Source organism: Dermacentor variabilis, chromosome 1 (assembly GCF_050947875.1).
Source record: "Dermacentor variabilis isolate Ectoservices chromosome 1, ASM5094787v1, whole genome shotgun sequence".
Taxonomy (NCBI): domain Eukaryota; kingdom Metazoa; phylum Arthropoda; class Arachnida; order Ixodida; family Ixodidae; genus Dermacentor; species Dermacentor variabilis.
Window position 1 is genome coordinate 122163268 of NC_134568.1, and position 72089 is coordinate 122235356.

The 72089-nt window shown below is 44.4% G+C and overlaps 1 protein-coding gene across 1 annotated transcript; it reads right to left on the bottom strand.

Annotated features, from left to right (window-relative positions):
- Positions 1-4397: 4397 nt before the first annotated feature.
- Positions 4398-55941, bottom strand: Wdfy2 (WD repeat and FYVE domain containing 2). The gene is made up of 13 exons (XM_075694274.1): positions 55787-55941; positions 55337-55524; positions 51999-52066; positions 51791-51864; positions 51635-51689; positions 49849-49999; positions 44416-44528; positions 34428-34554; positions 33844-33949; positions 28469-28570; positions 17894-18024; positions 7700-7808; positions 4398-6064 (listed from the first exon to the last, which is right to left on the bottom strand). Exons 2-13 carry the CDS (start codon positions 55492-55494, stop codon positions 6038-6040), a joined length of 1221 nt encoding a protein of 406 aa, XP_075550389.1. The 5' UTR covers positions 55495-55524; positions 55787-55941; the 3' UTR covers positions 4398-6037.
- Positions 55942-72089: the final 16148 nt, after the last annotated feature.

Genomic DNA, 72089 nt, shown 5'->3' on the forward strand with positions numbered 1-72089 from the left:
AATCACTGGTGGCAGTGATGACATTTAAAATGTCGCATACATCTTGAAACACTTATGATCAGACATGTGCTGTAGGTTTGAATAATATATGTGCAAAGTGTATTAGTAAACCAAGCAGGAAGGAAGGTGGAGGGGTGTTTGCTCTCAGTGTCAGCATCCTGTCATGTAAAAGGTTCAATGCTTTCATTGTTATTTCGCAATTGGCTCCTGAAGGGCATTGTCCCCAATTGTAGCTGATGAGCAATACTAACAGTAGAAAAGATTCATTTGCACACAAATAGCTTTTCAGCACAAAGTTCTTCCTGTGTAAGGTCACTTAAGTTTGGAGACACCTTTAATTCTTTAGAGAAAACCAATAGAAAAAGCGACTTCAACATTAAATTTGCATGCATACGACAGAATCCTTCAAACATCCACTCAGTACAATTGAGGTAAAGCTTATAAGAACTCGTCAGCACCCCCTTGTATGGTGAAAAAAATGTTTAGGCACTGAATTTAGAATTCAAGGCTTCTTTTTGTGTCTATGTGCAATAACCAGAATAACCAGCATGAAAATAAAGCACCCCATATTATGTCTTATACTGTGTTCTGAATATAATGTGTGAATGAAAGTCTAGGTGTACAAAATACTGCAGAAAATACTACTACATGGAAAAAGAAAAATTGTTCAGGATGGAGGCTTGAAACAAAAATATTTTGTTCGCTGCCATGTGCTCCATTCCGTAACAGGTTAAGAATGTCCCCAGAAAAATTCACCGATGGTTATGATGCTCCCCAATACGAAATTTGAGTGCAGCTCTATACGTGTTTTAATATCGCGATATACTGTCCGACGCGGACACACTATCTCGTGCAGTACGTTCCAAACAGAGCAAAGTGTGGCGCGACTGCCTCGCTAATTGGGAGATAACGAGAGGCGGCGTGTGGGTGATGCGTGGTTGTGATTCACAGCAGCCGCCGAAGGACCTCCGCTCACGCAGCGCTTTGGTGAACTGATGACATGTAGAGTGCCTTGATGTGTGCACCCCCGCGAACGGAGCAGAGTGCATCAAGGCACGCTAATTACGCGTGATACTTTGGCACCATCTCGAAGCCATCGTCACCATAATCCGTCTTGTGCGGCACTATGCTTTTCTTCTCACGCTTTCACCATACCCTCCTCCTCCGCTTTTCTCCTTGCACTATCTTAGCTCTCACTGTCTTTCATTGCCTGCTGCGGTCTGCATCCGCTCTCATCTTTCGCTGTGCTCATTCGCTCGGTTACGAGGTACCACGTCCACGCTCGCTGCAGGAACAGGCGCCTAAGAGCTGCACTCTAAAACGTGTCTAAATTCACCAGTGAATCACGCTTCCTCCTGATCCGTCTCACCTCTTTTTTGCTATCTTTGCCTAGCTCAGGTTCAGTTGTGTGATGAACCACCTTGCCTTTATATGGGAGGTAGGGGTGTTTAAGGAGTTGTGTTCAAATGGTACAGAGCTACAGCTAGCACAAAGATGAGGTCTTTCAAACATGCACATACATACTTACAAGCATGTGTGCATGTACCGTCGTGAGCAAAAGTGTAGAGACCACGGCTCCGGGCGCGGGAGCAGCTGCGGGGCTGCTACGCGGCGCTGCTATCTCGCGCTCGCTTTGAGAGTGCCCCGAGTGACGACAAACTTCACCCTCGCTCTTGCGCGGGTGCTTATGATGGTCGCGGCGAAGGGGATTGCACATCGCAAAGCACCTAAAGTGTGTCTGAAGGGAAAGTAGGGTGAACTGCTTCCCTCCTCCTCTGTTTTCGGCATGCCTTGACGGTTACGTGTCAATGCCGTGCCTGTATCAGCATGCTGTTGGAATTCACGCGCGTGATCAAAGGCAACCAACCAGCTAGGAAGCTCTTCATTTCAGTGATTATGCAATGTATTCTATTAGTTTGAACAGACGAATTATCTACCAAGGTGGACATCATTGGAAAGAAAAACCAAAGCAATCACTAATGAAATTACATAAATTACCTTTTAATTATGGACTTGACAGCACACACATAGAAAGTTGAAGGAATAGTCATAAAAGTCTAGTGCTATGTTTCTACATATCGGAATGGCATGTAGACTGAAATAACTGACATAAAATTATTCGTCCAGTTTATCTAATTGCACACCTGGCATCTGAAGCACGATTCTCAGTGCAATTAAACTGCGACTGTAGTTGGGTAACGTAAAGTCCATGCAAAACGAAATACCAACTAGCCCGCCAACGCATTGTGCGAAATACAAAGTTTGAGAGGAGTCAGTTTGGTAAAAGATAAGAAGAATCTGACTTGTATACATCGACGCATTTCTGGAAAGGTCCATTGGACGTCTAGAGAACTGAGGAGCTTGCAATTCATCAGTGTCCTGCTCCTGTGCGGATCCCCAAATGTCATTCTGTTTCGACTGTGGCCCAGTGACTTGTTTCTTTTCTAATTATCTTACCTGACCAGACAGTATTCCATCGAACCCTCAACTGAATCAGCAACTACTTTCATTATCTGGGGCACTAAGCAATGACGGTATTGAAACAAGTATGTTACCAGGCGCACATACAGCGTTGTGTTTGCCGAAGAAGTGCGATACTACAGCACTGCACATTGATGCAAACGTGGTGGGACTGGCCAAATAATAAATTAGAACAAGCTTGTTTATAGGCTGCCTAAAAGCGAGCCATTCTCATTGAATGACTGGAAATTATCCAGCAGGAGTTATCTGCCCCCATGCACTTGCTCGGGGTCCCTGCACAAGCATTCAGAACACTCCTCATATCCGTTGTCGAGCCTCCCTTGAGACTCCCAATAAGTGTTTTTATCCCTTATGCATTCGAAAGAAATTAACATTCAAAAACTCTGATGAATTCTCGAATCAAACAAGATTCAAATTGCAGGGGCTATTTATATTCAAAAATTTGAATGTTTGCACATCCCTAACTGCCATTCCTAAAATGACGGCAAGCTCGTGTACATTTACAAACGAGGCAGTATCGTTGGGCTTCAAGTGCAGGCAATGCATGGCTGATGCAACTCGTGGATGGTGGCTAACCTGAACTGAAAATTATTTTTTTCTATTGTGTTTCGGTAGAGTGAAAAAAGTCTCCCATGTTCCAGTTCAGCTTTAGTTCATATAAAATTACTATTTCTTGAGGAGCTTTTCGTTTCAGTTCCTGTGCGATACCCTCGTGGCTAGTGCCTGTGTACATATGGGCTGTCAACACACAACCAAATTTTTGAGTTCGCTGGGCCACTGCGACAGTGCTACACACACTTTCGCTTCCTGGATAAACTTCCGATTTCCTCATGGTCAAGTTTGCACACGAAGTCTAATATAATGTTGATAAACCATGTGCCCTCTGATATTCTCTTAAAGCACAGCCACACAATTATTCAGAGATGTGCGAGGCAGTTTTAAACAGCTCCAGTGAACAATTCTTATCTCAGCCAAACCTGGGGTACTCCTCACAGGCAGCTGCAGCAAGGAAACAGCACCACTATATTAAATTTTAGATTCATGGAAAAAGGGGGCACAGGAAGAGTGTGCAAGGAAAGTGTTACATGCACTGATTGGTGTGCTCACTTGGGCTGTCACCAGCTTCACCATCTATTCTTTCCCTTTGTGTGCCCTTACTAAAATTCATTCACAGAGCCGATTTTGGGCAATTTACTAGGGATACTAAACCATTACCTTACCTAAATATCCCCAAATTATCTACCATCTTATTTCTTGACGTTAAATTATTTTATCTCAAAATTCATTATAGGTCTCTTCTCATTTCTACTTTTTTCTCTCACCCACTCTAATATTGTTTTATTTTGGTTATCTTATTAAAAGCACCACACAAGCTACCTGCACCACACAATATGTGCAGGCATAAAAAATTCTGATGTTTCCTGTGATCAAAAATACACCTTTACAACGGCTGTTGCAGACCACCATTAATGCAACACAGAGTCATTGTGTGCCCGATGTTTCCTATGTGGTACTACAAAAATTTGTCCTGCATCTCTTCAAGAGGCCCATTGATTTTAAGATGAACAAGAAGGGACATTCACAATAAGTGAATTTTAGATGTTTACGTTAAGAGAAATGCAATGCACAACAGGAAACTAAAGAAGGGTGCTCAAGGTGTCTAGCTTTGCAGAGATTTGAGTCAAGCAGAAGCAATTTAAAAGGAGTACTGTACCTCATCTGCTCTCTATCAATGTTTAACGCCAGTCAATCCAACACTAAAGAGATCCTCAAAATTATGCTTTAATGTTCTTGGGGAGCAGGCCACGGAAAACCAAACAACTATGCCAAGTAGAGCTTATGTTTTAGGCAAGATTTTATTTTTTGAATTGAGTGTGTTGTGTGTTCCAAGTTGGTGGCACAAGAAATACAACAGATTCACACTCCTTTTCAGGCATTTATTCAAGGACATTTAACCCACCTTTTTACTTTGCAGGAGCTCATTATCACAGATGTATATAACAGCTTTCACGAGACCACGTAAGTGCTAGAGTTAGCCACTGGAATACAGCAGTGTTCCACAGTGTTTAGCTTATAAACCTTCTTAGGCAACATTCATCAACAGCATGGCGATAAGAGAGCTTACATGTAGACAACTTACTAGAAAAATGGGTCAAGAGCAACAAATATTTCCTGGCAATACACAAAAAGGTGCTGGGCAAAGGAAATGGGCCAGTTTACACCCAAGCACCAGAAAGAGTGGACTGTGGCCATGCTTAGTTAAAGCAGGAACGGTTGTCAGCGGTGGCCTGTGTTAGCAAGAAGTTTGCCATTGATGCAGGAGAGATGGTTGCCACAAGAAAGCTGTACAACATAGGAGGCAAAATGAGGCTTCCATGCAGCAGCCTACCATTACAGTTATATAATAAAGGAAATGGAAATCAAGTCTGAGACTTACAGGTACACGATATGACACTGCCAGTACAGTCTTGTGGTTATATATACCATTCAGTACTGTACACCACAACAATGGCTGCAGACTATGTGTGCATGATGGGCATTTGCTGCTTCTTATCTCTCTGGTGGCACTCGTGCATCTGGCGGGGAATATCCAGCCTTGACAGCTACCTTGTATATTGTGCGGGTTTACATCACTGCAGTGGCAAGACAGATGCCCCGTCCACATAGCAGGTAACAGGACTTTCAGCTTTGCTAGAAAGTGCGCACTGCTCCACCATGGTCTAGGGACTTTCAATAAAGTACTAACAGATAAAGGTACACAAAGTTGACTCAAGATACTTCGACCACAGTTAGCTGTTCCCACGAGAGAAAGTCTGAAGCAGCACAGACTGCAGCAGGGCAAGGTGTCCCTGCACAACCTGCATTATGCACAGCTTTAAGGTCAAAAGCAAAGAGCAAGCATGGCATCTTTGGTGCTACGACTACTCCCTATATAAAGCAGTCACTCCACTGGCAGTTTTGCTTATTTGGATAGTGGTTCAAAATCGTCCTTGCACACATGTGTACAAACATATTAGTGTGTGCATGCACACACACAAACGAACACTGCCCCACCCTTCCCTCAACAGCATGCAGGAGAGATGTGCCTGCATAAAGCACCCACATAGACTGTGCACAGTGGCACGTGGTCTGCTCAGGGGTAGTCTGTTCTTTGTGGTTAGCAATGCCACAGATGTTAACACAAATTGCACCGACCCATTTGTGCACCACTGGTAAGGGGTGCTCTGCCTTGCACTTTGCAATTGTGCACAAGTCAGGCATGGAAACAAGTTGAAATGGCAACAAGCCTCAAAAGGGGCAAGTGCTCACATAAGCACCCCTTTCCCATCCCCCACAACTGACTTCACCTTCCAACGCTGCGTTGAGATGACCCGTTGGAGGAGACCGGGGTTTACGGTGGAAGACTACCGATAGCATTTTCTCCCGGTTGCTTTCCCTTAACAGCTGTTTCTAGCACAAAGAACGGCAACACAGTCCTGACAAATAAACGTGCAGCAGCAAGGCATTTTTCTTTTTCCAGCCCCTGCTCACTCCATGGCACACACACCTTGGCTGACTACAGCATGTGGCTGATGTCCCAAATCTGTGGGGAAAAAGAAATATGCTGCTTCAAGATACTCTGCAAGGGGCACTTCATGAAATTCATCTCAGCCTACCTGTTTTTTTTCATGATGGCAGGTCATTAGAACAAATTTAGTTGATGAAGAAAAAAGTTTTGGTGTACATTAGTTTGCTGTTGAATAACATCTCACTGGATGAAAACATGGGGAAGGCGGGAGATGGAAATTCAAGATGATGAACAAAATGAGAACAAGGTGAAAGCGGGAGCCAATATTTCGACAAGTGAACTTTTCTTTTTCAAGGTGACATATGCTTTCCTCAGCACAGTACATATAGGTATGGTTCTTCTGAAGGGGAGAGGGGCTACGGCGGGCGGGCGAGGCAATGACCGAGGGTGTGTTAGCGGCAAGGGCGTAGAATTGAAAAGAAAGGTGTCCTACTCAACGTCGGTGGAGGAATGTGAGGTAGCGCCATGGTGTCAGCCAGTTGACGTGTAATTGCAAGTTCCTCTTTTCGTGGAAGGGGGCTGGATGATGGATAGCAAATAGATTCTAAAGCTCCCTTTGAAACGTTCATGCCTACTGGTTGGAATGTGTTGAACTCATGGATGAGGTACGATTCTCTGTATCTTCTGCTTCGCACAGAATGGAAATCTGACTGTAGGATGTAGAGCTTAGTTCATCAAAGTTATGACCTGGTTGGCTGAAATGCTCAGCGACGGCTTTCGGAAGCTTTTTAGCTGTGTCCACCCGAAGTCTGTTTGACCCGACATTCATTGGGTGTCCCATTTCACAGGTATATAGTTCCTTCAAGCATATAAATAACATCGGAACTAGTGCAAGTAAAGCTAGTTTTCACTTCGTGTGATTAGCTATTAGCGGTGCTTTTAATTTTAAGGTCACCGTCGTCCAGGCCCCTTCCACGAAAAGAGGAACCTATGGTGACACATCAACCGGCTGACACCACAGTGCTACCTCCCATTCCTCTACCGACGTTGAGTAGCACACCTTCCTTTTCAATTCTACACCCTCACCGCTAACACACCCTTGGTCATTGCCTCACTCACCTGGCTTTCCCCCGTTCCACTTTAGAAGAACCGTATCTATATATACTGTGCTGAGGAGAGCATATGGTCGCCTTGAAAAAGACATGTCCACTTGACGAAATGTTGGCTCCTGCTTTCACCTTGTTCTTGTTTTGCTCATCATTTTGCTGGTTGGTTAGTAACAACTAAAATGGCCAGAGACAACTGTTTAATGGATAGTTAAAAAAAACAATCATAAGTATGTTTTGTATTGAAGTTTTCTCTTTCACATTAAACAAAGGAAAAATAAATAATGACCGAGACAAAACATCCATTATTTACAATTCAAAACTTACTATAGGAAATTTTGCCAGCCGCACTACAAAACCTCTTTTCTTGCCATGTGTGAATTGTGAAACGTCCAAGGCCACTCATATGGCAAAAAAAATTTTTTTTTTTGCACAATATTTTGGAAAGACATTTCCTGAAACCTTCTGAAACTTAAGCTCTACACCTGGTGCATTTAGCTTAAGTGATCTATTTCATAATACTTGGTGCCTTTCACGTTGCCCATCTCTTAAATACAGCTGTGCATGGCATGCCATATGCAGAATGCTGCAGTGACTGACTCACCTTTATCACCCTATCTGCGCCTGTTGTTAAGAGATGGCCACGGGTCAAGTCCAGATGCATGTGGACAATTGAGTGCTTTGCATCATGGAATGTGGCCATTGAGGTTCGGCTGAAATCGAAAATGGTGCAACAGTTTAGCCTGCATACAGTGTAGCTACCCACAACTGGTATATATGCCAACATGTTAAGTTAAAAATTTGTAAAAATCACACGCACACAACATTGGAAGGGTGAAGGAAGGGCAGCACACATCTTTTTTAGTTTGCCCTAGGCACAAACCTTTTGTGGGATACACACAATTTGGATACCTTTTGGTGCAGCACACAAGCAGAAGCAAACTTGGAACAACAAAGACTGACAAGAACCCAATATTTTTAGATTACAGTGACCTTTTGCCAATTTTGCCTGCTTCAGGCACTTGTCTGAATGAACTTGCTTGACGCAGCCACCCTTCTGCTGTATTTTCGTGACCGAAAGACTTCAAAGGGTATGGACAGAGACTGGCGGCAAAACTTTTTCGCAAACAGAATTAATTTTTTGTAAAACTTGAACATTAGTAAAATCATAAAACAATTCCAAATTTGCAAACTTTACAGGTATGAACTGGCCAACCAAAGCTGGAACAGTTCACTGGAAGTCTACTTCCATGAGTTACATCAGCACTAGAGAGTTAACTGAACCTATTTTGCTCCTTTATTCAGATGGATGAGCCATCATTAAGTCAAACGCATTTGAATCATGGCAATGTCAATGGTAAATCATACAAAATTTTAATTTTTGTTAATGGCCAATTATTTCCAAGAAAGTCCGTCTTGCAAAATACTATAGGACCAATTTTTCTAGTGTCAAGTCCATCTAGAAGCATAGTTTTGTCACGGAAACTAGTGTCCAGAAATTATTCCAGAATTTCAGCACGCAATGTACTTGCAAACTTAGCTTGCAAAAAAAAAAAAAAAAAAAAAGAAAAAAAAGAAAAAAAAAAAAGAAGAGAAAAACTGTTTTAAACTATTAAAGGGGCCCTGAACCACCCCTTGGGCTTGGTGAAATAACATAATTTGAGGGTAGCATACGCTGTTATGAACATATCAGCCAAGTTCTGCTGTCGTATGCGGTCAGAGGAGCTCGCAAGCGCAGCGCGAAGTCACCTTTTTCTCAAATGCTTTCGTTTCAAAAACCCATGCTCCTCGCTCTTTTTTGTGTGCTTTATTTCGTCATAAAGCACACTCCAATACGCGGCTGCTATTGGTCGCTGCGCTCGGCTACACCGCGGCCGCCGCGAGGTGCCGCCAAGAGTCTAGTGGCTAAGCGCACTGCAGCTCTCTGAGGACAGCCACGTTTGGCTTACATTTAGTGTGGCGTAGGCACCAAATCGAACATTTGAACTGCACGCCACGGTGACGTCTCCGCCGTAGCCTTCGCAGTGCAAGGCATTGGAGGAGGAAGGGGAGCACAGCTGAGGCCGTGTTTGATTGCCGATAACTCCGCTTCTGCTGAACGCATTGAAGTACTTTTTGTGGCAAAGTGGTCCTCAAATAGCCTAACTTCACATCAAATGTCGTTCTCCACTTCGATAAAAAGTGGTTCAGGGCCCTTTAACAACTTGGAACTGGAACTTGAAACAAAGCAATTGTTTGTGCTAAGATTCACGCTAAAAAAGGTGTGCTCAATTCTGTGGCTCCATTGCCATATCACAAGACATTACGTTAAATTCTTAGGAACTTGTTCTACAAGTATGAGTTTTTACTGAACTCCCAATTCATCACAACAGGCAGGTACACCATTACCGAATATACTAAGAACATGGATTTTACAACTTTCTCCTCTCTAAAATAGTAAATTACAGTAGATTTTTGTTAATTTGACTCTGACGGGTCTGAACAAATTGATTGAATTATCCAGCAGGTTGAATTAAACAAGGGGCAGAAAAGAAACACTGCTAATTAATTTGTGCCTGATTAATTAAGGGAAAATAGAATTAATAGAGAACAAAAAAGAAGGCACATTACAATCAGGTAAATATCACAACCACACATTGTGAGCTATGGTTATTGCTTTGAAATCTTCCTAGGATAGGCCAGAAATAGGCATTTTCAATGGGAGGTGACATCTGTTCAAAGCATTCACTGTGCCATAAGTTCCATTGAGACAGATGCTACTACTAAAAGGGTTACTATTGGGGTCACCCTAGAAGTCTGGCACATGTGTGCTGACAGGTAAAGTTTGAATTATCCAGTGGTCAATTACAGGATCGAGATGAAGAAATTTTGGGACCATAGAAATGCATGGGTGCCAGCCTTCATACACGACTGAATTAGCAAAAAAATTGAATTAACCGGAGTTGAATGAACGGACGTGTACTGTAATACTTATTTCAGACAAAGCAGACAGAAACCAACGACAAAATTATGCAGATCCCACGTACTGAGGAAATTGATGTAAATGAAGCTTTCTGTGCTGTTTGCTTTGAATGGCAATAATTAGCTGTGATGCTGACCACAAATGTTTCATTTATTCAACGTTTAGTCCAATAGGAGAGTGGTGAGTTGATGTTAAACGTTACCTTGCATGCACCATTGCTGTTTGTTTGCGCAGTACACAGAAAACACAGGGGGAGGTGTTTGCTTGAGGCGTTGTTGTGCAGTATACTTCAAAACCTCTGAGAGGGTTGAGCATATTCATTGCCTCACATTGCACATCGCATCATGGCTGTTGTGTACTGAACCTGGCCGCTGAGTTCAGCAGATAAACTGAGCGTGGTCGGTGGTCCCCGATTAATGGGGGTCTCCAAGGTACAGAAGCCTATAAATACTTGTGTTAGCCAGTTTCCCTCAGTCCATGTTTGGTTGTTGTGATGGCAATAAAGTGGTATTGCTGATATTTCCCCCGTGCTGAAGCCACCTCATGATACGACCTGCGCAACTTAACAGTGGAGACGAGGATGGGATTCGTCAAGTCACTTGACTGAAACTGCCACTATGGAAGGCTAGTTCTGGTCCGTACTCGTTCACAATGACGACCACCACAACAGGTGGGCTTGAGCCTTTCGACATCACCTCCCCTGAAGAGTGGGAGGACTATGAACAACGTTGCGAGTTCTTCCTGGAGGCGCAGGACATTACAGACGCTGGCAAGAAGAGGTCGACATTCCTGAGCCGCTGCGGTCCCACCACATCTCAGCTAGCCAAAGCACTTGTGGCACTGGCCCAGTTGAAAAATACCTTGTTCGAAACACTCGTTGCCGTGCTGCAACATCTCCTAGCGCTGAAACCACCAGAGCTTGCCAGGAGATACAAATTCCACTGCCATGACCAAGCACCCAGTGAGTGTGTCGCCGCCTACCTCGCTGCCTTTTGAACCACAGCACAACACTGCAACTTCAACGCCCTTGACACCGTGCTACGGGAGTGGTTCATGCTCAGACTGCAGATTGACACAGTGAAGTGGCGACTACTAGCACAAAAAGAGGTTTATTTATCATTAATACCTCAAAGGCCCGAGTATGAGGTATTACATGAGGGATGGGTGATCACTTCAGTGAAATGTGGATTCAACGGCAGCCTTGAAATTATGTGGATTAGAATGGTACACGGTGTCGGCGAAAAGGTCATTAGAGTCCCGGGCAGTCTTCAAAAAAAAAAAGGAATGAAGGTGTGCAATGGTCGGGCAGGCGGAGTGTACACAGATTTTTCGCGACGTAATTGGCCAGCTTGACAGTGCGCTGGAATGATGGCGGAAGTACTAAAATTTGTGGTAAAGACACAGTCTAAAAACATGATGCCATGATATCATGATATGAAACATGATATCTAGATTGAAAATTCATGCTTTTAATTTTAGTTGAGAGACACTAGTGTGGTATGAATCAGCAGAATAAATAAAATGAGCAGCACAAGCTTCTAGAGTGTTAAAAAGGACTGTTTGGTGTGGGTCCCAAAGAGAGCATGGGTATTCTAGCTTAGGTCTTACAAAAGCTAGATAAGTTAGTATTTCTAAGGATGGGGGTACGAAGCGCAAGTTGCGGCGGAAGCAACCAAGCATGCAATTGGCTTCGTTAGTGCTGTTAGAGGCATCCCTCACTAGTGCTATTGAGGAAGCAGTCGGCGTTGAGGCCACTGCCCGGGAAGCCAGTGTACCCACGATCCAAAGTAAAAACACGCTGTGATTCGAGTCGGTGCACCAAGGAACGACGACAGTCAGTGACGGCAAGAAAGATGGCGCCAAAGACCTTCGGTTACAGGCGAGTCTCAGTAAGCAATAGGACACCGAGAGACTGGTGGGCGGCTCCTGCGTCAGCTGTGGGGGCCCACACAAACACTGCCTGTGTCTGTTCCATGACGCCCAGTGGCGGGGATGTGGAAAAACTGGACACACTGCTAAGGTCTGCCGGTCCCGGAGGCAGCCTGACCCACATCGATATACTGAAGCCGAAGGCAGGACGCACCGTTTCAGGACTGCTCCTTGCACAAACATCTCGTACTGCGATGCCTTGGCGGTGATTGCTATCAACGATGTGCCTCAACCTGCCAAGAAGCTAGATGTGGGTGTCAGAACTGAAGGCGCACAGTGTCAGATGGAGGTGGACTTGGGATCAACTTTTTCGATCATCTTCAACGCCACCGCCAGACGCATTGTTGCAAAGGAGTGGGTCCCAAAGCTGCAGCCACTTGACATTATCATCAAGCCAACCGTATCGCTGTGCGTGGGATTGGTACCGTCTGAGTACAGTTCAAAGGTTTTGACGGCCCACTGCAGCTTGTCATTGTCAAGGGTGAGCGCCCAAGCCTTCTCGGGCTGGATTGGTTTCTGGCACTTGGTATCCATATCACGGGAGTGTAACGCATTGGCCAGCTACCATCCTTGCTTGATAACGTATTCCAAGACTTTGCCTCCGTGTTTGTTGGAACACTGGGCTGCTAAAAGGGACTGCCCGTGGAGTTAGCACTTAACCCTGAGGTTCTACCTATCTGCCTGAAAGCAAGAGGGGTTCCTTTCGCGCTTCAACCTAAAATTGATGCCAAGTTAGACAAACTGCTACAACAAGGAGTCCTGGAGCCAGTTGATCAAGCTCGTTGGAAAACCCCTATTCTTATGCCACTGAAGGCAAATGGGGACGTCCGCATTTGTGCAGCCTACGAGTGCACGATCAACAAAGCCTTGCAGCAGCACTCGCATCCGGTGCCGGTGGTCAGCCACCTGCTGGCATCCCTTTCTGGTAGAGCTGTTTTTGCAAAGCACAGGCTTAACACCAGCTGCCAGTGACTGATAAATCTGCAGATGCACAGACTATTGTGACTCATCGGGGTGTTTTCTGCATCTGCCGGTTACAATTCAGGATCAGCGTCGCACCTGGCATCTTCCAGAGTTTAATGGAGAACCTACTGTGCGGACTACCAGGCGTCTACAATTCAGGATCAGCGTCCCACCTGGCATCTTCCAGAGTTTAATGGAGAACCTACTGTGCGGACTACCAGGCGTCATTCTATATTTCGACGAAGTCCTCATTCCGGGAGTTTTGCACCAAGAATTGCTTAGTCTGCTTCGAGAGGTCCTGCAGCGGTTCCAAGATGCAAGGATTAAGGTCAAGAAAGAAAGATGTCAGCTAGAAGTGACTCAAGCGGAATTTTGAGTTTCCGAGTCGATGCAGAAGGAATCCACCCACACAGGCCAAGACACAAGCCATCCTTAGGGCCCCACGCCCTTTGAACGAAGCAGAGCTGCAGGGATTCCTCGGTCTTCTCAATTTATATCATGCATTTCTGCCACACAAAGCCACTATTGCAGAACTCCTGCACCGTTTGTTGGATAAGGAGGTGCCCTGGCCGTGGGGAAACGTACAACAGATGGCGTTCTGCCACGTAAAGCAACTACGGGCACCCAACCAGGTGCCAACACATTTTGACGAGAAGAAGCCGATCATCCTCGTATGCGATGCGTCCCCATATGGAATAGGAGTGGTGTTGAGTCACAGAATGCCGTATGGTGAAGAACTAACTGCTTTATATTCAAGGACCTTGTCCTCTACGAAGCGGAACTAAGCCCAGATTGATAAGAAGGCACTCACTGTGGTTGCAGGAGTAAAGAAGTTCCATGAGTATGTATATGGCTGTCCCTGCCAGATCCATACAGACCACAAGCCGCTCCTAGGCCTGTTCACATCAGACCGGCAAATGCCACAGATGCTTTTGCCGCATATGTTGCGGTAGTTCATCTTTCTGAATGAATATCAGAATACTCTCCTCCACCGGCCAGGAAAACAGTTGGGTCATGCAGACGGTCTCAGCAGACTGCCCCTAATGCACCAGCGCCAGGCTGACCTTTCCCTGGTGGAGGTTGTCATGCTTCTGGACATACTTCCAGAATCTCCAGTCCATGCTGGTGACGTGACTAGGCACTCTTGTCAAGGATGGTATCCTCTCCCGTGTCCTCAAGTGGATGTGGAGGGGATGACCGAGGTGCACTGCAAGTTCAGAATTCACATCATTCGTGTCTAAGCAACATGAGCTGTCTGCCCCCAAGGGTTACTGACTGTGGGGTGACTGTGTGGTGATTCTGCAGAAGCTATGCTTCCGTGTGCTCGAATGCCTGCACGTTGAACACCCAGGCATTGTCAGGATGAAGGCGCTCGCCCATACCTATGTATGGTGGCCTAGCATGAATGCGGCCATTGAGGAATAGGTCTGGCAGTGCCTTCCTTGCCAGGAAACACGGCCAGAAATGCCCTGTGCACCGGTCCACCCATGGGAGACGACCCTGACTCCTTGGTTGTGCCTGCGCATAGACTTTGATGGCCCATTCCAAAGGCAGACCTTCTTGATTGTGGTGGACTCTTATTCCAAATGGCTCGAGGTTATACCTATGCCATCAATGACATCGGGCGCTGTAATTAGTACCTTACGAATATTGTTCGCAACACATGACCTACCAGACACTCTTGCCTCTGACAATGGGCTGCAATTTACATTAGCAGAGTTTCGGGAGTTCCCAGAACCTAACCTTATTCGTCAGATGACGTCTGCACCGTTTTATCCATCCACGAATGGACAGGCTGAAGGGATGGTACGGACCACCAAAGAAGCATTATTGCGCATAATCTAAGGGAGCTGGGCACAGTGACTGGCAGACTTTACAGCAGCATGTAACTCTGCCCATTGCCATGAGATGCTCCCCATTGGAACTAATGATGGGCCGCTGACTGTCTACCATGCTGGAGTGGCTGCACCCAGACCGGGCCCTTGACAAGTCTCCCAGCTGAAAGAAGCTCTGCCTATGCCAAGCATGTTCCAGCCCGAGGACCTTGTCATTGCGCGGAACTACAGCCATGGCTCCCCATGAGTCTCTGCAGTGATCGCCAGAGCAACCGCCCCGATCTCTTATGAGGTTGCTCTTCCGGACGGTGGCATGTGTTGCCGGCACGTGGACCAGCTGCGTGGTCGGAGCAACAGTCCCATCAGGTTAGCAGAACCTGTACCTGCAGAGGGGGCAGCCTGAGGTCCAGCCTGCGCCAATCCTTATGATTGGCAGAGCGAGCAGCATAAAGACATCAGAACCCTGAGAATCTTAAGAGCAACAAGTCATGCTACCCTCAGACGAAACAGCAACACCTCAGCCAGCACCAACAGAGCCAAGTGAAGAAACTAAAGGCCCACACCGTTTGCAGCATTCCCCGAAAACACCTCAAAACCTTAGGGACCTTGTGCTGGCATTGGCTGACTGTCGAGTCCGAACTAAGGAAGAAGGGGTGTAGTGTACTGAACCTGGCCGCCGAGTTCAATGGATAAACAGAGCGTGGTCGGTGGACCCTGATTATGGAGAGTGCCATCTCCCAGGTACAGAAGCATATGCAGGGTGTTTCACATAACTTGAACCAAGGATTTAAAAAAAGTGGTTAGCCGCAGCTGAATGAAACCAACGGCATATGGTTTGCCGTCATGTGGTGCTCCTTCGAGTATATTTTATATTCAGTTTAATTGCTCAAGTAAGATAAAAGATGCAAAGGTTTTAATATTTACTTTCAGGCCAAATGTGTTTCGTAGCATTGTATAGGAGATTCAGAAATGACTGATCCAATTTTTTGTGGCAATGTAAATGCTGCGTGGCATTTTTTTTCTACGTTTAGAGAAAGCCTGCGAAATATGAAATAAAACCATCTGACTGGGCTGATGCGCTATCGTATTGCAGAGCTCTCAACCATGCGTCGAGCCTATCGCTTGTCAGGATTGATGGTGCTTCCTTTCCGTGTGCCACTGCCAAAGATGCTGACGCACTGTGAAGCCGATGCCTAGAGCCGCGGCTGCTCACTGCGCCACGGTCTGCACGCATGGTTCTTTTGCATGAACCGCGATTGAGAGCGCTGCAATACGATAGCGCATGAGCACAGTCATGTGGTTTTATTTCATATTTCGCTGGCTTTCTTTAAATGCCGAAAAAAGATCACTATGCAGCATCCACATTGCCACAAAAAGAAAAAAAACAACAACAACAACAAAAAAAAACAGGCTGCTTATTTTTGAATCGCCTCTACAACGCAACGAAACACACTTGGCCCTAAAGTGAATATTAAAAATTTTGCACAATTCATCTTAATTAATTAACCAATTAAGTAGAATATAAGAAAATACTCTTAGGAACGCCACACGACGGCAAACCATATGCCACTGGTTTCATTCAACTGCGGCTAACCACTTTTTAAAAACCCTTGATTCAAGTTACGTGAAACACACTGTATATACTTGTGTTAGCCAGTTTCCCTCAGTCTGCGTTTAGTTGTTGTGATGGCAATAAAGTGATACTGCCAATACCACCTCGTGCTGATGCTGCCTCGTGATACAACCCGCGCGACTTAATAGTGGCAGAAGTATTAAACTTCAATTGAATTATGGTGGTGTATCTGCCAAAACCACAATCGGTGTTAGGATGGATAGCTGGGCGTGTTGGTTGAGCATGATCTGATGTGAAAGGTGCGAAGACAACGATGGACAAAGAGAGAAACAAACTGAAACCCTGCGTGTGTGTCTCTCTCTTTGTCCGTTGTGGTCTTTGCGCCTTTCATATCAAACCACGGATTATGAGGCACGTCATAATTGTGAACTTCGGACTCTGGATTAATTCTGATATTGCGGTGTTTAACGCTTCCCAATATCTAAGTGCACGAGCGTTTTTTATTTCGCCCCCATCGAAATGCAGCAGCTGCGGTAGGGATCAAACCCGTGACATCGAGCAATGCCATAGCCGCAAAGCTATCCCGGTGGGCACAGAAGTGATTTGACGTGTGACAGCTTCTGTAGCGTCGCCTAGACCCTACGGTGCACTTTAGTGTGGCTATACTTATACACATCCTGCACAAGTTATACGCTTGACAAATTTGCATGGTGTTTATTTTTCAGAAATAGCAGAAATGTACCGTACCTTACCTTGAACTTAATTTTATCCCGTTTGCCCGCAACCGCTGTCATGTCTATAGCAGTAGCGTTTCCTTGCCTTCTCATGTTGCCTAGCTATTCCCTATCCCACCCTTGTATTGGAACTGTGAGCGAAGAGTGGCAAGGCTGTTATTCATTTGTTCCGCGACTGTGCCAGTTCTACCCATTCTATGCCTCTTCTTCCTGCTGCCCCTCTTACCATTCTATCTAGCTTCACCCTCAACTTGCATGTTAGTAGAAAGGCAAGCATTGCAATTTCTGTAATGCTTTTGCGGGGGGGTCATGGGTAATTACAGCCGTCAAAGAGGCTAATGCGATGATGTCCAGGGAGCTCCAGAGGGCATTGTGCACATGCGACGCGATGTAGAGGCCCAAATGAGCTTCTCGCATGGCCTTTCCTCTCTGCCATGCTCCGCGTATATGCACACTCTGACTCCCCCCCGGTGCCGCATGCAAGACAGCAGCAGCAGTGAAAAAGTCGAAGGAAGGGGCAAATAAAGCTTTGCTTTAAAGTCATCTGTCTCCCAATTCTTATCTTGCTAGTTATAGGGTTAAAAATTCACTCAAGTTAAGCAGGACACATTAAACATTTAAGATTTTATGCATGTGAAAGACCTCCAAGGGGTTTAGATACTAAATGCAAGAAGTCTATGCCAATATACTTCTCTCAGCCCACAATTGGTTTGTGAGAACAAATCTGAAACATCTTTTTCCACAAACTGCACTGACTTAGCTGATGAAGTAAGTGCAAACTAGGCAAAATAAAGCCACTCACTCATCATCCGTGATGACCACATGGCACTCGTCACAGACACGTACATCGAATTCGTAGCCCATGATAGGTATACAACTGCGGTTCGAACTGCACTTGTCGCAGACTGCCTTGCCACACTTGCGACAGTGGTGCTAGTCACAATAAAAAAAAAAAAAAAAGAAAATGTATGAGAAAGACGGGCTGTTTGCAACACAATATATAATACCAAAGCACAGCAACACAGCAACTTAACTGCATTAACATACCAAGTGAGTACATGTTCCTGTCAGCATGCAAAGGTACAGTAGGGACATCTCAATAATTTGAGCAGCCAGTGCACAACCCTACACGAATAATTTGCTAGCTGGGAGTGCATGCGCCATGATCCCAGCTGTTGCACCGGAAGTTCTTGGTACTTGTGCATGTAGTGCATTTATTGTGACCTCTTCAACAATAACAATGTGACACTTGTGTGTGTTCGCTTGGCTATGCTGGCCCATGCCAAATTTTAACACAAATTCTATAGCGGCTTAAGCCACTCACAAGGTCTGGCTATTTTGAGCTGACAAGTGCAGTGCATACAATGCACACTAACAATCGTGTCTTCTAAGTATTACATTGCCACACGCCGTAGAAAGAGTTGAAATTTCAAACTGAACGGTGTTTGTTGTTCTCCTCGCAGGCATTGTGCTCTTAGCTGGAGGATTGGTGTATATCGCACAAGAGCGCCTATGTACATGTCTGTGCTGTGACGTTACTCATAGTATAGTGACACGTGACAGAGTTATTCATGGCAACAGCACTTATTTGTTCTATCTGCTGCTTAAATAGACGAATTAAAGTTTAGAAAAATAATAAAACACACAAACCAAATGTCTGCATGTTTTTTGCTTTACTTCGCACCGAGGCAAGAGATATGCACTTCCGTTTTATCTGCTTGTTCCTACGTCGTGCAGTCGTGTGTGCAGTCACTGAAACTGTAATTTTCTACTGTGTTCCAGCATACAATGATTCTCTGTAGTCTGCTTGTGTCTGCCCCAGTGTTTGCGTAGCACTGACTCATACTGCTAGTCGGGCGTTCTCAAGCACAGCGTGCAAAAACATGCGCTGTGTGAAACGAGACAAACGCAATAGCTTGCGTGCGACACTGTCAGTAGAAGTGAGCCACGCAGCAAAAAAGCGAGGAAAAAAATAATATGAAGGCCTGTGACGTATGCGTCACGCAATCCTCGAGCTCCAGCATGGGAGAACGCAGGGAAGGAATTATGGTTGCCAAGGCTAGATGGGGCAAGTGGAGAGAGTGTCTATGTTGGTGATGAAGCTCGCCTACCGAAATCATGGGTTCGCGGCACTGAACTATTTCTATCTCAACTATTAATGAACCAATTTGAAAAAATTCTTGCAGGAGAGCACTCCCTAGGGGGCACGTAACAACTTCCAGCGTATAACTGAAATTTTCGATGTGGCCTGGTGAGGGGCCCTTTAACACAGTTTTGCAGCTTGTTAACATGGCAGAAGAAGCGGCACGGTTGACGTCCTTTGAAGGCCCAATGTGCTCAGAAGCAATCTCGAAAAACATGCAAGTTACTGTTAATATTTAAAATGTATGAGAATAAAGGATGCAAAACCTATAAATACTGCCTTTGGCATCATATAGGTTGTTGTTGGGTTGAGAGACCTCACCATTTTGCCCAAAAAGAACCGCACTAACATAAACATGTTCAAGTTGTATGATGTATAGATATTACATGCCAGGAATGATGGCTGAAATGTGCCACTGTTAGCACAGTGATGTGCAAGTCACCATTATGATACGCAGCCTCAAGGTGCTTGCTCCAGGCCAGGTACATGCTCACTGGTGGCACCCTGCTAGAATTTACTGATGCACCGGACCGACGATTGTGCTATAGTAAAATGTTCCATAACTGCAAAAGTATGCTCATCACGGTGGAACTCGCACACAACAGCAATTTATTTTCTTGAGTGCAACGGTAGTGATTCAGAAAGTCTATATAGGGTTAGTCAGCTGGGAACATGACCTTGGGTGACACTAAATGGAGAACCAAGAGCTCTCACAATGGCGAATGTAAATGTGTAGCAGGTAGACAAAGATTGTGTGTGCCTGTGGGACATTTTCCAGAGAATTGATTTGATTTGAATTCCGGGTTTTTACGTGCCAGAACCACGATTTGATCATGGGGCACGCACGCCATAGTGGGGTACTCCAGATTAATTTTGACCACCAGGGGATCTTTAACGTGCCTCTAGTGCACACGGGACCCAGGAGTTTTTGCATTTCCACCCCATCAAAATGTGGTGGCGGCCGCCGCTGGGATTTGATCCTGCGACCTCTTGCTTAGCAGCACAACACCACAGCTACTAAACCACCACAGCGGGTATTTTCCAGGTTATTGATTGCTTTCGATAATTCAAAACTCTGCTTAATGGTGGTATTTTTTGTGGTCCAAGGCTTCAATTAACGAAGTTCTACTGCACGTGTTAGGTAATCAGGAACATGTAGCTCAGAGATATGCTAAGGTATAGGGAATGTCAAACGCTAGGCTGCACATTCTGAAACGTAAAGACAGTGCTGTTCTGCTCAGATAATGCAGCGTGGATTGATACACTTTCTCAACACCAGACCACAGCCTTGAGGACAATGAAAAAAAAGCTGGCAATCACCACGCAAGCTTCCACAAACTGAACTCTTGTGCTGCAAGTCAACTGTATTGATAGCGCCTAAGCCTAGAAAAAGCACAAAGAAGCTGGAAACTTTGCAACCAGCATTTTTCCACCAGGTGCAAGATATACTGGTGCTTCACCTTTAGAGGACACCTACTGCCATTGCATTAAAGGTGCGTGCGCATGCATACATGCATGCACTATCACCTCATATCTTGGAATGCCCATAAACCAGAGTAATTACTTTTTACAGATTTAGTCATACTATCTACATTGATGGAAATTTCCTGACAATACATAACGCTTGTTCCGAGTAAGACTGAACACTAGTGGGATGGTCTCTAAAGCACCAAGCTACTGAGTCATACCATTATTTATAACAAATACCTATGGCAATTCTTAACCAGGCCAAATGGTATGCACAACTGGATGCTAGACCGATCCACGTCTCTCATATATTCTAACCACTTAGCCTGATCAAGTTGCCGATTTCTTGAGACAGGTAGTACATGTAGTTCTTTGCTTTTTGTGTCCAGTTGGCCTCCCCACAAATGTTTAGTATCAGTCTCACTGCCCATGAGTGAGAACGGAAAAAACGACCCGGCTCCTCCAGAAATAAAAAACTTTCTAACAACACCAACTTTTTTTTTCCCCTGATGGCGGACTGACCATGCCTAGTTATGTTTGTTGCACTGTTGAGCAGCATGAGCAGCAGCTTTCTCTTCCATTTTTTTTTCTGCCTCCGTATACACAGTGAGGAGGCAGGGATGCACAGGCAAGTACTATCATGCTTCTAAGCATGGTAACAATGCCCTTGCTGCCATGCTGCCCTCCTTTCCCTCACCTTCTCTATCTGTGCCTTTTCACACACCACTTCTGTATATAACAGCACACAAAAACCAGGAGGGATGTTGTTTTTTCAATGTCTTCACTCCTTCCTCCGTGGTAATAGTATGAAGTTGCAGAATGTATGAATGGCCTTGCCTCAAGCTACCTTTGCTGCACAGTTGTAGTGAAAGAAGTAGGTTCAAAGCATGAACAGGAAGCTGAAAGGATTAGACTACAGCTGTAAAACCAAACACTGTTTTAGAAAGCTAGAAAATTCTTTTTTGCACTAATCGCACTTGCCCTACCCTTTCCACTTCATGCCATCAGGTGTCCACATCTGAAAAAATCTCAAATTGTGAAATAGACAGTGCAGGATTTTAAACACTAAAACTACATTATCACGTGGTTTGCTACAGCAAACCAGATGATAATGCTGTTGATTTGCCCTTAAGTGAATATACGAGGTAAAAGTGAAATATACTTTTGAACTTAAACTGTGCTATTTGGGCTGTAGTTAATATTGAACCCTTTGGCCGAACTAAATGTGGAATAATAGTGCAACTGGCTGCACAGCCTGTAAATGATGGTACGAAATACTGCAAATACGATATCTGAAGCTACATATGACAGAATTCACACCGAGTGTGATGCTGGTCATTGCAGAAAGGCCAGTTGTGGATCTACCTACTCACACAGTTGCACTCAGCCAGATTGCTGAAGCCCAACTTCAGCTCCATTACATATTCTTTACTGCTTAAGATTGTCGCACACAAAATACAATTGAAATCCAGCAAAAACCTGTGCGCTATGGTAAACTGCAACACAGGATTTTTATATTATTACACGCTTGTTGCAGCAAATTTCAGAAAAATGTACACTCTAGTATCACTTCACATGCTGGAATTATACTGTTATAGAGTGCCTCGGCAAGCCACAAGACCCGACAGGCAAACAAGAAGGGAGAAAACTGATAGTGTGTGTCCCTTTTTTTCTTCACCCTGTTTTCTTTCATGCAACATCAAGAACTTGCCTAGCCTTGTATTCCTATGAGCTACAAATACAGGCAATGAAGCCAAGGAAAGCATAGGGGTAATTAGCCGGTTGAAATTCAAGAAGAGCAAGTAATGAGGAAAAGGAAAAATAAAAGTGGACATTCCCTTTTTCTCATTATCTTCGACTGTTTAAATTTCAACCACAGCTAATTACCCCCATGATTTCCTTGGGTTCATTGCCTGTTGGCTTTATATGGTTGCAATGAACAAAAATCAAGGACACCGGTTTCTCTTCTTGTTCATATGCGCTATAAGAATACCATATAAAGATAGCCATACCTCATAGCTTTCTTTAAAAGGGACACTAAAAAGGAATATTACATTCAGCTGTATTTGCAAAAATTGTGATTCTGCAATGGCAAAAAAGTCCACCCTTACCGTGAGAAGAGATTTTGCAAGCCAGAAAAAATGTGAAAAGGAAATATGGGTGGCGATGGCCACTCCCAAGTTTTCGTACCAGCTCACTGTGCTGATGGGTTTTGAATACTAGTACCATTACATGTACTTGGGTGTAGTGAATTGTTTATTGGTAAAAAAGGGCTACATTGCATGGTAAGACCCACTTATAACACGACACTGGTTTAACAACATACCAGATTATAACAATGAGCAGCTGATGCACCGTCAACTTTTGTATGTGTTCTACGGCAAAATAATTCGCTTACCACAATACTCCTATGCTGTATTATCAGTTACAACAATCAAATCTGGCTACGGAGTATGTGCTTGACAGGAAAAAAAAATGCAAAATCCTTTGGAGGGGGGGGGGGAGAGCGAAAACAAGCCCTTTTATCACATCCTACTTTGTGCCCTGCACGGCACGCCTTTGTCACGCCACTCTCTTATCTCTCTTCCACCCTTTCACCAACATCAGAAGGGTGGGTAGAAGGAAGAGCGGAGAGGGGCCACTAAGGCAAAGATGAGGGTGGTGAAGCGACTCATTTTTTCCTTGGATGTCACATTCCTTTTCTTTTTGGCGCAGACATCTAGTAGCCAGACTGAATTGTTATAGCCGATAATGTGGCATGGGAACAATGTAGTAAGCAGTTTATTTTACCATAGAACACAAAAAATTTCAGGTTGGGCAGCTGCTCATTGTTACATTGGAGTATTGTCAAAACCGGTAATGGTATAAGTGGGCCTGACTTTGCTTCTTTCTGCCCAAATAAAATGTTTGAATGTCTCTCCCCTCTGCTTCCTTTTGTGCAACCTGGCTATAACAATTACCGGTTATAAAATGGAATTTTCTTGGCACTTGAATATTGTTATAAGCGAGTTCTACTGTACTTTAAAGAAGTTAGACTCAGCCTAGCAACTTTCAAAAACTTTTGCGGCCCCAAAGCAGCACAAGTACAACACTTTTTAAATTCCCAACATTCCAAATGGGGAAGTTGGGCCTGCATTATCTCTAGTAATGGTCAAAACCCTTTTCTTCCAAATGAACAAAAAATAAAGCTTTGAACAAATACTTTATCAGTATAAAAATTGTTTAGTGTTGTTCTTCAGTGTCTCTTTGGGATGCAATGAATAAGCAAAAAAAGTAACACACCAAAAGGAACAGCAGCAAGCACAAGGTTTGCTTCACACTGTTTCACCGTAACTTGGCAAAAGGCAAAGGCTGCGGCACCTGCACACTCCACACTGAAGAGAGCTATCCATTTTTTAACATAGTCTATATAACATAGTTCGTGTGAGTGTTTTTTTAATGCGACTCTCTCTGTTCGAAACAATTTTTGGCATCCTCATTACTCATCATCAGGCATATTTTAAAATACAGATTCCCTCGAAACATCTTTTTACACATATTGCACCAGTTGGCTTTTCAATTTAGAAACAAAAAAGTTGGGTTGATTGACAAGGGGATGGGGGCGCCAAATATGCGTGTCCTGGAATGTCTGCACTATGGCATTTTTCTTTTATTTTTCAGCAGACGACTGCTCCCACTTTTGCCTGCCGTGCCAAATATGCAGGCACACACGGTGCATACTCTGTTTGGACGGGAATGTCTGCACTGTGCTTTTCTCTTTTTGAGCAGACAGCTCTCACCGATGGAAGTGGACTGCCACGGCGGCAGGTGTAGTTGTACACTGGGAGAAGTCATGTGGTGTTCTATCAGGATACTAGTGGCCAACTGCACCTGCAGCCTTCCCCATTTGCCAAGTTATGGTGGAACAGTGCCGGGGTGGTCTACCAAGTTGACATTTCCAAATTCCCCGAGTTTTCCAGGTTTTATCTGAGTGGCTTTGTAAAATTCCCTTCTGAGTGACACAGAACTGTGTTTTATGTCAACATGGGCTGACACCATGTCGCCCGATGCTATCACTCTCCAGTAAGCATCATAAAAAAAAATATAGACTTAATCCAGCTCAAATAGTAAGGAGTAGTGTTTATTTTATTCAAAAATAAAACAGAACGGAGGTGTTAGTGAAATAAATGCACAGAAAATAAGATACCTCCGAAAAAAAAAAAAAAAAAAAGGAGTAAAACCCATAGAAAATCGAGTCGAACTTTCTCAAATACGAATAAAAAGGAGATGCATACAGAAGCAAATATTTTCGAATATGAGCTATTTCTATCAATTGATAGCAAGCTCATTCGTATGAGGCCTGAGCTTTGTTACGAGTGAGATTCTCTCTCTTAACAGCTGTTAAGTCAACCTCAACTGTTCAGACATATTCTCAGCCCGTGCACAACGCCTCAATGTTGTGTTTCGCTGATTTAAAGAGTTTATTTTGGTTTGAATGATGGACACCTGCATCTTGGCGTCATCCAATACTTTTTTCTTCTTTTTTTTGTGAGCTCAAGCGCCTTCAAAGAAGTGGCGGCATGCTTCCTTTCCCGTTCATTCCTCAAGCATCGGTCCTTTCTATTCCTGTCCTCCTTCCGCCGCACATTCGCCCTACAGATCATTTGAAGCATCCTCTTCATTGGTTGTATAGTCAAGGTCAGATTTCTTGGACTCCCTAGGGGCCACAAAAACGTCCGAAAAATCTGGCACTTCGAAAAAATGAATGCATGTTTTTTACAGCCCTTGGCAGGCACATCTGAAAAAGCTCTGAATGCCTGCCAGTACACTTATTAGGTATATCGGTGCTCGTACTGTGACAGGAGATGGCAGGTGCACGCGCGTATAATTAAGGAATACAAACTGTGTCCCGCGACAATTGCCCCCTTCCCACACTTATGCTTCATAGCATAGCATTACTGTACTACGGCGAAGCTGACTTTTGGGAACCAGCATTATGCAATGCGTCGTGCTTTTCGAGTTTCGAAGCCATTGGCGAAGATTACAAAGGCGGAGTCTGCGCCATTGCTAACAGCAGCAAATTGTTTTAATGAAAAACATGGCGTCGAACAGTAAGAAGCTTGGTAGCGAACGTCAAAGCAGCTATGCCTAGCATTGCTGCGGTGGTGGCTATGGCTGCCACGCCGGTTCGAGGCAGCGAGGCAATCAATATGGTGGCAGTGGCGGATTTGATTAATGCCATTTCAGACCTGCGGTCACGGCAAAAAGTCTGGAAAATCGGACGACGAAGGGTTCTTGCATTCGAAATTTCAGATGTTATACGTGTAGTGCACGCCGATGGCCGCGCCACTGGTGGTGGCCTTGCGTAGAACGCACGGGAGAGGAGCGAGCCGCGCCGTAGCACGCCGTAGTTTGTTGTGTCACTGATAGTGCTTCTCCGTCTTATTCGTGTTTTCAGAGCAAAATAGGCAACACCCTTCACATGTGTGGGATGGCCAAAGCTTCAGGAATGTTGAAGAAGAATTGTTGCAGTGTGGGGGGCTCAAATACCGGCGAAAACGTGCCGGCGATACGGTTCTAATCATTTCCCGCAAAGCCTCATCAGCAGGAGCAACGGTAGCAATGGATCGTCGCTTCGGTGGGAAATTTCTTGTTCTCATCCTTTCCTTTGTCACTCCGGTGTTTTTTTCTTTACTCGATCGTAGTTAGACGTGTAAGCGACGAAGTTCGTCTGCAGTGCAGCATGCGGTTTAAAGGAATTTCGCTGAAATTCGGAATGCCGTTTGCCGCTTATATTGTTTTCTGCTTCTTTACTGCATTGGGCTAGCTAGGCAGCACGACTGCATGAGTGCATTGTGTTGTATGTTAAATCTACAGAAGTTTGCAAGAAATGAAATTGTTAGTTTTATGTGGCCCGGTAAATCCTCGCACCAGCTGTCACGCACTTCATGTTTTTACATTTATTTTATGCGTGGCTTCGCACATGTTTAACTGTTGTTAGTTGCTTCATGCATCTCTTGTTGATTCTTCTGAGCTGCGAGGTTTTCACCCTGCCTCGTTTGTAAAGGGTATAATACATGCTGTGTCTTATCGGTATGACACCAAGCAAGTGCTTTTTTAACAGCTTTATTCATTTCACCCGAGGGCATCTTAGATGTGTTTAGAAAATAGGTAGCCCAGGGCGAGAATTGCTAATAGTTGCTGCATATGGCATTTTTGTTCCATTTTTCGCTGAATAGTTCGCGTCACGTTTGGTAAGTCATCACACCTTGATGCTGTCTGAGCAGACTTAACACGCCGAGTGATTTGTTTGTTTCACAACGTAGTCGCTTCTTGCAAGTTAATTTTGTACTCAACTGAATTATTTCTTATTATGCTTACGCTGTAGAGGACTAAACCCGGCCTTGCCGCCAGCGCTCATCTACTTTGACTGGTGCTGCTCTGCCTTTAAATATATCACGTGGCACCTCTCTCTAGTAACATTAAAAAAAGTAACTGAAAAGTTAGTCAGACTATAGCTTTCTACGTTTCCAAGCAGCTCCCTTGGTAATTTAAAATTGCAAAAACGTCAGCACGAACGGCAGTTCATCGGTGGTACAGCGCTAACACGTGCTCTTATTAACCCGTGCGTTTGGCGACTTCGTTGACTAGTGTATTCGCTTCTATCAATAAATTCGCAATTACCCTTCTTCAGGTGACTTTGACTACACTTATTCGGCGACGTCACATGTATTCATCGGCAGAAAAATCACAACGGCATATGCAGACATCACGCTTGAGCATTTGTTTGATATAAGTCTGCACTAACAACGGGTGCTTATTATTGAGGTACAGAAGCAGCATTACGGCAAGGGCAGAATTAAAAAAAAAAAAAAAAAAAAAAACGATCGAGACATCGCATTAGTCAACAAAATTTGTCGGCTAGTTCACATGAGCTCCACTTCATGTAAATGGTCTTCATGGCGTTTGTCTGCGGGACGCACCTGACACGTATGTGGACCATGTTGTCCCAAACACCGGTAACATTGTGTTCATACCCGCTCCCACAGAGGTCTGCGTCTTCCCTACAGCTGTCACCGCAGAAGAAGCAGTCTGGCGCCCGAACAAAGGACAAATCGCAGCCGCGAATTTCAGCCACCCTTGCTGCAAAGCGTTGTCATCTGCTACTGCTCCCGCGCATACTGTTGGAAGCACCCTCTAGGTGGCTATCAGTGGTGCCTCTATAGGTGGTGCACGAGGCGTATACACAAACTCTACGGGGGTAGGTGATGGAGCCGCGAAGCTGTCCATCAGGCGTCCAGAAAGTCGGTCGTTGACTGTGCACTGGCAACTCCTCTAGCCGACGACACAGAGTCAAAGTAGATTTTTTTCGATTCCTCTCTGTTACTCGAGCCAGCAATACCGCGATTTTCATTTCCTTTCAATAAACTCAGAGCTAATTTTCCCTCATAGAAGCACAAATTTCCCGAGTTCTCCCGGAGTATTTCCAGACTATTCAAAATCCCTGAGAATTCCCGGTTTGCCTGATTGGTAGACACCTTGAGTGTATAGCTTGGAGAGCAGCTGTTGCCCCCAAATGTGTTAAACAATCGCTACTCACTCTCTAAACTTGTATTTTGCCATGCCTTAAGGAGTGGAGTTATCTTACTGAAAACCTATGCTCACTGCCTGTTCAAGATGACTACTGGCTCATGCTGGCAGCATACAAAGAGCATGTAAAATGCGCCAGACAAAGTGAAGTAGCAGATTTTTTCACAAGAGCCCATAATAAAACACCTTTTTTTTTACCTGTCGGATCCCGATCGTTTTCTGGTCCACCATTGCCTTTATGTTCCAGAAGAACGGACGAGAACACCGTTGGCACGTGTCGCTCTCTCCCCACTCAGGTGTCTGAGGAATCAGAGAGCATACTCACGTAAAAAGCAGGCCCCAATACGGAATTGGGCACGTAACTTTATTTGGGGGGGGGGGTTCACATTCCAAAGTGACCCTTCAGCTATGAATGATGTTCCAGACTAATTCTAACAACATAGGCTTCAAAACAAGAGCATTTTTGCATTCTGCACTCACTGGAATGCAGCCACAGCTACCAAAAATCGATCCCTTGACCTGGTACTAGCAGCAAAGTACCAGGGCAACGGAGTCAACATGGCAGGTGCACCTAAACTTGACACGACTGCTCAATGTTGGGCATGATGTATCAGTTACCATAGTTACTCGAGTCTAGCTCATCCTTGATTGCAATGCGCACCTGTTTTTCGGGACCAGCAATTAAATATGGGATGCCTTTTTGATCGTTACATACACCCTCATCTTCATATTTCAAGTAATTAGAAATGCAATGCCGCCCTTGATTGTTTGCTCATGAGTTCTTGATAGCGAGAGAGAGAGTAATGGTAATTTGTTCTCAGTTGGAAAAAGAAAATTTATAACATTTGAGCTATAGTGGACAGGACATCCTTCATAATTGCTATCGGCGGCTTCGAAGCAGCTACTGACAGCTCAGAATATCTAATCTTCAGCGAAGCCTACAGTAATTGGGGAACCATTTCTTAAACAACTTGCAGACTATGCCAGCCTAATGAACTTACAGAACGGGTACAAAGTTACAACAGCTGCAAGCAATTTGTGGATTGGATTTGATTACAGAAATTGCCAATGCCAATGATGATAGCTTGTCAGTATTGTAGTTTTGGTTACATACTCAAAGCTAATGCGCATGTAATTTTTTCGTACAGTTTCTGCAGAAAGAAAGTGCACGTTAGAATAAAATAAATATGGTAATCGTTTGCGGTCCTGTGTCAGTCCACACCCAACATGCTAAAATATTGTTTTTGGTCAGATGGTGTCCTAACTTGACTGCTCTGGCTTTTCTTTTGTTTGTTGCAGTGCTTCTTTAGTGGCACACTTCAAGAAATTTATGCAATTTTCATGGCATGAAGCATTAAGAGAATGGCATGCATTACAAGGAAAGACCTCGCGCTAGTTTAGTAAATCTGAAGATGATCTTAGTGCTGAGGATGGATATAGTATTCTGCCTTTAGAGAGCAAGCAAACATCCTTGGATGAGAGCCCTGACAAAAGTAACGACAATGACACTAAAGAAAACAGTTTCTGTGGTGATCCAACTATACAATGCTGGCTAGAGAGGGAGTGCACAGTATGGGCATCTCAGGCACAAAGAAAAATTTTTAAGTTACTAGACATTTGTTCACATGAGGGCACTTTCTGTGCAGCATCCAAAACAGTCGGAATAGTTATTGACTGGAAAGACCGCGAAGTGGGTAAATGCTCATGACCACGAAGGGTTAATGTTCATATGTTACTGCGACATAACAATAAGTGGTCTCGTTGATTAAAGAGTGCATGCATGAGGCACACCATATTTAAATCACATTCCAAAACTTACACGAGCCAACAAGCAACATACCAAATGCACAAATGTCTGCAGTACGTTTTGTGCGCCTTAGCCCTGCACCTCACTCATTTGTATCATCATACCATGTTAACAGAATGGTCTTACCCTCTCAACACCTCAGTTGCTTTGCAATCTAAGTTATAGCGCTTGTACTGTTATCACCACCTTTGAGCATAGCAAGCAAGTACATGTTCTGCAGCACTTGCCCGAGGACACGGAGTAAGACATTTAGGAGGTGAAACTTCCGTCAGCGCGAGCGAGTGCGGGCGACCAGATAAGGTCACAATTGTTGTATGCGCCGACGGGGCCGTATACAGTGGCGGCGTCATGCGGCACGTCGTAGAAGCCGCAGCGAAAAAAAGAAAATGCATCGCGCGGGCAGGCGGCTTCGGCGCGCTCTCAACGGCGGTAATTTCTTTCCAGGCCGCCAGCACGATAACGGCTCCGCGGGCTTGTGACCTTTTCTGGTTGCCGCAAACAGCGGAGTTTTCACTCCTAAATGTTTCTTGCTCCGTGCCCGAAGAAAAGCCTGAGCTCTCTGCACATGCTCTTGGGTGCACTACCATGTTTTTTTCCTCCAATAACCTTGGAAACCTGAGCACAGCTACTTTGTTCACATGAAAAAGATCACGCTCACACAAAATATAGAAAGAAAAACGTTTTCTATAGCAGCTACTAGAGAGTACATCAAGCACCTGCACACAGGGCTTCACAAAAGACCAGTACAAGCCACTAACCAAGAAAAATAAGCCTGAAATTACCCTTAATAGGTGTCCTGTGTGATCATCTTTAACAATGCAATTTTCTTATTTATGGATTGCATTGAGCTCAGTAAAGAATTTCAAATCTCACAAACAAGCATAAGAGGCACCAGGTATATATACCTAAATAAGTTATTTTCAAAACCAACTGTTTTCAATACAAAAATCCATAGTCGTCGTCGTCGTCGTCGTCGTCATCATCATCATCATCATCATCATCATCAGCCTGTTTTGAGTCCACTGCAGGATGAAGGCCTCTCCCTGCGATCTACAATTACCCCTGTCCTGCGCCAACCGATTCTAACTAGCGCACTGCGAATTTTCTAATTTCATCGCTCTACCTAGTCTTCTGCCATCTTTGACTGCATTTCCCTTCTCTTGGTACCCATTCTGTAACCATAATGGTCCAACGATTATCTAACTGACGCATTACATGACCTGCCCAGCTCCATTTTTTTCTCTTGATGTCAATTAGAATATTGTCTATACCCGTTAGCGCTCTGATCCAAACCGCACTCTTTCTGTCTCTTAACGTTATGCCTAGCAATCTTCGTTCCATCACTCTTTGCACTTTGTGTGGTCCTTAACTTGTTCTCAAGCTTCTTTGTCAGTCTCCAAGTCTCTGCCCCATATGTGAGCACTGGTAAAATGCACTGATTGTACACCTTCCTCTTCAATGATAATGGTAAGCTTCCAGTCAGGAGCTGACAATGTCTGCCATATGTGATCCAACCCATTTTTATTCTTCTATGAACTTCCTTCTCATGACCAGGGTTCCCCGTGATTAGTTGACTTAGGTAAACATACTCTTTCACAGACTCTAGAGGCTGACTGGCAATCCTGAACTCTTGTTCTCTTGCTTGGCTATTCATCGTTATCTTTGTCTTCTGCATATTAATCTTCAACTCCACTCTCACACTCTCACTGTTAAGGGCCTCAATCGTTTGTTATAATTCGTCTGAATTGTTGCCGAGATATTCGCCGTCAATCCTTACTCCTAAGCCTTCCCAGTTTAATCGCCTGAATACTTCTTCCAAGCACGCAGTGAATAGCATTGGAGAGATTGTGTCTCCCTGTCTGACCCCTTTCTTCATAGGTATCTTCCAACTTTTCTTGTGTAGAATTAAGGTGGCTGTAGAATCTCTGTAGATATTTTCCAGGGTATTTACGTAAGCGGTCTGTACTCCTTGATTATGTAATGGCTCTATGACTGCTGGTATCTCTACTGAATAAAACGCTTTTTCATAATCTATGAAAGCCACAGAGCGGCTTATTGTACTCTGCGGATTTCTCGATAACCTGATTAATGACATAGATATGATCCATTGTAGAGTATCCCTTCCTGAAGCCAGCCTGTTCCCTTGGTTGACTAAAGTCCAGTGTTGCCTTTACTCTATTGGAGATTATTGTGGTAAATATTTTATGTAATACTGGGAGTAAACTAATAGGCCTATAATTTTTCAATTCTTTAACGTCTCCCTTTTTGTGGATTAGTATAATGTTTGCATTCTTCCAGTTTTCTGGGACCTTTGCAGTCGATAGAAACTTCATATAAAGAGCTGCTAGTTTTCCAAGCAGTATGTCTCCCCCATCTTTGATTAAAATCAATCGACTGTTACTCCATCTTCACTTCCTCGTTTCATGTCTTGCAAGGCCCTTCTGACCTCATCACTAGTTATAGGAGGAGTTTCTGTATCCTGTTCATTATTGTTTCTAATGGAGGTATCCAGACTCCTCTGGGTACTGTACATGTCTGTATAGAATTCTTCCACTGCTTTTACTATACCTTCGAGATTGCTGATGATATTACCCTGCTTATCTTTCAGTGCATACATCTTGGTTTGTCCTACGCCAAGTTTCCTTCTTGCTGATTTCAGGCTGCATCCATTTTTTATGGTTTCTTCAGTCTTTCTAACGTTATAATTTTGAATATCACTTACTTTCGCCTTGTTGATCAGTTTTGACAGTTCCGCGAATTCTATCTCTTGAGTTGGACACTTTCATTCTTTGTCGTTTTTTTATTAGGTCCTTAGTTACTTGGGAGAGCTTGCCTACTGGTTGCCTTGGTGCCTTGCCTCCCACTTCAATTGCTGCCTCTGAAGCCAGCCTAGTTACGGTTTCATTCATTACCACTATGTCATCTTCATCTCTGTTCTAAGGCTGCATATTTGTTTGCAAGTACCAGCCTGAATTTGTCTGCTTTTACCCTTATTGCCTCTAGGTTGGCCTGTTCCTTCTTGACCAATTTTACTCTTTCCTTGTTCAAATTGAGGTGAATCCTAGCCCTCACTAACCTATGATCACTGCACTTTTCCCTACCTATCACTTTTACATTCTGCACTATGCTGGATCGGCAGAAAGTATGAAATCAATTTCATTTCTTGTTTCCCCGTTAGGGCTTTTCCAAGTCCACTTTTTGTTGCTACGCTTTCTGAAGGTGTTCATTATTCGAGACTTATTCCTTTCCGCAAATTCTACCAACATCTCTCCTCTAGTGTTTCTAGAATGGATGCCGTAGTTGCCAATTGCTTGTTCACCAGCCTGCTTTTCCCCCCATTTGCATTGAAGTCCCCCATTACTACAGTATACTGAATTTGCACTTCTCTCATCGCTAATTCAACATCTTCATAAAACTGATCTACTTCATCCTCATCCTGACTGGATGTTGGAGCGTAGGCTTGTACTACTTTTATCTATACCTCTTATTAAGTTTGATTATGACTGCAGCTACCCTCTCACTAATGGTGCAGAATTCATCAATGTTTCCCGCTATGTCCTTATGGATTAGGAATCCTACCCCATATTGCTTCTTATCTGGGAGACCTCTATAGCAGAGGATATGGCCGTTATTCAGCAATGTATAAGCCTCATCAGTTCTAATCTCACTAAGGCTGATCATATCCCAAACAATGTCTGATAGTTCCTCAAAGAGTCCTGCTAAGCTAGCCTCACTTGACAGAGTTCGGCAATTAAAGGTTACATACCTCTATCCTCTTGGTTGTCATGTTCCAGAAAACCAGCATCGAATCTTCGCCTGCCGAAATAAGCGTCTTTCCTGGACTATGATAACACAATGCCGTCACTTTGTTGCTAGAAGACAAGAGGCAGTATTTGTCAATACGATGAAAAAGCGAAGAAAGAAACACCAATTAAGCTTCCAGACAGACAGCTAATGGTGCTTGGATAAGAGGAAAGCGGCAAAAATAATACAGGACTAAGTTACATTATTATTGCAGCACCATGCAGGAATTTATACTTGCACAAGTTAGCAGAATTCACAAAGCACTGAATTCAGCAATACCATTTCTATCAATGCAAAACTGCTGTTCATCAAACAAGTGTTCTTTAAACTTGGTTAAAACGCGTTGGCAGGCTAGATGGTTAAAATTCATGAGAGAATGTGTAAGCGTGACTGAACGAGGATGTAGAAAGAGACACACAGAGACGACACTTTTGAACTCTTGGGCCGTGAACAGCAAGTTCTCCAAAAGAAGCCTCCAATATCGTAATCAAATTCTATCGGTTATTCTGCATGTGTTAGCAAAAAGTGGAGCAAAACAAGACATACTGGTGCCCCTGCAGTTCGTAGGCAGTGCCCTGCTTGCCTCCAATGTCCCACACAATGATGGTCTGGTCAAAGCCACCAGAAAAAAGCAGTTTGCGTTCTGCATCCCAGGTTAGGCACCGTATGCTCCCTGCAACAAGCATGCAAAGGCCAAGGTACTGCTAAACAAATGCAGAACTGGTTATTTCACATAGGTAGTCCCCAACTTTACTAATTTACTTCAAAATTGAGTACAAAAACTGTCCCAGGAAGCATTGAAGAGACAGCAAAGATGTCTTCAAAAAAGCTGCATATATAATGTTCAAATTGTCTCACCAATTTTATGTTAGGCATGCAACTAGGGCAACTGATAAATGGTAGCAATGATTATGCAATAAATTACACGGCAGCAATCCCCTACTGATCAATTCTACACAGCATGACGAAAACGGAACAAAAGCCATTTTTTGCCGTCCATGTTCTCTTCTCCATCTTCAAGAAAACACCCAGCAGAGTACATTTACGTTAACGGTTGCCGTACACATAAATGCATAAAGCTACAAAAGGTAACCCTGCAGGTTTCTCAGGAAAAAAAAAAAAAAAAAAAGCTTGTTCTCATCCGAGGTTTGAACCTGGATGAGTTTTATACCAAAATTACCAGAGCAAAATCTAGCACTAGTGTATGCTTGCGCTACCAGTATGACTGTTCAGGCAGCATGGGAATGATGGACAGCACATAAGGTTTCCTTAGATTTCGTATTTCTGGCTTTGAGTGACCTTATGGATTCTCTATCAATGCTTTTCAAGCTCATTTTACAATTCCACATTTGCAGTGTGGCAACTATCAGTCTTACTTAGCCTCCATTTTCACAATTTGTTGGTTTGCGGAACATTTCAAAACACTGAGGTGGCCTAAGGAAACATTATGAGGTTAAGAGGCAACATAAATGAACCACAGAAAACAAGAAAAGATAACTGAATCCATGCCACATTGTAAAAAAAATCGATGTACTATTGATGACTCCCATAACGACTAAATGATTGTAGCTTCATATTTCCCTCTAATATTCTGTGAAGCCTGACTGCACCACCTTTTCAGGGCACTCAGCCAAATGAGCTAACGAGGAGGCTAGCAGGTAGCAGGATGAGTGTAAATTAGTTGCAGATAAAAGCACAGGAAGATTGCCCAAACAAGTCCCACAGAAATCTGCAAGGTTGAGGGTGGCAAGCACTGTCACCTTGCTAATTCCATAGCAACTCATTAGCTTGAAGAGTGATATTGTGCTTCGCGTTTGAAGTGTGAATGGATATTATGTACCACAGAAGAGAATGGTACTTCAGCAATTCAAAAATGTTTCAGCTTTGAAGAATCAGAACAGTGAGTTGCTAATGAAACGTCTTTGGATTCAATGTGTGAATCAAATGTGAAACAAACGATACAAACAACAAGGGCGTTGCACTCCTAACCAACAGGTTTATTGTAAGAATGGAAAGTCTGGCTGATGCACGAGGCAAAATCTCCATGACTGACATACATCAACTAGCTCCCAGGTTATCTGGTTATTTTTAAACACAACATGTAATGCTTCCATTCCAATTCTATTCTTCATATATGCTTTGTCACTGGCTTGGGCAGCACGCCATCCACATTATTAGAAGAATCGGCTAGCTCAGGAGGTTAGAGCCTCGCCATGCACCCTATCACCGTCTTTATTATCACCCATTACTGTATAAAGTTAAATTGTGGGTTTTTACGTGCCAAAACCACTTTCTGATTATGAGGCACGCTGTAGTGGAGGGCTCCAAAAATTTCGACCACCTGGGGTTCTTTAACGTGTACCTACTAAATCTAAGTACACGGGTGTTTTCGCATTTCTCCCCCATCAAAGTGCGTGTTACTCTATATAGAATGGCGATGTGCACAAAGCATCACAACAAAAAAATGTTTTACTCTTCTGCAGAGTTCTAAATAATAAGAATGGAACGAAATTGGGTGGAAAGAACTGATACATCAACTGACCCAGGAGTCTTCACGGAGGCTGCAGGGTTGGTAAAAATCGACAGGAAAGCTTCAGTGCAACATACAAGTGCAAGACAAGGCAATTGCGAATTTTCAAGCCCCATTTACAAATAACTGGCGGGGGACTACAAATTATTCCTCGTCACTCGGGGTCTTACAAATACACCTACACTGTCAGATGATGTTTTTTTCCCATGCACCAAAGTCAACAGTACCCATTCTGACACACAATCTTATTTCTCAACTCATGCAAAGGATATCTGTTCCGAGAACCTAGTGGCACTACATGGTTGATATTCAAGTGGAATAATAAAGAGAAAAATCAGACATCCACCCGTTCATAGCAATTGCTACAAAGGAAACCCATACAGTTTCCTCCAAAGAAAAGCCTCGCAGTTGAAGAAAAAATCGTCCTGGTACGGGACTCGAACCCAGGACCACCACCTTTTTGGGGCAGCCGCTCTACCATCTGAGCTAACCAGGTGTCTAGCAGATGGCAAGTGAAGTTGAATTCGTCGACAACTCAAAGCAAAGGCAGGGCTGCGAGGCTTTTCTTTGGAGGAACCCGTATGGGTTTCCTTTGTAGCAATTGCCCCGAACAGGTGGATGTCCGATTTTCCCTTTAATTACTTCTCTCCACCTTGCAGGTTTCACAGAACTATTAAGTCAATCATATTCAAGTGGAGTATGCAATTTAATGCTTGAATGCAACATCCTGAAACGTCAGGTACTACATTTGACTTATATGGAAGATGCTTCCAACGTACTGAACACAGCAACTTATAGCCAAACAACCATCAAAATGACACTTGTTTAACTGGTCAAAGTGAAATACACTGCAGCTTTGCTCTAGGTGAAAAGCAGTCTCAGTGATGGCTAAGAAACATTTAAAATGGTTGCAAAGAGGGCTTGTGCAAATTTCTTATTCACAAACACTGAACCCCCTCGCCAAATATGGTTTGCTTGCGCATCCAGGCATAGTTGCTACCACAGCTGCACACTGCAAATCATCCTGCTTGCAGCACTTCGCTTGCACTTCAGACTCATTAGCGCGTATCAAACCTTGTGACTGCAGCCTTAGCTTCCACTGAATGAACCTCATTAATTTTCATTCTTCTCATTGCTTAATGCCACTACCTTCCCCCTTGGTTGTGTCACTCTTCTTGAGCTGCCGAAGTTTACCAAGCATTCAATGTGCAACATGTTATCCACAGGCTGATAACATCCCTCGGTATATGCTGAGAAAGCTTCTGGCTGAACCAGTGACAGCTATTGCAGCAGATCACGTGCAGAGCTACATTTTCCTGGGGTAGAGGTGGGACCTGCAGGTAAGAGCTCCGGTATCTTTTTGCAAGCGCGAAAGTTGCCACTCTCCTGCTCACCACTGACAAAAACAAATCAATAATAAATTGTATTTCCAACAAGATGATTGAAAACCCTGGCAAAAAGTGGCCACAGGCAACCTGAGGGCACCTGGGTTTGCCATCAGTTTCCTGTCAAAATCTAAACTCGCATTGTGAATGGCACACACTGAGCGTCATGCTTATCAGAAAAGGATAAGAAGAATTGCATAATTGAGTTAGGCTGATTAGACTGACAATTCTTTGATAACAATTTAATGATAACATTAATTTAATGGCAAGAGGCCCATTATTAGAACAGCAAATTAAGGTTAAACTTCTTTGAGTATTGCACAGGAACTTCAGCGTTGGTGCATTAGTGTAACGTCACACATTTTAACAATATTTCATCGTATTTGGGCTGTTGTGGTGAAGTAGAAGGTCTCAAAAATTGTCAAGTTTAGTGTTTGATTCCTTTAGCACAAAATGTAGTCCATCTTGTAGTTCGAGAAATCAACTAGGCTCGAACAGACACTGCAATGCTAAAATCCACGGTGTCGCAGCGGGCTGGTGTGGCGTCAAATGCTACAAGACTGCGTTGCATCTTTTATTTTCGAGTCTTTTCTGGCTTACCAAACCTCCTCTAACAGTAAGAGTGCCCTTTTTGGTATAGTAGAAAGGCAACTCATTAATATAGCTCAACTTAATTTTCCCTTAAATACACTCAAATGACACAAGGTATCCTGAAAATGCTGATCATGCCCATGGCTTCTGCATTCACATAATGCATTCTGATATAGGATAGGCTCTTATTTTCTCTGTAATTATACTCATCAAAGTATTCGACTATCAGATGCAATAGTAGAAATGATGCAGGTCAAATAGAAACTGACTTATGCAAAGCTGTCACTTTACTTTTTCAAGCTTTCAAAGTTATAAAATTTAAAATAATGTTAGTGCTATTTTTGCTCTGTTGTGAAAACAGTTCTTGAGATACAATTTTCTGAGTAACACAAGCTGCTCATAAAATGTTAGTCAGAAAAAATCCTGGCAATATGATGATAAAGTAAAAGTTTGAATAATCCGATGCCCTTATGACCTCAGAATTTATTTGTATCTTCTAAAATTTGGTGTTGCGATTTGTTATGCATCATACAAAGTGAATGTAAGGCATTCTTGTTTATTTATGGCGCATACTGTCAGTTGAGATGTCCTTGATTTTCTGGATGTTTTATTTGCCACTGCTGTAGAGAGACTCTTTTGAAACGCGTAACACTTTGGGCTTGTTTCTTCATCTTCAGTGCCAGTGCTCAGTGCACGCCACATTAAGCAGTTCTCAATTGCACAAGCTTCTGCCAGGATCAGATAAGACAAGGATATCAAATGCTAGGTTTGCAAATGTACATTGTGGCCGTACGTCCCCGCCTTTGAGAAATATTGCAGTGTTTCAGAAGAGAGATCTCATGTCTCAGAAATTCTTATCAGTTATCGAAGCACTGGAGAGCATCCGAGTCGCTCTGAAACCAAATGCATTGCGTATAATGCACTCTCGGCAGGACTCTTTAGAATAGTGAGAGCAAAGGTGATGATACAAATTCTACTTCTCAAACTTTCATAGGGAAGGGCTGTGCAGAAATGAATAACTTATAATACAATGGATAATTAATACTGACACATGTGCTTGTTTATCCTTTTCGGGTGACTGCTATCATTATCGCTGTTATGTTATCGCTCAGCCCAGGACGCACCCGCATGTATCGGAAGTTTCTTGAATGTTATTGATGGTTCTATGTGCTGTCTGTTGTCACCGAAGCTTGTGTAATCTGACTGCATGTGCGACGTGAATTGTGTAGAACTTTCTAGAAGACACGCGGGCACCAGCGATTACTCTGGAACCTTCAATGACGCATGTATAAAAGCCCACAAGCTTGACCAACAGAGAATTTTAACGATCCCTGACTGTGTTTGCCACTGTCATTGTTCCTCGAGTGTAGCCTGTGTTTAAGGGCACAGATTCGCCCAATAAAACGCTCTTTTGTTGGCTTTGAACCTCTCCTTGACTTTTGTAGGTGTTTTTTCATCTTACCGCCTACCTTTTTGCCAACTTCCCCGACACGGGTGATTTTTCTACATTTCTAGGTGCATGGCGTACATACGCCATGCACCTAGAAATACTACACCCTGTTAACGGTCTCATATGTGAGACAAGCATGGCAGGCAAAACAAGAGCTAAAATCAGTGCAGCAACATCAGAAATAGCTCTGAATAACTGTCGGTATGCTTACTAGACATCTAGATGCTCGAACTGTGCCCGTAGACGGCGGGCACACACCTGTATATTTAAGGAATGACCAGTCACAGTTGCCCCTTTTCATTCTCGGTATGCTTCACCGCAGTAGCTTGCATATGCTTCATCGCATAACACGGCTGTGCTGAGGCGAAACTAACCAGTCAAGTTCGAATTAGTTGGCAAAGGCTAATTCTAGGATAGAACTAGCGGAAGTTTGCGCCCATAGAAATGTATGGGCACTGGCCAGGACTCTTCCATCGAGCTCAAATTAACTGAAAATTCTAATTAACCAGATCGGATTTACGGATGTCTACAGAATAGGCTTAGTTTAGGTTCCGACTACAACTGCTGTTGGTGTGCAGTGTTCCTTGTTTTGATGGTGACGACACCCAATGGCTTGGACATGAAACATAATCCTTGCCACATGATTCATGAAATAGAAGAATTGCCATCCCACTACAAGTAGCAGGATGCTACAAAGGAAACCCATAGGAGTTCTTCAAAAAGGAAGCTTGGCAGTTGAAGAAAATTTTGTTTTGGTCCGAGGACTGAACCCAGGACCAAAGCGCTTTTCAGGGCAGCCATTCTACTACCCGAGATAAGGAGGCTAGCCGATGGCCAGTGAGACATGAAACTAATTAATAACTGCAGGCACAGGAACCTTGGCCTGCACTTCCGAGTTGTTTCTTTTGTTGCCGAAAGAAGCGTTGCACCCTGTTATGAAACTGCCTAATGCATCGAGAGCTTTTGAGAGCCAGGTGCAGTAGAAACCCTGTGAATTTGTTCTGTACCAATACCTTTCCTAGCCACAATGCCACTTCAATGCCCAAATAACAGCATGCTCACTTAATGTACCTCCTACATACTACTTTTATTTCTGCAGTCTCATGAGCAACTGATCACACGTTTTCAACCATGCCGTCATAAGTAATAGTTTATGGCCATCACCCTGTTACAGTTCACTTTGTGCAGCAATCAATGGAACAAATGCCAAACACCCTGGACACTGCGTGCCTAATCGTCATGCTCATCAACATGAAAATACTTGTCCATCAGGTGTGTGCGATGGGATTATGCACGAAATGTGCAAATCCCACACCCCTCTGTCCTACGTTCAACCCCTCTACGCCAAGGAGTGGTTCCCCTCCCATGCCCCTTTGTGTGGGTTGACCTGTGTCCTGACAAGTCCCTCTACCAGGGAGAAGCAGAGAATGAGGTTGCTCAGATGGTGGAGGGTATAAGAAAGCCAGCGAGCCACCACTTGTAGCTGCATCTTCTCTGCCCTTGTGTGCAGGTGCACGCACGCTGAACGTATCTGTATTTTTTTGTCTTAGAGCGCATCTGACCTGCAATGATGTTTGAACTTCTCTTATTTGTTTTTACATCACCTGGTCTTCCCTGCTGAAACCACTTCGATGGTCAACCTGGTTCGTGCTCCAAGCAGACGCTGTTGAAGGTCACAAAACCTCATTCCCTTAATAACATTTTCAAGGGGTGTACAGTAGTGAGATTAAAAGACGGGACAAAAGAAGACACACAGGAACACACACAGTGCTATCTTCCAACAGATTGTTGGAAGATAGCGCTGTGCGGCTTCTTTTGTCCTGTCTTTTAATCGCGCTACCGTACACCCCTTCAAGATACATTACCAACAAGCCCAGATAGCAACCCTCGTGCCCTTAATAACCCTTTAAAAAATTGAAATTCCTGGCAGGCAAGTTCTCGTGTCAATAAGTGCAGCGTGCACCTGTGTGCGCAACCACCACAATGCGGCCACAAAATACTAACTGTACACCCAAGCCACAAGAATGAGTTATTTCGTGGATCACATAACCCATAAGCTTTTTTTTCTGACCAACAGTGCAGTTACAGCACAACAGTGCAGTCCCTTCCTCAAACTGTAGGTCTGTATGAAACAATGCATGGTAGTTACCATATTTATTCCATGACAAAGAGTGTACCACAGTTCACACTGCATCTTACTTAGCATACTCACTATGGGAAATGGCCCTAGCAGCCAATAAGGCAGCCAATACCTCGCAAGCCATGAATGAATAATGCAGGATGTGTGGACAAAGCGAATATTGAACACAAATTGATTGAAAGTCAAATCTGGGCAAATTACTCATGGAAACAAGCCAGTTCACCCTGTGTTCACAAATAAAATTACATTCTGGGGTTTTACATGCTAAAACCACAATATGGTAATGAGGAATGCTGTAGTGGGGGACTCCAGATTAATTTTGTCCACCAGGGGGTCTTTAATGTGCACCTAATTAGAGTTACTGTATATGCTACCACAGGTAGCAGAGTTGCGCGTAGGTCCGCCATCTTGCCTGGGAAGCAACCAAATCTATGCGGCGAAGCCGCACTCCGTTTTTGCAGGCGGCATGCCTACCGTATCGTCGATCGACCGGTGGTGGTTTTGCATCGCTTTTGGACTGCTTGGCCGCCTAATCGCAAACAAAGCACATCGAAACAGCTGACTGCATAAGATCGTCAAGAAAAAGGCGCCGAGATCGGTCGCCACCGAAGCTTCGGCCTAGCGTATCCGCCGAGTCCGTCTGCACGCTCTCGGCGCGCCTAGGCTCAGGAATCAAGAAGTCTAACACGGATAAATCACTGTATTTCAGCTTTCGCATCGGTGTTCTTAAATAAACCATTTTTTCATGTTTACAGTGCCAGCACAAGTAGCGATGAGCGCCGATGTGACGCGTCATAAACACAGGTATATATGTGCTGTCGCGGAAGGCTCCCGGCCCTAGCCTGCGCTTCTCTGACGAAGATATATGACTAGACAGACGTGTCGACTGAAAGGGATCACTGAACTAAGAAAACGTTGCATATCCTTCGCGTGAAGAACAAGAAACAGCTATCCAAATCAGTAGTAACAGCCCATACAGCGTCTTGGGTCGGCGGTTCATTTAGGACTTTTTTCAAAGGTGAAATGCCAGTCGCAAGTGAAAATAGATGTTGTGGCACTTCCGCACATGCTACTGAATACGGACAGCAAAATTTTCTTTGTGGTACAGGCGTGAGTTTTATATGCAGGGCGATAGCGCATCTACCATGACTGAGCGAGACATCTCTGAAACTAAAACTGCTTCTCGATCCTTGACATGCCATATTATCCACTCACGTTGTCCTCCTGGCGTGCGTGGCGCAGTGGTAAAGTACCGGGCTTGGGATCTGTAGGTTCGACGATCGAATCCTGGTCGGAGCTTCTTTTTTGATTGCACCAAATCGCTCTCTGTTGCTTTTTGTATTCCAACAAAATATATACAGTGTCCAGGCATCGCGTATTTAACGCGCTAGAGTTATTTTTCGCACCAGTACTCAGTGCCTCTGAGTACACCGTGCCTGCCCAGCATCCAGCGCGCGGCACTGGGCCCATATAATCCGGCGCTGCACTGAACACTGGATAATGGGTACTCGGTTTTGCATTAGAGATACCTGCTTATGTGCCAAAGCTCCCAACGTGTAGGCAGTCTAAAACATTACTGGTGAATCAATGACCAACCATTAGTATTTCGACACTGGTACCCCATTAGACTTGCTGTAGAAACAAACCCACCTACTAGCAGGCACTGGATATCAGCCACACTGGATATCAGCCACACCTGCAAGTACCACTTCATTATGTGCCTTTTCACTGCAGGGATTCCAAAAGTAACCTTCTGTGGGAGTGTAGTGAAGGTTTTTCTCTCACAGGATTGACATAGCTACATTGACATAGCTATATAGCTAGCTCTCCGCAGCTAGCCCGCACGCGAACAGCGAACACCAAGGTCGGTCGGATTCGCTTTGAATTTGACTGGAGATAACTTGTGTCAATCCAGTTCGCTGCAGCGGCGGCGTCGGGAAATACAAAAATTAGCCCGAGCATCTGCTTCTCCGCAATGCACGGTTGCTTGACTACCACGTGATGACGCTCTGCCAATAGAAGCGCTAGCGGCGTGATAAAACAGACGCGCAACTCTGCTACCTGCGGTAGCATATACAGTAACTCTACACCTAATCTAAGTGCAAGAGAATTTTTGCATTTCGCCCCCATCAAAATGCAGCTGCGGCGGCCAGGACTGCTGTGATCATAATCATTAGTGGACAATGTGGCACTGCATTTTCTGGAAGCACTCGGTGGTACCTTGTGAAGATTTACAAGCTGTCCTCATGAAAATGCCCTTAAACTCAGCGAGATGAAATGATGAAAACTGTAGCCTGCGTGATAGTTATATATTCAAATGAAAAGATGAAGAGGATCACCATACAATGCACACCGCAATGTGCATTGAATCTACGTTAAGGGTGGTTACTGAGCAACACGGGGAATAAGCCCGGCTACACGATTAAAGAAAGACTTACCAGAGTGACCCTTGAGGGTAGTAACAGGCTTATAGCCAGTTTGCTCCACCTTCAGCATGGTTATCTGCCCAGAGTAGTCTCCGACAAAGGCATGCTTGGATTGTGCATCAAACCTGGCAAGCATCAATTAAGGTAGCACACGCAGCTGACACAAGGCAGTGATAATCCTAGCCTAACAACCAAGTCAAGCAAATGCAGCACAATGCATCTTGCCCCCCCCCCATGCTAATCTTGCCACCCACTCACATATGCTGCAAGATCTCATATTGAGGCAGAGCCATGTACAAGTCTGTGCTCATTTCATTGGCTCTTAGTGGAGCAGCAATTGTGTGCTAATTCATGTTCTCCTGTAATGTCACACTGAACAGAAAAATAAAGTTTTGCAACCAAACATTCATCCACAGCCTGTTCAACTGAGCTCGTAAACCAACTTTTCTCCTACAAGGTTTACTAAACTTTCTTTTGGCATATAAATAGAAAAACTGGCATCAAATGCAAGAACATCTGTGTACATAGCGTGTCCCAGCTAACACTAGCCAAGCTGTTCAAAGAAAAAGATCATTAAAAAAACAAGCTGCAAGGTATGATTTTAAGATATACAGTGTTCGGTTGTCAGAACGCTGATGATCAAACATTGTAGCTCGTTTAATTGTATCTTGCACCATGTTTTTTAAATCTTTTTTTCATTGAACAGCTTGGCTAATATTAGCTGGGACACATAGTACACAGTATACCACAACATTTTTTTTTTACATGTTTGTGCAGTGCATTATACAAGTTATAACAAAAACTAGTCCCAGGACATCCTACTACAGCAGAATGTGTTGAAATGGAATTGAGGAGGAAGAAAAAAATGTGGCTCTAAAAAGGGGATGAAGATCTAACTACATTCCTTTCTATTTGTTGTCTAGTGCTGCAATTACCTAGAATGCACAAAAGCATATTTTGGCTGTACATGTGCATCCACCAAAGGTTTTCTATGAATTCTCCACATCTTTTGTGTTTCAAGGTAATGCTGCAGAACTTCCACACAATTCCTTTCAAAGCATTCCCATACTACACACCATGATGGGCCACAACTACAAAGGTCATCATCGTGAGACCTTAGAGACTTTGCATATCACTTCAATGCTATTAGCCACTTTGATGACATCCATTATCACAGCAAACATATGTACTTTATGCACTTGCTATTTTACAGTTTCCATCATGATGCAGAACAGGAGGAGACACACACTAAGCTGACCAAAATGAACACTGCAGGAAAATCAGCATCAAAATGGGGCAATTATCTGAAGGAACGGTTTTTCATTATTCTTGAACATTACCTTTCCATATGTTAATAGAACTGTGGCTGTCTCATATGCAGTGTAATAGACAGCAAGGGCCTTGGTAGTTCTGGCGCCAGTTCTGTTTGAAGGGGCCCTGAACCACTATTTATCGAAGTGGAGAAATGCATTTTAAGTGAAAATAGGCTATTTCAGAAAAACTTTGCCGCAAAAAGTACTTCAATGCGTTCAGCAGAAGCGGAGTTATTGGCAATCAAACACGGCCTCTGCTGAACTCCCGTTCTTCAATGCTTTGTACTGCGAAGGCTACGGCACAGTGGGACACGCCCACAACGCTTCGCCTTCTAAATGTCACCATGGCACAACGTTCAAATTTCATTTCCAATGTTAATGTAGACACCACAACTTCCCCCTTTGGCGCCTACGATGCGCTAAACATTAGTCAAATGTGGCTGTCCTTAGTGAGCCGCAGTGCACTTAGCCAGTGGACTTGTCGCGGCACCCCGCGGCGGCTGCAGTATCGACACCATGTAGCCAAGCGCAGCTTGACGTCAGCTATCAGCCAATAGCAGCCGTCCAAGGGAATGACGAAATAGTGCATCCGATAATGAAACAGTGCGTCTAGAAGAGAGCGAGGACAGGGCCTTTTGGCGAAGAGAGAACGTTTCAGAGAAAGGCAATTTCGCAATCTGCTTGTGAGCTCCACACACCGGTATGACAGCAAAACTTTGCTGAGGTGTTCACAGCAGCGTATGCTACCTGCAGACTATGTTACTTCACCAAGACCAAGGGTGGTTCAGGGATCCTTTAAGCAAAGTACAAAATCACTGTGCAGTTCTATTTGAGCAAGTTTAGTTTAACCCAATTCAACTTACACTAAGCAATAATAAAAAAGATGTTTTGGAATAAAACTAAATGAGTGTTTATGCTGAAGTAGCAATTCTAGAGCAAAGCTGGTAACCATGATAAAAAAAAAAAAAAAGACGGGACATGAAATAAACATACAGGACATCGGTTGTTGGAGCTGTGCCCCACATCTTCATGCTGTTTTTAAACTTGATTACCATTTGTAGCTACAGCAATTGCAGAGTTTTACTGACTGGAAGCAACAACACACACCTAGCAAACCACAGTACATTAGAACACCAGCAGTTTAGGTTTGATTTGCCACAAGTTCACTGCACAGTTTTCTTCAAATTCAGCCCATTAAACACACAGCCACACCCAACCAAGGGCAAAACTGACTGCATACACAACTCACCACAGTCGCAGCTTTTGATAGCTTTGTCCATGATAAATTGTGACCAACGCCTAGCAACTAAATTTCCAACATAAGAATATCATGCAACAAGGTTGTGGCAACCTTGAAAAAATAAATCCTATAAAATAATTCATACGAAATATCTGTCATGCTTTTCTATCTACGTGCTGTGACAAAATGCTGACTGTTTTCAACAATCCTTAACTCCTTGATTATTAAACATGTTTGTGCACTTGAGATCAAAAATAAACTCAAACACGACATGCACTGCATTGTGGCACAGATAGAGGCACTCTGTAGGAGCACAGATGAAGAGGTGCATGCATGAATGCATCTCGCGTAGCTTCTGGACTTGTTTCTGCATCCTAATGTCAGATGGCCCTACCCATTTGTTCATAGAGTGCCAAAGCTGCATCTTTTCTGCTTGCACACTTTTAGACTGTCATTAACTGAGACAATACAGTACCAACTACACTGCCACGTGGTAATGCCATGACTCGTGGAAACAAAGTAATGGTCTGATGAGGAAGTGAACCTAATAATAGATAAAGATGATGTTTTGTTAAGTCTTGTTTATTGGGTGCTACAACACTGGATTTTTTTTAAATGGGGCTTAACAGGGTTTATTAAGCACAGGGGTACAAGAACACATATGGCTACATGGCAGTAGGAACATACAGTGTGTAGAGATGGGAGAGCTGCAAAACCAGAGGGCCAGACACAACTTGATATTTCGTCTGCTCGAAGTTCATGGAGGTGGAGGGTTGCAGACATGGAGGAAGGGGAGAATTCAGGAGGAGTTGGCTAGTATGAAACATTGCATGGGATGGCGGCGCCATCTCTCAGTCCTTTTTGTAACAGATGAGCCACTTGTTTTAGTACCCTGAAGCTACAGCTGACGTGCTAAGGGGTCCCATATTGGAGGGCTCGTGACTCATTTTAACCAGTCAGTTCTTCAACCTCTCTATGGACAGTGCCATACATGCACGAGTGCGAGCCTGTCCCGAATGGGCAATGTAACATGTGTGTGACAGCGCCAACTAATGTAACATGTGTGTGACAGCGCCAACTAATCTGTAACTTCACATACTATTGAAAACAAATGCCGTCTAAAAGATGCTACAATATTTTTGGGGCCATAAAAAAAACTATCTTATCAGTTTATCTCTCAACACATGTAAGAATTTTTTATTGTCTTGTAGTCTGCTTTACTGCTTGACTTACAGTATTAAACCTGCTTAATTTAGTAATGGGTGCACAAAGGCATGCTGTGCTCCGTCTGAGCCATGTGCATGTAAATACTGCTAGGTGCATAAAGCAGGCCATTTCAGCATGTAGAGTGTGACAAGCCATTGTGTGTGGAGCCGAAGATTTATTATTTATTTAGTAAACAAATCATGAAATCCCACTCACTGATGAATCGTAAGTTACTCTCAAAACTTCAGAGAAGACAGCATAAGGGCTGCAATACTATTGCCAATGTTTCTAAGAGTGCATGCGGACCTTATATTGCAACAATTTTAATTCTTTAATTATCTCGCCCGTCGTCCCTGTCTAGCACGACGCTGTGCTGCTGCTACTGCCAGGATTGGCCCCTAAGTGGGATAGTAAGAAATGAACACAATCAGAAGAAATTAATCTTTGCACAATACGGCCTCTGCATCTTAAAGGGCCCCTCACCAGGTCTGGCCATATTGAGCTGACAAGTGCAGTGCATACAATGCGCGTTAACCATCGTGTCTGCTAAGTATTACATCCCTGTGTGCCGTGGGAAGAGCATAAACTTCAAACTAAATGCCATTTGCCCTTCTCCTTATGGGCGCTGTGCTCCCAGTCAGAGAGTTGATGTACATTGCACGAGCGCACCTATGTGCATGGCAATGCTGTGACATTGCTCATAGCGGCACGTGACAGAATTATTCAAGGCAACAGCAGTTATTTGTTTGTTCTGTTGTTCCAATAGACGAATTAAAGTTCACATAAATAATAAAGCCTACAAACTGAATGTCTGCGTGTCTTCGTTTTACTTCGTACGTGGCAAGAGAGATGTACTTTCGTTTCATCTCCTTGTTCCCATTCGTGCAGTCGCACACGCAGAGAGCAAAAGTGTGTCATTTTCTAATGTGCTCCAGCGCTCGATCATGCTCTATGATCTGCTTGCGTCTGCCTCAGTGTTCGTGTAGCACTGACCTATACCGCTGGTCAGGTGTTCTCATGCATAGCGCGCAAAATAGTGCACTGAATGAAACCAGACAAATGCAACAACTCGCACAAGAGACCGTCAACAGAAGTGCACCGCACAGCAAATAAGCGAGGGAAAAGAAGAAGAGAGAGAGAAAAGAGGCGGGGCTCGTGACGTACGGATCATGCGATCCTTCAGCTCCAGTATGGGAGGACGCAGGGAAGGAGTTTTGCTTGCAGAGGCTAGACGGGGTGAGTGGCATGAGTGTTATATTCGCGGTGACGCTCGCCTCCTGAAATCATGGGTTTGCAGCACTGAAATATTTTTATCTCTGCTATTAATGAACCAATTTGAAAAATTCTTGCGGTAGAATGCATCCTAGAGGGCATGTAACAACTTCTAATGTATAACTAAAATTTGCTATATGGCCTGCTGCAGGGCCCTCTAATACTTTAGCAAAGCAACACATACTTTTTCACTCGCTTAAGCATAGATAATAAGGCCACAGGGGGCGTTTATCTTAGACCCTCAAAGGGTTTTGATGATGGCAGCCTCAGTAAAGAAGCATTTTCATGTTTTGCCTCCGATAGATTGCAACTACCACAGTAACAGAGTCCACAACCTTGTGCTTTGCAGCAGAACAACATAGGCACCAAGCCACCAGAGTGTATACAAAGGAAAGGGGCACAAGAAAAGGATACTGGAGAGCCATGCACCAGGCCCCACTCTGGAAGGCACCAAGTCGCCGGCCTGTCTCGGAGCAGTGCCACAGGAAGTGCTTGTCCCTGGCCACACTCAGCACCCACTCGGCGATGAGCGAGAACACTATGCCCATCACTCGGCCCTGGTGTGCTGCACAGTCACAAGAAGCCACAGCCCCACACCAAGAAATAAGCCATTTAAAATCGCATGCAAAGCAGTCAGGAGGCCACAGGATTCACAGCTCTGTTGTTGCTATGTTCCCAGGCAGCCCCTTTTTCCAAGTTTTAAGAAGTACACTTCTACCTGGCACCAATTAAAGACCAATAATTCAAGCAGTATTCATTACCATATTTATTGCATTCAGTTTCACTTCTATTCTGTTCTTGATGTTCACTTTATCACTCAAAGTCTCTCTTTAAAAGTGTCATCAATGACATTAACCATGTCTCTCATCTGTGCAACTTTTATAGCTCTGAACTCGCAGTCAGGCTACTGATTTAATTTCTGTGATGCAGTTCATGCATATATGTATCCATATCTGTTCTTTTGTAGCGGCGTACCATGCACGATTCAGCCACCAATAAGCACTGCATCAAAGTGGGGGGAAAACGGGGGAGTGCCGGTGTCATTTTGAAACTAACATGGAAATGACACGAAAAGGAGAAACCACTATGCATTTGCTTTCAGTAAAGCACAACTTCTATCATTTTCAGAATCTGGCAGTTGCAGGCAGTGCAGCAAAGATGGCCGCACAAGGAAAGGCAACAAAGCTCAAGAACAATTACATTTCATTGCATGACAGCACAACATTTATTGCGATGCAACGCAAGATAGCTTATACGTAAAAATTGTCTGTCTTTGCCTAGTATGTACATGAAAAAAAAAAGAATAAAAAAAAACAATGTTAGAAAATTACTCAAGACACTTCACATAATTGCGTTTATACGGTCATCACCCATTTTAGACTACAGTGCACCACGCTCCATAGAATGAAAATTTTTTTTCGCTGCATGCATAGATCACACAATATGCTGAAACGAAGCACTACTTATTGCATCTCCAGCACAATGTTGCGAGCATGCAAAATATTCAAATTTCAGCTATTGAAAGTGTGTTGTGAAGATACTGCATGCTTTAGAGGCCAATTGCAGTGCAACCTTACACTGGCTAAATTCGTTATCAATGAGTATCATTTAGTGCTACTGAACCAATCTGGCAAATCTTCAAGGTTGGCAATAGTGTAATTTTCTTATTAGCTGCTTTTAAATAGCTCCTCAGTAGACGATGCATGCACCTGGGGGTTAGCAGATGATGCAAATCCCAGCACATTGACTCCAAGATTTTCAGTGTGAACTGCATAATCTCAGGAGTCGTGCTGAGGTGCAGTGCTGTTTCTCGACGTTCTAGGTCTCGAGTCATCTCTAGCAAGCAGTAATGAAGTATTTTTTTTCTCGTTTTCTATCAAAAAAGTATATTTTTTGCTCGCTTTTCGCGACAAAACCACTCATTTCAAACAAAATTCTGCATGCAGGCTGCTACACATCTAGATTACTTGAAACTAGGCTTTTTGCATGGTCCAATATTTCACTGCAATTAGATTTTAATACTGAGAAGCTACCGTGTACTCTTGCAGTTATGCAGAAAAACTTGATTATCTTTGTTTGTATAAGTTCATCAAACTTCATATGGACTTCGTGTGCTTGAATTGCAAGAAATTGCCTTCTAAAATAATTTTACGACATTCAATTCGAATTTCAAGTTCTAGCAATGTAAACGTCACCTCACCTAAATAATTCCTCTGATGAGTCATCTTGTTGAAATCATCAGAAATTTGGAACTCCTGCAATCAGGAAAAGTAGACAAGATACATGCCCTGCTTTCCACAGAAAGGCTACAGGCTGTTCAGGATGAGAGCAAGTTGCTTCTCTCATGCCAACCCACCGATATGGAACCATTGTCCATTCCAATAAATAACCTTCGAGTTTCAGAGTTGTAGTCCATCGCTGATGCAGCAGCTAGGGAAGCAAAGAAAAATTACGACAGAAAACTTGTAGTCAAAGTAATGCTTTAAACAATTAGGTGCAGCAAAAAAAAAAGTATGCCTTGAAATCAAATAATGAAAGTATCAATTTAAGCATGTGTCACTTACATGGCATGTTGTGGCATATGCTTGGCCAGTACTGTCCGGTGTCTCTCCGAAGCCATACCCTGACTGTCCTGAGGAACAATTGCCAAAAAACCTTTGAAAAAGCGGGAGTGTTGCTACACAGGGTTCATTGTTCAGGGTTCAGACAGTTTTGTATTTTCTATCTGATTTTCACTTGACTAATGTATTTTGTATATTGTTTTACTTGTGTATTTTACTAGACATCGTACTTTTGTATAACTTTTGTGTACTTTAGTTGTTTTTTTCCGTAACTCGCAAAGCTCGCATTTTTCATGTATCCATTCCCACTATGTAATACCCCTTCGGGGGCCTTTAGGGGTATTATGAAATAAATAAATTGTTGAAGCTAGGACACTAGTTTTTGTCCCTGGATTGTATAACTAGGTGGCAATACAAATAAACAATTCCTATTCCAAATGGGCTAATTAGTTAAAATTTGCTCATTATCTTTCTATGACAGGCTTTCGGGCATGTTTATGTTTATATCACAAAGTCAAAAATGGTAACAGTTCAAACATGGTTTGCATTACAGTATTTCAGGTCAAGCGCAAGGTTTGAATCATTCCATATCCCTGTATACAACTGTGCACATCACAGTGTAAAGAACACCATGAGGTCCCTCCTGCCATGGATACAAATAACAGAGATATCGCACACCAAATTGTGTCACACCTTAGCCACACGGCTACGAGTAGTCATCCGCTTCAGTCAGATAGGGTGTGTCTTGATATGGCGTGTGACATCAGTCACTTACCTATGACACAGGCACAAAGGGCCTCCTCAATGTGCCCAATTAATTAAATAAAGCGACACACAATTTATTGGTGAATAACTCTAGCCATGTCAACGATTTGGAAATGTTAAAATACAAACCAGGCTCGAACTTACTATCTGACCAAGAAATTTGGAACTAAAATGTTAAATAGCAACTAGGAATCATTTATCTTAAACTGCCACCTGGCTAGTAGATAGCCTAGGGACAAAATTAGACTGTCTCAACTATAGCAGCTCTTCTAGTTTTTAAGATGTATGACATAAAAAACCCTGTATACATTTTATGGGCCAATTTCCCTTCACACCTACCATCTCTGAGTTAGCAAAAGTTATCCACCATGCACACACATAAACTTCTTTTCTTCTAATCAGACTGACATGCAGAAAGGTTAAGAAGGAAAGAAAAAATTTTGGTGCCCTCACTTCCAGAATAAAGTTTGTAGAACACGGCTAAACTTATAAAGAATTGCCAGCATCCCTGGGGGGAAACTCAGCATGGTCTTCATAAGAGGGATGCAGAATGTTAATACACTATCGGCATTACCACTTTGGGACCTATGAAGTTTTGATGTGTGGCACAGAAAAATTACGGCATGGACAGTCTTAGCACTGCTATGAGCATGTCTAACAAGCTTGAGAAGGCCACAGCCCTATTGAATATACAAGTTCATTTTTATTGCTATATGTAATTAGGCAGTTAATAAACCAAGTGGTTTAAATACGTGTTTATGCAAAAAAGCCCACACATTCACAGACACATTTATGAGGTGGTGCCTGATGTTCGATTACATGCCCTAGACCAAAGGCTTTTTAACTGCTTCTAGACCTGTTCATTGACATTAACATTGCAAGCAAAATAATACTGTTCGGAGGTGAAGCAATGGCTACCAGCACACACACACACACACACACACACACACACACACACACACACACACACACACACACACACACACACACACACACACACACACACACACACACACACACACACACACACACACACACACACACACACACACACCTTAAGTGATTAACAATGGTCAAGCTCAAGGCCAGCTTTAGGATTCGGATTTTGAGGCTAGTTAATGCTGAGAATAGAGAGAATGCATGAGTAGAGAGAAAAGTGATAACAGACTAATGGAATTATAACCAAATGATTCCGAGGTTTTACGTGCCAAAGCCACAATATGATTATTTGGCATGCAGTAATAGAGGACTTTGGATTGATTTTGACCACTTGGGGTTATTAAACATGCATCCAAATCGAAGTATACAAGTGCTTTTGCAATTCGACCCCAACAATTGCAGCTGCCATGGCTGGGATTGAACCCGCAACAAGATCAGCAGCACAACGCCATAGCTACCACAGCAGGTTAGAAATTGTAACACAGTGGTGTTAAATGCAACTGAAGAATGCCAGGGTAGACACAGCACATTCAGTAAACATAAAGGCAGCTGCTCCAGTTTGGATGTTTTTTTAATATATCTTAAAAGAGACCATCACAGAAGCTGAGCAGCAATGACAGACTACCATTTCTTGCACATAAGAAAGTGCTAGGCTCCAGAGGACTGCTTTATAAGACACTACTATGAATCTTTTGAATAAGATCCTGCTTGAGCAAAGTGCAGTTTTTGGCAAAAGAACACAGGCTGCAACACTGGCCACTTGTAGTTGCCAAACAATATGATGGGAAATCAACGACAATCTTGGCACTACAAGCCTGCTGAGAGTAAGGAGAACCATTGTTCTAATTCTCCAGAACATTGGACCAGTCAGGGAGAGTCAGGGAGTCATGATCCCTTAGTACAATGAGAAATGCTATAATCTGCTTAGTGGCCCGAATATTTCTGACAAGACTGCCTACTTTTAGGGCACATTTTAGACGAATGATAGCGTGTGCCAAGCCTCGTAACAGGCATTAACGAAATAATTGATCTCACGTTCAATAACATCCGGTACGTTTATGCTGTGTGTTGTGTTTACTACGCCACCCTCAGATCTTTCTGAAAAGTTGAAGACAATGCATCTGTGGTCAGACCAGGTGCAGGGTCTCTAACTTTCTTTTTTGCGACACTTTCCAGAAATTAACAGGAAAACTCAAGTTTTTAACAATACCTGCGTTAGGGATTACCGACACTGACTTAACGGCCATGCCAATACAAAATAAACAGCATCACTAACGGCTTACACAGCCATCATGCAAAGTAGCATGACCACCTACAACGAAACAATTTCTGACCCCACGTTAGCGTGCGAAGGCAAAGTATGTACTCCGCAATGTTTTCGACAACAGTTCATCACTTTTGTTGAACATGGAACAATGCAATTGACCACGCAGACACGCCCACGTAAAGGGGCTGCTCAAACCGGAGCTAGATGAAGTGGACTCGGCCTCTGCGGCCTGCAATGGTGTTCAGGTTACCAGCTGATAAGATCCAGACACAGTGCAAGCGCCGTCGCTCTGTTTACAAGACGGAAGGAATACAAATATTTAAGCGCTGGAATGGTGCCAAGCAGTAAGCGCCAAGGTTCATTATTTTACCTGTCATCGCTGATGCTTATGACTCCGTCTTCGCCAGGTATGATGACGGCAACGTTCACCGGCTCTTGGTGGCCTTCAAGCTTGTTGATCAGCTGAGGCTTCTTCGTGCTGCTGACCTGCCCGTCCGGCCCAACGATCGGCTTTATTTCCGCAGCCATGGATACGGCGATTGCACACCACACCGCTGCCTGTCAAAACCACAAATTAAATGCACAAGAAGCGTTAGGAGGGTGGAAGTTGCTTTCGGGGCTTTCAAGGCAACCTAGGCGGGCGCCCAGTGATACTGAGGCATCGTAATGAGCAATGGGTAATTTAGACGGCGCTATCAAGTATTCATGTGCAGCTGTAAGCCTAAACTCGTCATAAGGGGGCGGCTGTGTCGTCATGCCATTAGGCTAGTATGCAACGCTCTCCCATGACATGAGCTGTTTACTTGGAGTTAACTCGTACCTTTTATGCATGCACCTTGCTGCCGAAGATGACCACTGCCGCTGTTTTCGTGGAATTATAATATGTCGAGATTCGGTCGCGTCTCCCGTCGCTCAAAGCGGCGACGGCCCGGTTCTTTCCCCCGTCGTCGGCTGCAAAGTACACCCGACCTCTGGCGGCTTCTGCCGCGGAAGTCGTGGTTTGACCTGTTGGCAGATGGCAGCACAAACACAATACTTGCGTTTATAACCTGTTGTAGACGGTGGATGTTCTCAACCGTCCTCAACGTTACGCTTCAAAACTTAACGCATACAGACATTTGGAGTGTTTTTGGGATCTTTGTGGACCTGTAAGGAAACCACGCGGCCGGAACCCCAACACAGATCAAATAAAGTAATTCCTGAGCAGAAATTATTCATGCACTTTGTCATTCACATTCTTGTGTGTGTGTGCGTGTGCGTGCGCGCACGCGTTTGCAGTGTTTTATGCCATTTTTGTTCGAATATCAGAACAGTGATAAATCGACCATGCCGCGGAGAAACATGCATGTGCAACTTTCTGTCAACTCTGCATCGTACCAGAACCATGGTGGAAGATTCTTCCATCGTGACCAGAACATTCTTCAGATGACACGATTGAATTATCAATGTCAATGTCAATTATCAACTCCAGGGTAGCGTATCGTACTGCTGCCGAGAAGTAGCGGCGCCTGCCTATCGAAGCTCGACCGACGTTACTTGGGTAGCGTGGCGTTGTCGGCGGGCTGCAGGCATCCGGTAGAGCATGGCGACCAAGCAAGGGCGAGACGATTTTCTAGTGCCAAACTTGCACGGTTTATTCAAAGGAAGATGAAAGAAAATGAGAAGAGCATGAAGTGATTAAAAGTACATTTCGGAGCCCCTTAAATAGGCTCTCTACAATCGTGGGCGTGATCTTGCTTCCGTCGATGTCACGTGACCGGCACGGAAAGAGGGCCCCTCCTTCTCTGGTTATACCGATCCTGCTGAAAGGAAGAAATCGTCCCGCCTCCCGGAATTGTAGACGCCTGTCCGCCTCTTCTGCGCTTTGCGGGTTCGTGGAAGTTCTCTTCTAGGTCCAATTCGAGGAAAGGGCCTCTCTAAACTCGCACACACACACACACACACACACACACACACACACACACACACACACACACACACACACACACACACACACACACACACACACACACACACACACACACACACACACACACACACACACACACACACACAAAAGAGGCTGTACACTGCGGGGCTTCCGGCAGACAGGCACACTCGAAACGGTCATGGCGAATTAGAAAGTCACGCTTCATTTCGACGAGGCCTGGTAAAAGGTCCGGTGAGAGAAAGTTCTTTCTGCACGTGGATCAGGACGCCCACAATAGCAGGCGAAGTCACGCCTCATTTCGACGAGGCAGGGTGAGATGGTCGGCTGAAATTCCTTTCAACACGTGGTGTCAGGCGCTAACCCTAACAGTGGCAAGATACGACTAAAAGGGTGTAAACTTGGAGTGTAGTGACCCCTTCGGCTGAGTCTTTTATCAACGGCGCGTGAAATGCACGCGAATGATAAGTGTCCTTCTTCTCGCAGTAAGCAATGCTAACGACTCATAAAAAAAGCTCTTTTAATAATTTACAACATTTGTTAGCGATGGCAACATCGCCACTTGAATGCAGAGGTCATAAATATACAGGGTGTTTCCCGTAACTTGAACCAAGGATTTAAAAACTGTGGCTAGCCGCAGCTGAATGAAACCATCGGCAAATGCTTTGACGCCATGTGGCGCTTCCTTAGAGTATTCAGAGCAAAGTGATTTGCAGCGTCTGGCTAATATCTGTGGACAGGAAGGCAACAATTTGGGTTTGAAATTTAGTGTTAGAAAATCAGGTGTTATGGTATTCAATGAAAACAGTGAACAGACAGTGGCGATACAGGGCCAGGAAATACCTCGGGTAACAGAATATGAAATGCATACCTTGGTATATACCTTGGTATATGGATAAACGAAGGCAATAGATATATGGAAGCACAGGAAAAAACAATAACAGTGAAAGGGAAGAGAAATGCAGCCATAATGAGGAACAGAGCGCTATGGGGATATAAGAAGTACGAGGTGCTCCGAGGTATGTGGAAAGGTGTAATGGTTCCAGGACATTACTTTTGGAAATGCGGTTGTTTGCTTTAAATCTGGGGTACCAAAGGGGGAACCAAAGGTCAGTGGGTCGCCTCGCATTGGGCGCTCACGGGAAGACTACAAATGAAGCTGTGCAGGGTGATATGGGCTGGACTAGTTTTGAAGTGAGGGAAGCTCGCAGTAAAATTGAGTATGAAGAACGACTGAGGAATATGGAAGAAAGTAAATGGGCTGGGAGAGTGTTCAGGTATCTGTACAGGAAAAACATTGATTCACAGTGGAGGAAAAGAACTAGGAAGTTTACCAGCAAGTATGCGCGGCCTGTAGGGTGGGCAACACAGCAATAAAGAACGTCAAGCGGAAAGCCAGAGAGGCTGAAATAATCTCATGGGTGGCGGCAATGGAAAAGAAACCTGCCATGAGTAACTACTTAAGAGGAAAAAACGAAATCAGGAAAGATACAATTTATGATAACTCAAACGGAAGCTCATTACTTTTCGAAGCGAGATCGGGATGCCTTAGCACACACACCTATAAAGCGAGATATAAGAAGGAAGAAGAAGCATGTGCTTGTTGCGGTAAAGCTAGGGGAACTATGGAGCATGTTTTATTAGAATGTGAAGACATCTACCGAGCGGTCGATTTAGGCCCCACTGGCCTCCTTGAAGCCCTAGCTTGGCTTCAGCGAGAGCAGTGGAAAAGTAAACATGTCTGCAATAGGGATTAGTAAGAGGCGATTGGAGGATTGGTGGAAGAAAAGTAGGGAAACGACAAAAAAAAAAAAAACGGAGACGTACAAAAACATAGTTCGCAATAGGGGATCAGAAAATTTGGTTGTGGAAGTTCATAGTGTTTTTTTTGTGCTCACATTCTAATAGGTAAAAATTCTACCGGAGCGCCCCCCTACGGTGTCCCTGATGATTATATTGTGGTTTTGGCGCGTAAAACCTCAGAATTAAGAGAAAAATAAACTCTTTCAGTGGCAGATTTGTGGTGGCGAACCTTTCCTGAATGTCCATAATGAGTCCCACACTGAAGATGACTGTTAGGCCCGAGCATTGACGTTTCTAGACGATGTCTGCTAAAAAACGTGAATCGAGCACATAAGTACGCTGCCACCTTCAAGTGTATCGTTGTGTAGAGTAGCTTCAGCCCTTCTCATCGAAATGCTCTCGTGTGCTGCAAAGTTGTTAATAACAGCGGTTACACCGTCGAAGTGTTCGTGGTAATAAACGGCTGTCTTCGGGCAAGTTCCCCAGCAGACTATAACAATATAAACAAGATGAGGCTGGGATAAAACTCTGAAAGAAAAGGCGGTTTTAGGACGTGAAAATGCACTATACTCACCAACCTGAAAATGGGCATTTTATAAGCACGATTAAAGGTGCCGCTAAAATGTTTCTGGACCCAGAGTTCGTGCTTATCTGTCTGAGGCACCATAAGGAAGTAAGAAAAAAATTGCGTTTTGCCTAAAGATCGATCCCGTCTATAATCATGACACATGTATAAGATACTCAAAGAGTATCTCATAGGGGAGTATCCAACATACATGCATATTCAGTACTGCCCACCCCTGCCATGAACACACGAAGCACCAACAGCCTCGTTAAAGAGTCATATGTATTACAGCCACATATCCACTCCGGGGGACTGGCTCCGACTCTAGTAGCACAATATAATATAATATAATATAATATAATATAATATAATATAATATAATATAATATAATGTAATATAACATAATATAATATAATGTAATATTAAATGCAGGAAAGTTAACTTAGTGGAACCTAGATAGGTTAGAAATAAGAGAATCAACTTCGTCAATATATAATAATGAAAATGAAGGAATACATCGGAACAAATACAACACAAACTAAGACTAAATTGGGCAATCAAATGCACATTCAAGCCATAATTTACCGAATGGATCGCACAGAACTTAAAAGAAAGTCAGGAATGGCCCTGTAAACCTTCCAGTCGCTGCGCACAAGAGTCTATATACCCAAGAATAGTAAATTTGGAAGAGTAATCTAATCGAAGAAAGCGTAAAGGTGTTTCGAGGATTGCTTTTCGCAAATTAGAATTTCATTGAGAAGCAATGAAATTATGCATGATCTCATCGTCACAAGAAGAACAATTTGGCGAGGCATTGCCGCTTGCGATTCATCAAAATTACATTGCTTAAAAATTAAATCTGTCCGTCACGAAAGACAATGAATGGCTCATACCCCCTCAAGCGATGGCTCATACCCCGGTAAACGCGGCCTCCCCATTACGACGAGAGAAAAGTGAAACTCTACGGTGGACCCACCGTGGTTGCTTAGTGGCTATGGTGTTGGTCTGCTAAGCATGAGGTCGCGGAATCGAATCCCGGCCATGGCGGCCGCATTTCGATGGGGGCGAAATGCAATAACACCCGTGTACTTGGGTTTAGGTGCACGTTAAAGAACCCCAGGTGGTCTAAATTTCCACACTACGGCGTGCCTCATAATAAGAAAGTGGTTTTGGTACGTAAAACCCCATATTTTTTTTTATTTACGCTGGAATGACGAGCTGCAACGGAGCCAGCTGTGGAAGAAGACGACGACGCTCAAGCCATTGCTGCTCATGATAGCTTTAGCGAAATCCGACAACGACGGCACAAGCACCACATAAACAGCTTCACTGTAAAAAGCTCGGTTGTTACAGTAAATATCATTAGGAACTGCTTAGCGCAAGCTTTTGGAACACTGTTTGTTGGAACGCCAAAGCCAGTGGCATTCCACCCGGGGTCCATAGGTCTTCGGTCAACCCCCCCCCCCCCCCCCCCCCCTTATGTAGTCAGGAAGGCGAGGATATCGAAAATTTCTGGGGAGGGGGGGTGATGTTTCAGCACCAGCACAGCCGCCTTGGACACCCCCCCCCCCCCCCCCTTCGCTTCCGCTCCCAGAGACCGCTAATGTGGCAGGTATACAGGCTATTTTCTGCACCAAATAACACAGGGTGCTGCACTGATAACTTGTGATGAGCGCATTTGCACATCTACTGTCGTATGTAAGACTTGGCAGCCCATAAATATAAAGTTTTAATTAGCGATTTTAGCGGCAATATCGCATTTACGAAACTGAAGCTTGACAGTCACATGTTGCCCAACAACAAATTCACAAAAATCGTCCTAGGTACTGAACCCAAACGAAAATTTCAAAAATGTCAGTGACGCTGATCTCCCCACCCTATCTGAAAATGCCACCTGATTCCTTGCTGTGCGGGCGCCAGTGCTCAATTACGAGTTCTCTTCATTCTAATCCGTAAAACATTTCTTTATTTGCTGTTATTGGCAAACGTGATCATCCGAGCGGCGGTAGCGCCACAAGATTGCAAACGGAATAGAGCACTTCCGCGTCGATTCCTGGCGTCGCCATGCAAAAAACAAGAAGGCCGCGATGAAGCCCGTGCCAGAGAAAGCTTGCGCTACTGTTCGTCTGCGCTCGCTTTTCCTTCGGTGCTGCCATACTGGGCCACCTTCAGTGCCAAAGTAGTGCAGGCTCTAGCACCCAAGACGATTTTGTTTAGAGAAGTTTTTGTTGAGTTAATAATATTACTTTGGGTTCTTAATTCCCGAACTGCAATGTTTCCTCTATAATTGCTAATTATGCAGATGTTTAAGATATCCTTATTAAATATCTGCCATATTTTGCACGATACCGAGTTCCTAGTGGTCACAAAGATGCGTAACCTGATAGAATATCGGGAAATATGTGCTCAAATTCACCCTCTTGCAAAATCCCGTGCAGTTGAAACAGGACACTGTATTTGTGACATGAAGTCACACAACAACAACAACAACAACAACAACAACAACAACAACAACAACAACAACAACAACAACAACAACAACAACAACAACAACAACAACAACAACAACAACAACAACAACAACAACAACAACAACAACAACAACAACAACAACAACAACAACAACAACAACAACAGGAATAGCAGGAGGAAAAGAAGGAAGCAACGGTAGGAAGGTCAGGCCGACGTACGTCCATTTGGCTACCCTACACAGGTGAAGGGGTTTAAGCGAGGAAGAGAAAGGATAGGGAGCGAATAAGGTACTATCAGTGTGAATATGTGCGGTTGTTCATAACTTCACGCCTATTCGCTCACTGAGGCCAGTCGATTTTATGAAGCTAGCAGTGCCCGCCATGGTCCGAGAATCTTAGTCTCTGAATATGGTCTTTTATCTAATCGGTATAACACTCTCCTAAGAACGTCGCGTTTGTTGCCATAGAGATTACAAAAACACAACACGTGCTCAATCGCCCCTTCACAGTTGCACGAGTCGCAGATCGGTGTGTCGGACATTCCAATAAAGAATGAGTAGGCTTTCGTAAAAGCCAACCCCAACCAGAGGCGGCTCAATAAAGTTGCATCACGGCGAGAGAAGTTCGATGGAATATGCAGCTTCAATATAGGATCCAGCCTGTGGGCACGGAAGTTGGAAAAATTCGGTGTGTTCCACAAAGTTTCAGTCTCGGTTTGAGCAAGTAAACGAATACCTCTCGCAGCGTCTGTCCTTGATAAGGCCAGGGTTTTTTTATGGACTGACCGGGTGCCATCACCAGCAAGGTAATTTCCGACGATGCCACAGTGCCCCGGAAGCCATTGGAAGACGCCGTCATGTCCGTTTATGAGAGCTTGATGGAGGACCTCTCTAGTCTCAAACACCAGTTGTTCATGGGTATTGCATCGTAAGGCTGACTGTAGACTCTGAAGGGCTGCCCTGGAGTCACAAAAAACGACCCACTTTCGAGCTTTGGCTTGTGCGATGTAATTAAAAGCGGCGCGTAGAGCGACAAGTTCTGTTGCCGTAGACATAGACGGAAAGTTTTCATTTTTCCGGGGGGAGGGGGGCGAACCAGGTTTCCTAACCCTACATTTATATATATATATATATATATATATATATATATTTCTTGCACTTTCAGAAACTTCGTGTGACCTCGAAGAATTGTTCCCTGAAGTGACTGCCTTATAAGAGAATTTACAAGAACTCATAGTAGGAGACTTCAATTTCACAGCCTGAGACTTCTCCCAACACCAACAATCTGGCGTCTCTCGGTGGTGTAATCTTCCTTAGTGTAATTATCGCATACTTCGCTATCACTATTACTGCTTCGCGCTTCAGGCGAAACTATACACTCATTCTGTCTTTTTTTCTTCTGTGAGTCCAAGTATAAGCGCTCCTGCGCATGATTGCTGTTTATTCTGATTTCGAGTGAATCCGGCTTGGCCTCATATCGGTTACTGAGTGAATTATACAGGGTGCTCCAACTATAATGCACCAAGACTTAAATTAAGAGCAGTTGCGTACTCGAAGAAAACCTAGTGCATATTGTTTCCAGTACAGCGGAGTATATCCGCCAGTAATTCTTTCGTTCCTCACGTTTAATTCGACAATCGCAATTAATTATCTAATTCGAGAAATGCTGTCCTAATTATCAAAGTGTCAATGAGGCATTTGTAGGCCCCTCCAGGCACTCCCGAACGAAATCTAACTGGTGTGTTTTCAGCCGCGTACTAACTGCGTGCAATTTTTTCCCACTGGCTAACGAACCTCACGAAATATGAAGAATACCACGTGGCTACGCTTCCACCCGTATCATAAAGTAGTGCCCTCAAATAACCTTATTGAAAGCAACTGAAATGCCTGTCACAAACCCGAAGAGACAGCAATTAACCTTAATAATGGCAGGGAAGGAGCACCACCAGCAGGTTTCGCGGCTTTGCAGCTATTCCTTCCTCTCTACGTCACACTTATTATCGGTCTCTCAAGGCCGACTGATCCCATTGATAACAAAAGCCTATGGATAACGCGGCCGAAGCGCCACTCGGACCAAGCAGAACTCGCGAAAAGCAATGTAATAGGCATAACATGTTTCAAAATCCAGGATTTGCTCACACCGCATCGACAGAGTGCGCGCGCAGCTATATTTCGCGCCAGAAACTTGCTTCGGACCAAGACCAAATTAAAGTGACGGTTTTATTTTTCATTACAGTGTATACGTGCTTCAAAAACAGGGTTGTGGGAAAAAACAAAAGCGAAATAAACAGACTGGGGAGCGACCCACGTGTAGAGAAAAGGCAAAACCAATGTGTTTAAGAAAGTAAATATACCGCTTCTAAATGAGACTAATTGGCAATCGGGACGCCTCACAAAAAAAAACTAAAACAATACATCCGATTTCAGTGTGCCCTTATTATCTATGAATACGTAAGCGTCGTTGAACAGCAGTTGCTGCCTAGAGGACATGCTAGAATAGGTCTCCTTCTGCAGCTACGCAGTACTGAGTTCGCTTTATCACATCTTCAGTGGCTTAATTTCTTGATGACCGACGCTGGAATTCGACCGCAGACATCCGTTATCCTTACCTCGAACTAATCTGACATCCGCCTCGATCATGTAAGCGTGATATTTCACATAACCTCAAAGAACGAAATTGAGTGGAGAGGTGTCAGGTGACCTGGCCGGCCAATTTACAGGCCCGTGCCTCCCGATCTGTTGCGCATGAAAAGTCGCATCGAGCCAGTTTCGTGCTCTGGTGCTGCTGTGTGCTGGTGCCCCACCTTGATGATACCACGGAAGCGGAAGACGTGATAGCGGGACTTCGCTGAGAAACTCATCCACCACTCCAAGTATTTCGTCCATCCGATGCTGTCCGGTCAGTGTGTGATCGAAGAAGATGGGACCGATCATAACACCGGCGTAAATTTAAAGAAGGACATGGCGACTGGCACGAAACAAAACACATCTTTAAACATTTGCGCTGAAGCTGTCAATTTGCTTTGTGGTGATAGGTTTTGTGGCAAAAAAAGAAAAGAACCATCCGTGCAGTTTATCTACGCTAAGACAACAGCTACCACAGCTTGTTTCCAACATTTGTTTCCAAAAACTTTTTCCAACTAACACCAAACGCGACGTGTTACTTCGGCCGAGGCGCGGCAGATAAGGTACTAGCTAGCTCGATCACGCTGTTTTACAGCTAAGCTGTATATGGCTAGCCGATTCGTCTATCCGTCCGTCTGTCGCCTGTACGCCGAAAACTCTTCCGGCTCAATCCCATGAGAATGCACGAAAAAAAAAAAGCGAAAGGGAGGCACGCAAATTGGCTACGCTAGTAGTGAAGTAGTGAGGTCGTTGATCTCTGCGGCAGCCGAGAGTTTCTCTCCGGCTCCGACTCAGGTAGGCGACGCGTCATACGTACTCCTGAGGAGCAGGCAGCTTTCGATCGGCAACGCCGCGAGCAGAACCGGGAACGAGCTCGTCTACGCGGCCGTCTACGAGGATACGGCCGCCTACCAAGCCGTCGTTTAATGAACCGTCGGGAATAACCCAGTGATAAACACCGGGGACGCACGTTTCAGCTTCGCTTGTTAACCACATGTCCGGAGTGCTTGGGCGGTGATTTTTTTTCTTTATTTCCTTCATTTCGCTCTGCCTAACTCAGAAAGAGCCTGTTCGAGGGCGCTGCTTTTGATGCAGGTGGGAGCGCAGTCATGTGGTATTCGCCATGTTTCGCAGGGTTTATTTATCAGTAAAAAACAAAATAGTACGCAAACAGTATGTCCCTGAAAATACCGTAGTTAGATGTCTCTTGGCCGTGCCTACAAATGCCTCATTGACACTTTGATATTTATGGTAGTACGTCTCGACTTAGGTAATTAAGGACAATTACCTAATTAAATCTCAGTAACGAAAATATTACTGGCAGCTACTCCACTGTACTGGAAACAATATGGACTAGGTGTTCTTCGAATAACGCATATTTTTTTGTGAATTTGATGTATGATAGTTAATTGGAACACCCTGTACAATATGGACAATATTTATGACCTCTGCATGCAAATGGCGATGTTTCCATCCCTAATAAGTGTTGTAAGTTATTAGAAGTATTTTTTTTTAATGAGTCGTTAGCTTTGCTTACTGGAAAGAGAAGCGAGACTGAGAGACATATCATTCCCGTGCATTTCACACGCCGTTGATAAAAGACTCTACCGAGTTTTTCCTGTGTATATATTTAAATATATTGAACATGTGCATGGTGTCTACAGTGGAAATTTAAAACACTGTTGAAGTGAGAAAATAAGGACGAGGCAGCCGCCGCTGGAAGTTCTAAAATGCGCTTGTTCTCCTATTGTCACGATTTGCAGAAATAAAGCAAAGTAGGAATTAAAATCCGTGCATGTCCGCGCCAACGATGATGCGTTAAGCTATTAGCCACAACAAAATTTTAAGTGAAAAGATCGAGGCAAATCAAAAGAAACCTCAAATGATGTGTTGACAAAACTCTGGCAATGACAAGTTAGGCAGAGGGAAGGGGTGTAGACTGGGGGGGGGGGGGGGGCTCAGCGCCCTCCGGAAAAGTCCGGAGGGGACTCGAGCCCCTGAGCCCCCCCCCCCCTCGAGCCCCAGCGCCCTCCGGAAAAGTCCGGAGGGGACTCGAGCCCCTGAGCCCCCCCCCCCCCCCCCCTAGTCGGCGCCTATGGCCGTAGAGGTCGTTATATGGGACGCTTTGAACGAAATTGTGACTTGTAAGGCCGGGATAATAACGGCGCCTGTGGAGCTGGTGGCTGAGACAGATTCATTGGTGTAAATGTGCGTTCTTTGTTCATAGGCATCGTTCAGTAATGAGTGTGAACTGACGTAGAGCCACTGCTGAATGACGGGTCTTCGTAATTCCCAGAATCGTGAGGCGTACTTGTGCCTGTAGTAGGCACCAGAGGGGTAACAGGGATCTTGGTACTGGTGTAAAGCCCGACGGAAGGTAGCTTGATGTGTCGCAACAAGTTTGGAAAATGTGGCTTGAGGTCTTTGTGCTGGCAAAGCAGCGATATAGTGACTGGGTACGCGACACATATGTCGAATGTGTGCTCTAAGGTTGTCAATCGTTATATATGTTGGAAGCGAGTAGTCTTTAGCAATCATGATTGTTGCGTGAATCTAGACGCATCGTGGTAGTCCAAGACATATCCGTAGAGCCTGTCCTTACAAACTTTCGAGGGTACGAACGCTTGTTTTACATGTGTTCGCCAAAACCGGCAAGCTGGACCCTGTAACGTACAACTATTCCAATATATTTTTATTCCAATCTCCTGACGCTAAATTTGCGTAACCGCCGACGCAAACATCGGGTGATGACCCGAAGGGTTGTCTAAAAAAGACTAGTCAAACGCTCTCCTCGATTATAGGAAGTCCCTTTTGTTAGCTCTAAAAACGAATAACATTGACTACACTCAGCTGCTTGTCTTATTTAATTGTCTGACAAGAAGCGAGGAGCACGCTCAAGTGGAGCGGGATTCGATGGGGCCGAGCCAGTGCACTGAAAATCGATAACCGAATGAAGAGGGTAGTACCGGCGTCTGCGATTGGTCCGCTTTCCCTTACTTAGCTTGCGGTGGCTGGTCGAAATTCGCGGCGGCATGCAACGGAAGGTTAAGAATGCCGCTAAAACGGATCCTCAGCAAAGAAGAGTTGGCATAGCGAGGTCGTAGACATGCCGAAAGTACTTGAAAACGCTGCACGGCCGCGCAAAAGGTTTTATTGTACGCAAATAAACCCATGTTCTCCGGCAGCTGCGGGTAGCCAGTGCCTGAGCGATCGGCGGCAGCCATCTTTTATTCCTTTCGGAACAGGGCATCCTGCGGCTATTCGAAAAAAAAAAGCTCAGTTTTGTTCGGCATATTAATACATCTTTAACGCGTACACGTCACTTTGACGCGGTGAGTTTTCACGGTTTCGTGACGTCACGTGACAGGCAGGTGGAGTGGGTGCAGCCAGAAAACTTTTAACCAATAGCCGTGGGCTAATGACAAAAAAAAGCGTCGAATGAGAAATAACTATTTTTCTTTGTTCCGTCCAATCACGCATAATCAGTGGGTACACTTCATATCAGATGGGAAACTATCGCGGTATTCGTGACGTCGCGTGACAGACAGGTAAAGGGGGGGGGGGTCCAAAACAATTTTAGACCAATCGCGGGAGGCTGATTGCAGGATTGGAATAGAAAAGTTTGGAATAGCTTTACGCTATAGCGCTCATGCACTGTAAAAACAGTGCTCTAGCTGCAGCATGGACCGTACCGAGGTACAACAGGTTTTTTGCGCACAGGAACCTTACTATATGTACAATCGAAATTAGTCTCCGCTTCATGTAGATGCAGTGGGAGCTCCATGAAAGGTCTCTGTCAATAATCACACCTAAAAAGGGGTGAGACGTGGGTTTTTGATACTTTGGAAAATGAGAGAAACAGGGTAAGCTGCCTTGGGTTTGCGCGTAAACGCGATTAACGCGCATTTTTCGATGGATACACTAAGACCTTGTTTGCGGAGAATCGAACAAGTTTGGGTGGCTGTCCGCTGAATTCTTGCGCGCACTAGGACGAGTCACCGCAGAAGACCGAAGAGAAATATGATCAGCGTACATTGGTAGGTGAATTGCCTTGGGTAATATTTCAGCAGGGCCATCCACAGTTAGGTTACAGAGAATAGGGCTCAATACCCCGCCGTGTGGGACGTCACCGTGACAATGTGACAAAGAGACGGGTAGCTATGACTAGGTGACAGGGCTTTTATTCAACACCGCGAAACTTATACAAAACTAATACAAACGATAAAAAACTGATAAATGGAACACTGTATACATGCTGACGACGCACAAACCATGGTGGGACATGAGCACACCGCCCGAGCACACCGCACATGAAACGTTCCGCTAAGGCGAGCAGTTTAGCGACCACTTAGCGACGTCAATATTTTATCCCGCACATTCCTGCAATTATTACGTATGATGTTGATAAAACTTCAGCGGACAATTCTGAGGCACTACATATCTGGTACATCGGGTAGATGAGCTCGGGCTGCAGGTTACCGCAGCATTCTTTACCATTTACACCCAATCAAGCCGGCGGAAAGAGGGGGGTCTTCAGACATATTTTACACCCCCCCACCTGGCACCTGGCACCTGGGGCCCACGACGACCCCCCCCCCCCCCCCCCGTTACTACGCCACTGGCCAAAGTATTTCACAGCACACTTTAACACCAGATATCTCCAAAGTAGTGCCAGCCTAAAGATTCCAGCTATGAAAACGTGACTTCACTATGACTCGGCTCCAGTTTCGCAGCTTGAGTTATGGAATAAAAAGAAGCAAACAGGTGCTACAGAAGAGCGCAAAAGAATAGTTTACTGCAGAAATGTACAGAAAAAAGTAAAAGAAGGCAAAATGATGAAGGAACACTTTTTTAAATGGGAAGAGTGCAAAAAATAGAAAAAAAATAAACGTCGCTGGCATGCAGTGCCTCGAAGTATTGCTGCAGCACGAGAAATTCCTTTCTTTTTCTCTTTCTGGTCCTGCCGTCTCCAAATGCTTTCAGTGCTTTTTCTGAGGTTCGACTTTGAGGTGCACAATCATAAGTGCTGCGATGTCGTTCAAGGTCAAGTGCGAGAAGCCACCCTGTGACCGGCGCAGCTGGTCCACACGCCTGCGGATTTCGTGGTCCGTGAAATCGGGCTGTGCCTTCTTCACAATCTGCACTATTTTGGAGATCTGGCGCTCCACCTTGCTCTTCGTAGAGGACTCTCCGAGGCCGGACGACATGGAATGGACGTCCGAGCATGTACCAGCAACCTGCTTCTTACGCACAGGAAGTTCATGAAACATTGGCATCAGTGGTCGCTTTGACGACTTGCTGAACTTCTTGTCGACTGGAGGTACTGGTCGCGGCACTAGCCGGGGCACTGGTCGGGCCACTGGTCGGGCCATTGGTCGGGGAAGTGGTCGGGGCACTGGACGTGGCACTGGACGTGGCACTGGACGGGGCACTGGACGGGGCACTGGTCGGGGCACAGGATGGGGCCTTGTGCCAACGGGAAGTTCGTGCGGCATCACCTCGTGCTTGGGACGAGGTGGTGGACACCTCTGACGCATCGATGACCGTGCCGGCTGCGGGATGACTTGGGCGCCCACCCCATTCGTGCCAGTGGGCCCCTCCTCATTCATAACGGGGCGGTTGCTCGTTACATCCACCGCATTCTGCGGTGGTGCTTGTGGTGTTCTCTTGAGCAGCGTGTCAATCTTTACGAAAAGCTGCTGGGCCTCGTGGGCATGGCTCTCTTGGAGAGTTCTCAGCCTCTCTTTGAGCTCTGCAATTTCTTCGTCACATTTCTTCAGCCTCGACTGCAACTCGGTGAACCGAGCAGGCTCCCATCCATGAGTCTGGACCTCGGCATCACAAGTTTTCTGCACCGCCTGCAGGGCTCGTGACTCATATCGAGGAAGGGAGGGTACTTGGGTCGAGCCGTTCTTCATCCGGCGCTTTTTTTGTTCGTTAACGTCGCCATACACGGTGGCCTCGTAATAACTGCTTCTCGACGAGCTGGCACGCACAGACCGAGATTCGTCGTCACGAGCCACCGGGTACTGGCGTCCACTGTCGTTCGTAGTAGCCACACGTGACCCTGCACTAGCTCCGTCGTGGACTAGGGATGAGCAGTCGCACTCATCGTCTTGGTCGCTGGGGTCTTGGTAATAGATGAATGAGTATAAGTGCTCGTGAAGCACTCGAAATCCTGGGTGCCGTTCCAAAAAGGCCGTCAGTGTGCCATATACTTCCATAATTTTCTGGGCTTTCGAAGGGCTCACCGCTTTGAGTAGATCATCCTCCTGTGATGGGCCGTTCTCCTGCAGGAATTTTCGTAGCTGCCTTACGATATTCATCACATTTGACTCGGAGAGAGCCTTCGGCTGTGGCTTTTCGCGTATGATGACTTTTTCCTCTGCAGTGAAGCTGCTTCGATTTTGGACAACCTCGGATGCCCTAGGTTTGTATCGCTTCCTCTCAGAAGGCTTATTATCCAAAAGCTCATCTTTCATATGGGGCTTGGAAGTAGCTGCTTTCCCGTTCCCGGGAATGTCGCCTCGGCGCTCGTCTTGGTTACGGTTATGCTTCAACGTAAGACGGATGAAGAGTTCCGGTAGACTTTCCTTCATGTTGGACGTCAAGCTACTAGGACCGCTGCTTGTCAAGCAGAACGTCGGCTTGGACTTCACCTTCCTCCTCCGGGGGCGTTTTGGAGCAGTGGCACTTGACATATCTTGAAGTTGGCCAGACACTGATGGCAAAGCTTCGGGAGCGCCGGTTCTGGCAGCCTGATTCGGATGAGACGCGGAACGATTTTATCGCGAGCAGAACGCGCAGCTCGTGCCCGGACCGTGCTTCCAAAGAGCCAGCCAGCGAGTCACGTGATGTCCAGCCCGGTGCTTGGATTTATTTGTGTTTAGCCGAAGCCGTCTTCGTGTTTTGCCGTGCTGCTGACACAAAAAGTGATTTTATTGTGTGGCATACGCTGCAAGGTTTTTGCATCCGCTTCGAAAGCTAGATAAATTAGCCGTTTTTGTGTGTTGTTCCTTGTTGTGTTTCTTGTTGGGTGGTTCCGGACCCATGGATCCAGTTCGGGGTTGATGACCTGGTGGTTCTACCAAAAGTATTTAACGATTGCACTGTCAGGCGTAAGGTTGGCACAAAGTATTAAAAAACTTAGACTGTAGGAAAGACATTGGACGAAGAAAAGGAACATGCACCACATGCGCTCACTCACAAGTGCTCTTTACTGTCCATATAGAAAGATACACATAATAAAAGAGGCATAAACGACGTAGCGGCAGTGGGGAGTAGTGTCGCAAAGATAAAAGTGGAAAATGAAGATACTGCATCGCTTGTTGTCAATACTGCTATGGACAACATAAGGCCCATTGCATTAACATGAAATATTATGAAACTAATTGAAAGAGTGTTATAATGTCCACATATTGAGGTGTTTAACTACTAAAACATTACTGAGCTCATGTCAGATCGGATTTACACCGGTGTGCTCGATTTGGTGCGGGCATGTTGATTTGGAGGGACGCATTAAGCTTGCTCGACACAGGCAATAGTATGCAGCGTTGATGGCTCTTGATATAGCTAAGGCATACGACACCGTTGAGCATATCATTCTCCTGAATATTCTAAAGAGCATGAATTTTCCTTGACATAATACTAATTGCATTTATGAATTCCTAAGAGATAGAAAATTCTATTTCTCTAAAAGCAACGTTCCGAAGTCAAAATTTAATCAGTCAGA

Excerpts from the sequence above, each read along its gene's own strand:
- Wdfy2 (XM_075694274.1), bottom strand. The coding sequence starts at position 55,494 with ATGGCTGCGGAAATAAAGCCGATCGTTGGGCCGGACGGGCAGGTCAGC. Across the intron at positions 51,690-51,790 it reads TGGACAATGGTTCCATATCG|GAGTTCCAAATTTCTGATGA; the intron begins GTGGGTTGGCAT and ends TCCTGATTGCAG. Across the intron at positions 6,065-7,699 it reads GCGCAGATAGGGTGATAAAG|ATTTGGGACATCAGCCACAT; the intron begins GTGAGTCAGTCA and ends TTTTCCCCACAG.